Below are 69,561 nucleotides of genomic sequence, written 5' to 3'. Positions count from 1 at the left end.
TGAAATTATGTTTAGTTTCGGGGCCTTCTGTTCCTTCAGAAGGAGTGATACAATGGCATGAGGATGGACTTTGGTATCACATTTTCTACTGAGCCTCTGTAACCCTGGACAAGTGACTTCTATACGCCTTGGTTTTCTCATTTGAAATATGGAATTAATAACGTACCTTGCAGTGTTGTGAAGACTGGCAATAATATAGGTAAAGCACCCACCAGTATATCTAGCTGTGTAAGTGGTATCATCATTTAGGAAGTTACTGGAAGGACCAAGGAAAATGACGATGAGGTGGGCCTGTAATGATCCAGAGCAGCCACTAGATGGCAGAGAAATAGCAAGAAAAGACTGGCTGGTTGTGCACCTGGAACTTAGCAAAGTTTGTTAAGCTTCTTTCTAATTGTCCGTGAGAGGAGAGTACAGGCTCCCACATTGCTGGGAAAAGAGCCCACCGCCCACAGAATGTCATCCCCCCATACCTGCAGCCTGTGCAGATATAGAAACTCTACTGCGCTCCAAAGCCGATAATCTTGCTTCTCATTTCTTAAAATAATTGCTGCCAATTCCCTAGACCCCAGTCTGCTTGACTGTCATGAAATTGCCTTTCAGTTAACCTTCAGCCAGTTATCAGTCTTCATTCTCTTTGTTTGTTTTATTTATTTTTATTTTTTATTTTAATTGGGTCATGAGTCAAGCCTTGTAGATTCTGTCGTTGGGGAACTTGCAGACCAAGACATCCTCTGTTTTAGACAGAATCTATTCCATCCCTACAAGCAGAATTAAAGTCAGACTGTCAGGGAATAGTGAAATGTCTGTGTGTGGGATGGTTGTTGGAGAAAATTGGTCGATTTCAGGGCTGTTTAGGTTGTTTGAAATAGGTACAAGCAGAGAACTTTTGAGGGCAGCCATTGGGACTGTTAAACCAGATGACCTCCCCCTTCTTCCAGAGTTCTGAGTCTAGGTGCCCAGAATGGGTAAGTCAGTGGAAGGTTCACCTTTTCCCTGGGCCATTTAGGAGGACTTCCTGCTCTTGGTTTCTCTCAGCCCCCTTTTGCTGCCAGGGAGGGCAGTTGTGTTTCTAATTGAGTTGAGGCTGCCTGGTTTGTAGAGGCCAGTGAATTGGTAGAAAAAGCAGATGAGTTAGGGGCAAATTGGTAGGATCTTGGGGCTGGAAGTAGCCTTGAAAAAGATCATGTGGTCCAGCAATGAATGTCTGACTTAGGAAGACACTAAACCTCTAGTCCTGAGGCCTTGCAGCCAAGCTGAGAGGGTCTTGGGCAGGCCTGAAACTTAGAAATACATGGCTGAGGTCGGTTCCTGGGCCTCAGCAGGTCTGGTTCTTGTTCATTGGGAACCAAGTGGCTCTGGTCTCACACTGTCTGATTTTCTTAATGTCTCTGCTCTCTTAACTTGTGTTTGAGCCTCTCCTATCTAGCATGGTGTTGAGCACATAGTTCAGTTCTATGAACAGAAGAAAGGGAGAAGAGGGGAGTCAGGAATGCAAAAGAAGGCAACCGGGAAAAAGCTTGCACGGGTTGTAATACATTCTATTTATAAAGCTGCTGAGAAAATGCTTTCATGTTCATCTTCATAAAAGCCTGTGAGGCAAATAGAACAGGTGTTTATTTTACAAATGAGAAAACTGGCTTAGAGTTGAGCTTCTACAAGATTTTACAGATTGAACTGGAGTCTTGGTTCTGAATCCAGTGTTACCACTACTAAAACACCTTACTTTTGTGGGTGGTGCCTCTTCTCCCTTTTCTGTGGTTAGGAATGCTAGAACTGGCCTTCCACTCATTCATAAAGTGGGTAAGAGTCATCCTTGCAGTATGTAGGGATTTCATCCTTAGCACCTCTCAGGTCCCTGTTTTCCCTCCATGAAGCCACATACCCTTGAGACAGGCTGTTGCTCAGATTGAGGTAGAAGTGATCTATGGAAACTGGCCTGGCAGTGGCTGCTTTGGGTTCCAGATTAAGGAATCTGGGTTTTGCCTCCATCATACGAATTTTTCCCTTCATGTGTTAAAGGGAGTCCTCCTACCCTTTTTGGGGTTGAGAAACTAGAAGTTAGGGAAGAAGGAACTTTCTTTTTTTTTTTTTTTCTTTTTGAGATGGAGTCTTACACTGTCACCTGGGCTGGAGTGCAGTGGCACGATTTCAGCTCACTGCAACCTTCGCCTCCCAAGTTCACGCGATTCTCCTGCCTCAGCCTCCTGAGTAGCTGGGATTACAGGTGCACACCACCACACCCGGGTGATTTTTGTATTTTTAGTAGAGACAGGGTTTTACTATGTTGGCCAGACTGGTCTCGAACTCCTGACCTTGTGATCCGCCCACATTGGCCTCCCAAAGTGCTGGGATTACAGGCGTGAGCCACCATGCCCGGCCAAGAAGGAGCATTTTTTTCAAAAGCAGTTTTCAGGTTACCACAGAAGTTACAGGTTTTGGGATAAAACAAATCTAGGTTTCAAACCCCTTTGTGCCATCTAATAGCTGTGGCTTTGGACAAATCTATTAACCTCTAAGCTTTAGTTTCTTTATCCCTAAAATTAAATCATTGCTATGTTGTAGGGTTGGTGAGAATTAGAGATGTGTGCACGAGATCGGCATGTAGTGAGTGTCTTTACGTTCTAGCTGTTCATGTGTCTACTGTGTGCTTCCAAGTTACCTTCTGCTTTGGGGTGCTGAGAGCAGGAATCCCGGCTGAGGCCTGGTTTTTGGGAAGTTTACCCCAGGGGCTATAGAATCTGGTGCATTTGTATTTTCCCAGGAGAAGGGGGAGGATGTCTTTAAACTTTTTGCTGGCTGCTGGGCCCTGGGACAAAGGGGAGACAAGCCCCAGGGCTGAGACAATCATGTCTTTATTATCTCAGATGTCTCAGGCCTGTCCCCCGCCTGGAGATATATGGCTGGGAAGGCTAACTCTGTGGCCTCGGCGCGATTCCAGGTCCTAGGAATGTCTGGCTGTTTTATAGCAAACAGAATCACGCACAACAGCCCAGCATCCAGGCATCTCCACCCCAGCAAGCTCATTCTCCCCGCCAGCTTGTAAAACAGTGGGACCTACAGCAGTGTGACACAGGCCCCATGGCTCTTGGGGTCTCAACACCTTGGCATAGGGCAGCAGTCGTGGACAATGTTGAACCCATCTAAGGCTTTGGGCACAGGGCCAGCAGTGCAGGCCTGGCTGTATCCAGGGACCACCTTTCAGACCAGGCCCTGCCTGGCTCAGTTCTCACTTGCAAGCCATGGGCTGCCCTAATTCTAGCCTGTTTCTCTTCCTTTTGACCCGTTTGGGGAGCAGCTGCAGGGAACCACTGAGAAGGCTTGTTTACAGATGCACTTGGCACAGGATGGGGAGACCAGCAGCGATGAGTCCTGAGTTCCAACTTCCAGCTGCTCCCAGGTGCTGAGAAGCCTTCTACTTTGGGCCCCGAAAAAACAAGTCCACACTGTTGTCTTTGGCTGGGGCTTCAGGAACTTGGAGATGAGGAGACTAGAAGACAGTGGGTGAGATAGCTGTCCAGGCTGTCATCTGTAACAAAGCCGTGTGGGCTGGCCCTCCAGGGAGGCCTTGCACAGGGACCATGGGTTGTGGACCCAGGCTGAGGCTCTTCTCTGGGGCCCTGAAAGGGGCACTAAGGGGCCTTGAAGTCCAGGGATAGTAGTGGGTAGAGATAGTTTAATTGTTCCCTTGACTTCTTTATTCTGGAGAAGGAAGAGTCCAGAGTAACAGTCATAGACCTGTAGCATTTTAGAAAAGGGCTGGAGCCCACTCCTGTGTGGCCATTCATCAGAGAGTCGGTCTATCTTGCACCTCTCTGATGGTCAGTAGATGGTTATGTTTTCTCCCCTAACATGCGTGTCTCAGTTGATTTGATATTCAGTGCACCCTTCCCACCCTCAATATGAAACAGAAGTTCCAGATCCCTCCCGGAGAGTGCTCACAGTTTAGTGGGGGTATGAATGTGTAAGCAGTAGTATGTATGACACCATGTGGCCTGTACTTTGGGAAGCACAGGTCTGTCAAAGGAGCATCAGCCCCTTTTTTCTGTAAAGTGTGTCCTCTGCCCAACTGAAGTCTTGGGGAGCCTACTCTTAAACATCTACTGGCTCAGGATTCTCAGGATTGGAAGTGGGGGCAGGAACATTCTCTGATGTTAAAAGCAGTAATAGCTAATGACTGAGCCCTGGCTATGTGACCAGCAATGTGCTAAGGGTTTTACATGCTGTATCTTCTAGCTCTGTGAGACGGCTACTCTTTTCATTCCCAGTTTATAACTGAGGAAACAAGTTAATGACTTGCCCAAGGTTCACAGCCAGTCTGTGGTAGAGCTGGGGTTATTTGACTCCACAACTTTAAAAAAAAAAATTATTTTTGAGAATGTTCTGAGCTGTTTTTTCTTGTAACTGAGATCCAGCTGGTGCTATTGGTGGGCTGTTGTGGCTAACTTCCTTACAGAAGAAGTAAAAATGTCTAGAATAGAGTTGACATTAAGTCCCTTACATGTCAATAACTAAATTATTAGTTTACTTAAGCTGAAATTAGTCAACTGGCAGTTAAAAGAAAAGTGGTGTTCAGTATTTATTTCTATAGAAAAGTGGTAAGGTGTGGCTGGGCATGATGGCTAACACCTGTTAGGCCATCCTGGCAACATGGTGAAACCCTGTCTCTACATTAAAATTAAAAAAAAAAAATTATAAAGACAGATTCTCGCTCTGTCACCCAGGCTGAAGTGTAGTGGTGCAATCATAGCTCACTGTAGCCTTGAACTTTTTTTTTTTTTTTGAGACAGAGTCTCGCCCTGTTGCCTAGGCTGGAGTGCATTGGCGTGGTCTCAGCTCACTGCAACCTCTGTTTCTCCAGTTCAAGCGATTCTCCTGCCTCAGCCTCCTGAGTAGCTGGGATTATAGGCCTGTGTCACCACGCCTAGCTAATTTTTTTGTATTTTTAGTAGAGACGGGGTTTTACCATGTTGGCCAGGTTGGTCTCAAACTCCTGAGCTCGTGATCCGCCTGCCTCAGCCTCCCAAAGTGCTGGGACTACAGGCATGAGCCACCGTGCCTTGAACTTGAACAAGCCAGCCAGCCTTGAACTTTTGACTCCAGAACTTGTACTACCAGCTCCCCTTGGGGGCAGTAATAGAATAGCTGGTGGACAAATGATGTGTAGAATTTGGAATGCTTATTTTATCAGATGAGAATAATAGAAAAGAAAACAACAAAAAGGAAATGCTTATTTTAAAATCACTATTGTGTTGATTTGTTTTTAGTCACAAGATTTATTTTGAAATGACAGATTAGGCCGGGTGCGGTGGCTCACGCCTGTAATCCCAACACTTTGGGAGGCCGAGGCGGGCGGATCACGAGGTCAGGAGATCGAGACCATCCTGGCTAGCATGGTGAAACCCCGTCTCTACTAAAAATACAAAAAAAAAAATTAGCCGGGCGTGCTGGCAGGCACCTATAGTCCCAGCTACTTGGGAGGCTGAGGCAGGAGAATGGCGTGAACCTGGGAGGCGGAGCTTGCAGTGAGCCGAGATCGTGCCACTGCACTCCAGCCTGGGCGACAGAGTGAGACTCCGTCTCAAAAAAAAAAAAAAGAAATGACAGATTTAACAAGGCAGGGGTTTGTCTCTCAAAGGTGGGGGACATAGGTTAAAGGTTGAGAATCTCTTGCTTGACAGGAAGTGGCTGCTTCACTGGGTGAGCTGTACAGAGCTGTGACCGTTGAGGGCGCAGTGGAGGGGAGTAACTTGCCTTTCCCCTTGCCATACTGGGGGTCCCCTTATCAAACTGAAGCCTGCTGTGATTGAAAATGGGCACCTGAGCAGCTTGGGGAGCAGGAATCACACCCACATTGAGTGTATCCTAGATTCTGAGATGAGAGGGTCAGGATGTGTAGAGGGTTGTCCCGCAGCATCTGGCTGTGCTTACTTGCCCAGATGGGAAGGGTGAGTGTGTGTGTCCCAGGTCAGAAGTGAAGGGAATGGGGGAGGAACTATTCATTGAATGCCGACCTGCATTATGGTTCAGTTCTCACAGGAGTCCTTTGAGATGGGACAGATGGGGAAGCTGTGCAACTTCAGCTCTCAGGCTTTTCCCACCACACCATTGCCTGTTGTTTTGGAGAGCAAGTCTCAAGTCCCCTCTCCTCACACCCTTCTGATTTGAGGGATTGAGCCGCTCCTCTCAGCCTCCGTCTTTCCCAGTTGAAGCTGTCTGAATTCATAGCAGCAGCCCTGGATCCTCTTGGTCACTTCTCTGGATCCACTCCAGCTCTATGATGAATCAGAGGGGCAGCAGCTCGCCCTGTCCTGGCTGCGATAACCATCAGCCATTCTTGAAGCTTCCCAGGTGGCTCTAGCCGCTGTCCAAGAAGGGGATGGGGGAGGAGGCCCAGGTTGCAGGAGGTGCTGGAAGGAAGGAGGAGGAGAGATGGGAGAAGAGAGATCCAGCAAGCAAATTGTAGTGTCACCTAAACCTGATGAGACCAGGAGCCTGGAATGCCGTTCTCCACATGCCCAGTACATACTTCCCTCACTCTTAAGGAAAGAGCCAGTGTTCTGGCCAGTGACTACCGTCAGCATCCCTGATAGCCCTTCCCAGTCCATACAGCACTTCTCCATACAGTGTTTCACTTGGGCCTCCAGCAACCATAGTGGTGGAAGTGTGAGGTCAGGAAGCCTGTGTAGAATGGAGGCTTTAGAATTAGAACTGGGTCCAGTCCTGGCCCTGCGGTATCTTCATCTCTACTTTACAGATGAGGTTGAGAGGTTTATGAACTTGCTTCAGATTCCTCAGGCTGCCAGCAATGAGGAATGAGACCCCAGGTCTTCTGATGCCTAGAAAGAGGCTTCATGAGGAGAGAAGGGAGAAGCAAGCATCTGTAGGGCTCTGGTTAGGTGCTGGTTAAAGTCCTGCTTAGGAATCTGCTTGTTGTTGTGTACTTACGATCTGTTTGTTTTCCTTCAATTTCCTAGTAAAAGATGTTTTTGAAAAATACCTCCCTGTTTGGCTGAACTGAAGGGAAAAGGACTCGTCAACTCATCTATACCTTGGTTCAGGCGAGATGCTCTAGAGCCAGGTGTGGGAGCAGCCCAAAAGGGGTTTGGACTGGATTGTCAGCCCCTTCCTGCTGCAGGCAGGCACCTGACAGCCAATCTGACAGGCCTGGAGCTGGGCCTAAAGTTCTTCTGCCACGCCAGCCAGGGAAAGGGGTGGGGGGAGGGCTGCTGTTTCCAGCTATGGCTTTGTCAGCTCTAGCAATGTGACTCCAGGCTTCCTCATCCCCTGCCTTAAAGAGAAAACTGTAGAGCGATGTGTAATTCTCCAGCAGAGTGACAGAATTCAGCTTAGCCCAGCCAGAGACAGATTTCATGCTCCTGTGTGGGGAGTGGTAGGCTCAAGGCTCTGAAGCCCTCTGTCCAGGAAGCACCACGGGTGGGTCTACGCCAGTAGTGGAGTGAGGGAAGTGGAGGGTCTGTGGGACTGAGGAGGGGGCTCTGGTAACATATTCCATCCTGACCAGGAGGCTGAAGCCTTAGGTTCCAGCCTTGGGCAAGTCTCTTCCCTTCTGTAGGCCTCAGTCTCACCTGTAAAATAGTGATGAAGCCTACACCTGCCTCTCGGCTGGTTTATCTGACAGGAAATGTTTGTGTTCACTTGCTTGCCTATGAACGTGACATGGGATAATGCTAGTAAATGGTGCTTTAGTGCGGGCCTGACCCACGGTCAGTGAGTTGCTCAGTAAATGGTGTGGTGTTGAGTATTGATAATTAGTAGTGTCCTGCATCGCTCTCAGGGAGGCCATGTCTGTTGCTTTCTAAGTAGAAGTTTCAAGGAGGCAACTGTTCTGATGTCGCTACAAAGTCCATTTTTGACCCTTATATCTGGCAGGAGGCCTGTGAGGGCTTAAGAAAAAAAGGGAGTCCTTGGGTAGGCGAGGAACCAAATTGAGGATGGAGGCTTTGGCTCAAAAGGGAGATCAGAGCTGATGAAGGTGGAGTTGGTCTGGAATCAAGAAGGGGGGCTAGGCTGGGTGCGGTGGCTCATGCCTGTAATCCCAGCACTTTGGAAGGCTGAGGCGGGTGGATTACTTGAGGTCAGGAGTTCGAGACCGGCCTGACCAACATGGTGAAACCCTGTCTCTACTAAAAATACAAAAATTAGCTGGGTGTGGTGGCAGGCGCCGGGAATCCCAGCCACTTGGGAGGCTGAGGCAGGAGAATTGCCCGAACCCACGAGGCAGAGATTGCAGTGAGCCATTATTGTGCCACTGTACTCCAGCCTGGGTGACAGAGCAAGACTTTGCCTCAAAAATTAAAAGAAGCGGGGCTACATGAGAAGGGCCATGCCTGGGGCCTGGGTTCTCCCAGTGGCTGCCGAATAGAGCTAATTAAGCCCAGGGGAGCCACTGCCTGGTCCAGGACCAGTCTGACAAAGCCTGTCCTGGGTCCTTCCCACTGGCTTTTGCACCATCTTCCACAGTGATCAGTCTCTGGGCCTCAGTTCCTTCTCCTGGGTCCCCCTTTCCCTTCTTTGTTTTGAGGGTTCTACCTTAGCCTTCCCAAGTCTTGGGGTGCTGGTGGGGCTAGAGACTGGCACTGCTCCAAGGTCATACACACAATCTGTTCTCTGGCTTGACTGAGCTCCTTGAGGGCAGGGGCCAGATGTGAGTTGCCTCTGGCCTTTCCCTGTCCAGCATTGAGCCTGTAATCCTTGGGCCCTGACCAGAGGGCCCAGCCCTTGCTGGTCTCAGTTGTTGGACTGGCCAAGGTGGCACAAGCTTGCATGGGGCCTTCTTCCTCACAGGTGGCACGAGGAGGTGGGGTGTGTGCTGAATTGGAATACATGGCTCCTTGTGTCCAGCTTCCTCTTCCCGACTGGCCCAAGGCTTGGGAACAGTGGCTGCCTTTCTGGGGCAGCCAGGGCACCTGGCCAGAGTGTGCTCTGTCGGGCACTGTCAGCTCTTCAGCAGGCCCCGGTCCTCCTCTTAACCTAGAGAAGGCCCTGGGTTATTGGTGTTGTTCTTGGCGGACCACCGAGCCCCTCAGCAAACAGGGAGGCGAGTGTGCACCCGGTCTGGGCCTGTTTGTGTTGGCCTCGCCAGGCGGGGGATTAGCTCAGCTGGGCTGCTAATTGCCTCCAAAGTGCCGGCCGGGATGCTGACAAGGGCTGGGCCTCCAGTCCCCTCCTCCCGCAGCAGGCACTGTGCCAGGCTTGGGGGCCTGGCCCAGAAGGGCCCCTTCTTTCCCCTGTCAGCGCCTGCTTGGCCTAGACCCTTGAGATGTGGGCAGGGGGTCACCAGGACTGGCGGCTCAGGAAGGAATCGGGGGAGATGCTTATGAAGTCATCGACTGGGCCAGGCCAGGCTGTGTTCCACACACCCCTCCCCCACATGCCTTAGACTGCGCCTCCCCAGCTCCCCTTCTGAATCAGATACTTTCTCCTGAAGCTCAGCACTTTTTTCCTCTTACTAGGAAGCTGCTGGGTTCCTTTGCCCAGACACCCTCACCTCAGTTGCTGCTCTGAGCTCCCGCAGCATCTTCTCTCTTCTTGTCTCTTTCTCCCTGTCTTCCTCATGTCTGTCCTCCCTCTCTGCCTTTTCCTCACTCTGTGTCTAGCCTTTCTTAGTCTCCTGCAGTTGTCTAGTTCCTAGACTTCCCTTCTGTCCTGTTTTCCTGTGTTCTCTGGTCTTTGCTTGGCCTCTACTGCTCCCCAGACTTCCCATGGACTGGTTGTTCTCAGGAAGAGGCTGAGAAGGTCTACTTTGTCAGTGCATTTTCACAGCTCTCCCAGAGAACTTCAGGCCCAAGCTCTGAGGGCAGCTATGAGGATGGAGCCTGGACATAGGCTCTCTGCAAGCGGACCCAGCCTGGGAGCCTGAAAGCCTTCCTTCCGTCCCCACAGGGGCCCACTACACCTTTTCCTGCAGCTCTGGCACTCCTGTCTGCACTTCAGACTTGGCCCTGCTCTCTGGCCTTGCCCTGCTTTTCCCAGACATTAGGATCTCAATCAGCCCCTCCAGCTGGTGCCCAGGGACAGCTTTGCTATAACCTTGTTGGCTGCTGCCTGGGTATCATGGCCCCTGGGATTCTCTGCTCTCCTACTGGGGTTTTCTACTTTGGGTAGAGATCTGCCTGCTTCTGAGCTCTGGGTAGGGTCAAAGTCTTGGGGCACCTGCCTCAGCCCTCAGCCTGTTCCATGTGAATTAGAGGGATTGAGCCACTCCTCGTTTCATCCCCCCTCCTGCCCCCTTCATCTTACAATGACCTTAACTGCCATGACCTTAACTGCCTCCTAGGTTCCTGAAAAGGGAATAGTAATATTTCCAGTGAGAGTTGTCTGGGAGGGTAGACACAAGGAGAAGAGGGAGAATTAGAGAAGATGCTGAGGGAGCTCAGGGCAGCAACTGAGGTGAGGGCATTTGGGCAAAGGAGCCAGCAGCTTTCTAGAAGAGTTGTTGAACTTTACTGATGTTCTCTTATTTAACACCCCCAATAAATAGATTCTATTATTATCTAGTCCCATTGAAGTGTGTGTGTAAGGGGGTGGGACAGGCCCATTTTACAGATGAAGGAATGAGTCTGGGAGAGGACAACAAATTGTCCAAGGTTTTATCTAGTGAAGAAGCGGCAGTGCTGGGATCCAAACCAGGTCTATCTGATTTCAAAGCCTGGGACCTTTGAAAGTCCAGAAGTCAGCATGGTCACCTTGACTTCTTGGTTTAGTTTTGTTTTGAGACAGGGTCTTGCCCTGTTGCTTAGGCTGGAGTACGGTGATGCAATTTCAGTTCACTGCAACTTCTGTCCCCCAGGCTCAAGTTATCCCCACTCCTCGGCCTTCTGAGTAGCTGAAACTACAGGTGTGTGCCACTGTGCTAGGTTAATTTTTGAATTTTTTGTAGAGGTGGAGTTTCACCATGTTGCTAACCTTGACTTATTTGCTCTTCTTGTACCCTCTATCCCCTCTCTCTGCCTTTTTGAGGATGAAGTGTCCTTTTTTGTCCACCCATACTCTAGACCGTGTCCCGTGACCTCCCTTTGTCTATTATGCCCCTGCCCCCGATTCTTCACAAATTCATAAGCACCCCTGCTGTTCTGAAAGCACTTTCCTTTAGCCCTTTACCCCGCTAAGCTTTTGGAAAGCTGAGCACAGTGCAGCCCACCCACTCCCCGGCTGCGGTGAATTTGCTGCAGCGGGGGTGGGGGATAGGCCATGGCCTACTTTGGTAAGAATAAGGACTTCACTTAGTTAGAATGGAGGTTCCTGAGAAGCCACCCTGGATCTCCCCATCAGCAACGACTTCTCTTGGCTGTGTCTTTAGACTTGAGTTACATGAAGTTTTCCCCCCAGACTCCTTATTCTAATTGGATTCTAATCCTGGAGTTTACCTGTGAGCCATAGTCCTTGGATTCCCATGTCTCAGGACAGAAACTAAGTCCTTTTCCCTCGTCCCCTGCCTCCCATGTCAGTACCCAGTTTACCAGGCCCTCATCACTACTCTTGAAAGATCTGACTAGGCCAAGGTTTAGGTAGCTGGTCATGACCCAGTGAAACGCACACGAAGAAGCCTTTGTGTGTTAACAGTGAAGTTTCAGAAAGCATGCAGGTGGGTCCTTGTGGCCCTCAAACCACCCTCAAAACCTACTATATATATAGCCCCTATATATATAGGGGCTACTATTTATCTGCCATTCCCATGACCACTTCCAAGTCTCTTCTCCCTATTCTATAAAAAAAGTCACTGTCACAATTGCAAGATAAAGAAATAATTGTTTTATCGTGCATTAGACTATGTCATGGGACGTCACAATGGCAAAGAGCCTAGTATAAAAATTGGAGGATGGGATGGGGCAGCAGAGTGGGTTAGCAGCATCCAGAGCTGGGGTTTATCCAGCCCTAGGCCTTAGGGCATCACCTTTGCCTTGGGACGAGAGGAGAGTGGTTTGGGCAGGATGTGGACCCTCTGGCCAATTTCCAGGCCACAGTGAGGCCAAGACGGGGTGGGCTATGTAAGGGCTGTGCCAGTTCCCCCTGGGACAGTTTGGAGCTGGGCATGTCCGAAGAAGCTCCTTTTCCTGTGGCTGTGGATTTCTTTGACCTCTGCAGCGCTGGCGGTGGTTGGCCTGGGCAGTGGTTCCTAGAATCTGGTCTGATTAACCTAGGTCGCAACCTTCAGAACCCCAGGAAGATTAGCTTTAGGAACTCCCTGGCAGGTGAAAAGGGCAGTTCCCATCATACCAGCATCCAGCCTGGACCCATTGTTCCCTGGATGGGGAGAGTGGCTCAGCTCTTGTCTCGGGGGGGGAGGGGTCCTCACCGTTCCCTCTTTCTGGGTCTGGCCTCTGCTAGTGAGGGATAGTATTTTTTCTGGGCTTAGTAGACAGCTGAACAGCCAGCCAGAGGAGCAGTGGACCCAGCTGGGCAGCTGTGGCAACAGTTGGCTCAGCTTTCATCCACATCAGAGCTGGCCTGCCCCAAGATTATCACCACATTTGAATGTGGCTCCAGCACCTCACTTGGTTTTGGCTTCCTCCTTGTATGGACATTGAGCAGAGATCTTGGCTGGGGGCCAAGGGTGTTGACCCTCTTTTCATGAGGGAGCCAACACTAGGAGGCACAAACCACAATGCCTGGAGAAGAGTTTCTGCAGGCTGGAGCCCATATTCCGAATCTCGGATGTTGAATTCAGCCACTGAACACAGGAGCCAGGAGCTCGGAGTCTGGGAACCCCAAATGGGGGATCACAGAGCATAAGATCTCAGACCTGAAACTTAGAGCCCCAGTTTGGGGGCAGTCTGGAAACTGGGCTGACAGCAACTTCCTCTGGTGATTGGGAGCCCATCTGAGAAGCAGTTGGGTCAAGGGCAAGGTCTTGCTCCGTGCATGTCCTGCTCACAAGCCTGGGCGGGGCTCCTGATGGTTGGTGGTTGCACAGGGTCAGGCCCAGATTGCTGGTGCTGTCTCTTGGGAAATCTTGCAGTACCTATGGTACCTGGGACCCCAGGGACTTGGATGTGCTGGGGATGGGTGCGCCACACTGCTGAGACCTCACTGTCAGCTTTCCAGCTGTTCACATCTTTCCTTAGAGCTTGTTCTGCCCTCAGGAACCATGTGGGCTCCAGCTCAGCTGTGGTCTCTGGCTCCTGCTGCTTCCGTGCCCCTTTTCCTCCAGCCAGAACCCCCTGCCCCAGGCTCAGACCCAAGAAGACCTGCAGTTTCTCTGCCTTCAGGTACAAGAACCAAGGAGGAGGCTTGGCTGGAGGACTCTTCTGGCCCTGCCTCTCCATCCAGCTTGCTGTGAGACGTCTGGGGAGCACTGCCCTCTCTGCTGTCAGATGGGCATTAGCATTCCTGTTTTGTCTGCTTCCCAGGACTGTTGTGGCCATCAAGTGAGATGGCCCGTACAGGGCTTAGAACACGTAGTATTTGCTCAATAAATTGTGTCGAGTAAGATAATGGGAGAGGACTTTATTGCACAGCCCTTTCCTCCCTCTCTGGCACGTGTGTGTGTGTGTGTGTGTGTGTGTGTGTGGTTTCCTTTTTCAGTTTCATGGAGGAACAGCGCTGTGAAAGGTGACTCAGGGGCATGACTGCAAAGGCACAGCCGGGATCCCTGGTCCGGGATGGCAGCCTATATGCCTGCCTAGGTGGGTCTGGGGAGTGGTTAAGTTTCCTCTTCCCAGGGGCAGGCTGGGGCAGGCTGGGTTCTAGGGTGGGACTTCAGCCTTCTCTTGCTCTCATCTCCCTCTTCTTGCCTGGAAGGACCCACAGAGATTGAACCTCTAGCTGTCCATTTGAGGGCTGAAATGAACCGGGTGCCCTTGACCTGGTATCTGCTTGTTCCCTTTCTCAGGGCATTTGAGAGACATGGCTTCTAGGCTCAAGCTGCCAGGAGTCCATGTGTATGTGTGCTGGAGAGTTGAGAGTTCTTTTTTCCAGAGGGTGTGACTTCCATCAAGTCGGTACCTATTTTCCCTGCCATAAGGCCCCCTCTTCCCCGATGACACGGTCAGTAGCCATGTGGTGGTAATACTCCTTGTTATTCCACCTTAAGTCTGCAAGTAGAAAAACGGACACAGATAACAACTGAGTGGTCAGTGGCAGCCACATGCGGGCAGCCAGAGGCACGAGCAAGGTCCCTTTGGTCAGTGGCAGCCACAAAGGCCCAGGCTTTGGGGAGGCCCTGGTTGGTGCCCTTGGGGTTGCCTGCCTGGTTTCGGCAATAAATAACATGAGGACCCAAAAACCAAACCAAAACAAAAAATACAACCAGTATCTCTTGGGGTAGGTGGTGGGAGACTTTAAATTATCGGCCTTCCCTGGGCCACTAGGTGGTTGCCGGCGCAGGGCTAGGCAGGCGGTCATCGGCACGTGTGCAACTCCACAAGCCGCTGGCACTGCCGGCACTTGACGAAGCAGCACCAGTGGAATTTGCAGCTGCAGCGTTCAGCCAGCTCCACCTGCGCAGTGTGGAAGCCGCGGCCACAGCACAGCAGCTCACAGCCGTCGATGGCCTTGGACGTCTTGTTGCATGTGCGGCCCCTTGTGCCCAGCACGCCACTGCGCATGTCCTGCTCGCAGAAGTCGGGGCTAGGCTCCAAGTACACCAGGTCCTCATCTGTGTGCGGCTTGAACTGTGCGTTGCGTGGCACCAGTGCCCTGGAGGAGCCCACGCGGCGTGGCTCCACCTCAGTGGCACCATCAAACTTCTCCTTCAGTGCGTGACCCACCTGGCGGAAGGGCGGCACGGCTCGCCAGCACGTCTTTACCTCACAGGAGCCTGACACCCCGTGGCACTTGCATTCCACCCGCATGTGTGTCAGGATGGCCTGTGGGAGAGGGTGGGGGAGAGGGGCCATCAGGAGATGGCAAGGGAAGGCAGGGGAGGGGCCCTGGAGGCTGACAGTGGAGCGTCGGGGTCCCTGGGGCTGACGCTGCAGTCAGATTTGCCGTTGTGCCTCCTCTTATGAATTACGCGGTACTGGGCTGCTAAGCAGTGTTGTGACAGGTGAAGGAGGTACTGTCCCTGCACTTGGGGCACTGGGAGTTGAAGAAAGAGAAGCACTAAGGGTGGTGTCCTATCAACAGTGAGTGACAGGTGCGGGGTGGGGAGAACACTGCTGCATTTAACCTCCACAGGAACCTTGGGTAGTAGGCATCCAGAAGGCAGATGGCATTACAGTTAGGCACATGATCTTCGTGGTGATGGAGAGAAAGGTTCACATCTAGCTTTGCTGCTCTTTTTGGGGAGTGAGTGTGTATGAGAGACAGGGATGGACACACATATATGTATGTGTGTGGGGGTGCCATATGTATGGAGGGGGCCACTTACCCTGTTCTGTAACACCTGCCCGCCTGTCTGTACCCCCACCTGGCCTGTCCTGAACCCCACTGGCCTACAGAAGGTGCCAGGTGCTGGTGAGAGCCTGCACAAATGTCTTCTGAGTGGCTGTGTGGGTGGGAGAGTCTGTAGGGCCCTGCCCATGCTATCCCTACCCCGCTCTTGGTGGGGGGTAGTGCCACACTACCTTCCTGCCGGCCTCATTGTTGTGGAGGTTCATGAGGGCTCTGCTGGACGAGGCCCCCTTGCTTCTCTCCCGCACATCCACAAACGACTGTGAGAAGGCCACACCGTAGGCGATGTTGTCAGAGCATCCTGACCACTGGAAGCCTGGGGTGTGGTGGGCACAGAAAGGGCTGCGGTGAGTGAGGGCCAAGGCCAAGCCCCCTGCCCTCCCACTCTGACCACCTCCTGCACCTACCCTGTGGGCTGACCCCATGCACCGTCCTGTCACAGCCGCACTTCTCCAGCTCCCCACTGCTGCACGCCCGCGTCACTGCAAAGGCCACACCTGCCGAAGAGATGGCGTACACGAAGGCCGCCTCCCGAGTCCCTGTGGGAGGCAGAGGGAGGGCAGGGCTGGGTCCCAGGGCTCCTCTCTGCACCCTCTTTTGTAGAGGGGGAGGGGCATATGGGGCCTCCTGCTTGCTGGAGGCCAGGAGGGAGCAAGACAGGCAGAAATCATGTGCTAGGCACCCCATGGCGCTTGTTCTTATTACACCGATAGCTGAATCTGCTTCCTTTATCAGGCATGGCTTAGGGCTCTTCAAACGTGCAGATGTTGTCATCCTCACCGCCACCCCAGGAGGCAAGTACTGTTACCATCTCCATTTAAACAGAGGCTCGGAGGCTTTTCCGAGGTCACTGAGCCAGCAGACAGTCTGGCTTCAGAGCTTGTGTTCCCAGCTCCTGTGGGAAGCTGTTCTCACTCCTTCCCCAGAAGGTTCGTGAAGGTTTATGGAAGACCAGACAGGCTGGGAGAGGTGAACTGGCTTGCCAAAGCTGCAGGTAGGAAGAAGGCCTGGACTATAAACTCAGGTCTGGCTTCCTTTTCTGGCCTGTTCCCCAGCTGGCCCCACTGGGCTCTGAGGAGTCGCCCTACCTTATGTATGATCTTGCCCCTTCCTCTGAGACTGGGCCTGTTTCTGAAAATGTCTTGCTTCCTTAGAGTAAACCGTAATAACAACAGCTTCTACGTAACCCCCTAACCCCTACTGTGGCTAATTAGGAGATACCTATTACGCATAAGCCCGTCACCACTGGGGGCTTCATTGTCCCCCATTTTATAGATGGAGAAATGGAGGATCAGCCGGGGAAGGGATTTGGTCCCAGTCACCCAGCCAGAGAGCCACGGAACCAAGACTCAAGCACACGTCTGTCTGCCTCTGCCCCATGACTTCTCAGTGATCTATTTTGGTGCCTGCCCTCGTCCCTCGCCTGAATGGATGTTTTTATCCTCCTAAGAACTGTGCCTCGGGGGTGTAGCTGTTGTGGACTCTCTTTCTGGAGGTGGGGGGCAGTGTGTGAGCTGGAGTATGCATGGCCGGCTGGGTGTGTGACCAGACAGCAAACCATGCTCCCCTCCTGGGCCCTGTGAGGAGGGCCTCTGTACGCTGTGACTGTCCTTCTGTCTCTTTCCTGAGTGTCTGTGTCCGCAGGAGTGGAGGGGGCAGGCTTTGGCCCCATGGTTGGCAATTACCTCTGTGACACCCAGGCCTGTGCTCTCAGCTGCCCCAGGGAGCAGTCACCGTGGTCAGACGGAAACAATCACCTTCTCTGTGCCCCTGTCTGTGGACAGAGGCAGTAGAGGCCGAGCACTGGGGTGGGAGGCAGCTCAGTCCCCGACCACTCAGGACGCCCTGTTCTTGGTTCGGCCCTTGAGCTGGCGATAGTGCCCACCACCCACTCTCCAGTGTCCACTCTCCACCCTGGCTTGGCCATTTTGGGCCAGCATTGGGGGGCTTGGCTGGAGCAATGGAGCCTCGACAGCCTGAGACAGAGTCTTCTCCAAGTTAATCGAGGTTAATAGCAGGATCATGTTGGTTGGTTTTATGCTGTGGCCGCCCAAAGAGAGACGACTTCAGTTTCTGGTATTTCTGGTATTTCCAGGCCTGAACCAGCACAAATCTTTGCCCCAAAGACCAAGGGGGAAGGGAAGTCAAAGCAGGAGACGGGGCTGGCTGATGAGACTGGCGGGTCGCCTCAGCCTGGCCTCGCATGGTCCTTCCTCTGCTGGTCTTGGCTCCCAGGCCACCCCGGCCCAACCCAAGCCCCAGGCTGATCTCCCCTGTGTACTGGTGGTCCCTGGGGTGCAGGGCCCTCAGGGAGGTTGCTCAGAGAGATCTCTGCCTCATTCCCCAAACCAACATTCATCCACTGAGACTCCAGGTTCCTTTTGCCCTGGCTTTGGGAACAAGAACACTGGAGTTTTCTCAGCTCAGGAGCGGGCCTGAAGGAAGAGATTCTGGAAGGAAGATAATAATAACGAGCTAAAGCTTACAGACAGCTTACCATGTGCTGGGCTCTGTCTAAGCACTTCACATGTGTTATATACTTGTCCCAACAGCCCTATGAAGTAGATACTTTTCATCCTTCTTTGACAGATGAGGAAACTGAGGCACTGAGTGGTAAAGCAACTTGTCCAACAACACCCAGCCAGGAAGTGGTGGAGCTAGAATTTGAGCCCAGGCAGCCAGACTCCAGAGCTTTCAAACCTGACATTATTCTGCCTCCCAGAGGCCCTGAGCCCCTGGGAATACACATGCAGTTGATTCCACCTCCCACATATGGAGCCAAGAAGGGCTTCCTTAGGTCCACCCCAAACTTCACATGCTGTAGGACAAGCCCAGTTCCCTCTGTGGGTTCTTTACTGGGGGACGGTGAGCAGTTGGCCTCTGGGCTCAGCACAGGAGGCCCCAGAAAGCCTGGAAGATGTGGGCAAGCATTTGTGCCCCTAAAGCTGACGGCGGCTCCTCCAGCCTTCTCTACCTGGTTCTGGTGTCCAGCCCTTGGACTCCAGGGTGGTGGCCCTTCCCAGCTCCTCACCTCTGCCCAGGTGCCCAGGCTGGAGCCCTGCTTGCTCGAGGAGGACCTGGCAGAGCACTCTCCTCAGGGGCCGCTCAGACATAGAGAAAGAACTGTAGTCCACCTGGGCGGGTAGCAGCGTGGGGGTTCCCCAGCAAGGTGGCAGATCCTGCTCCCTGGCCAGGGGCTTTCCAAGGGAGGAAGGTAATCCTCGCCTTGTCCGTTCCTGGGTCAGGGGCCAGGGTAAGGCAGAACTCTATGGTGCCTTCTTCCGTTTTCACACAGCCATTTGCCCCTTCTCACACCCAGTTCCTTTCTTCCTGCCGTTTCTTCTTCCCAGAGCACCCCTGGCCTCTGATGTCACAGGCCTAAATACTGTGTGTCCTCTGGGTCCAGCCTCAATGCCACCTTTTCGAAGGTGCTAAGGCTGCCTGGGGCTGGGAATTCAGTTAACCTGTAAATCCACTAACAGCCACTCTTTCTGAGGGCTTGCTATGTGCTGTCTAAGGCTCATGACAGCCTTAGCAATGAGCTCTCTACAGCTCTGCTCTATAGAAGAAAAGGTGAGTCTTGGTGGCTTGTCCTGGATTCCTCAGGCAGTAAATGGCCAAGTGGGGATTGGAACCAAGGCTTGTCGGACTCCAGGCCTGTGCTCTTCAGAGCATATCACTTGTGAAGTCTTTCCCAGATACAGGAGAAGGAAGGCTATTCAAGCAGTTAGGAGTGTTCGGAGAACTGGCTAAGGCTGAGTTGGACTGGCAATGAAGCCATAGGCTTGCTGATTCCCTGGGTGCCAGGGCAGGTATCTTGGCGGAGGTGAGGCCAGCTGGAGTCTTGGGGAGGTGGGGCAGGACAGGCACTGTCTCCCAGGATAACCTTATCTCCCATTCTCCAACCTCTATCCCTGCCCAGTCTGCCTTTCCAGATTCCTTTACTCTCTTGGATGTGCAAAAACCCACCTTTTCTTGAAACCACCTCCAGGATGCCCCTTTGGATTTAAGAGACAATATAGGATCAGGGAAAGAACAAAGGTTTCAGAGCCAAAGTTGTATTGGATTCTCACTAGCAGTGTGACCTTTCTTTCTGAGCCTTCCTGAGTTGAGTGTTCTCAACTCTAACATGGGGATAATAATGCCACCCTGGCAGGCCAGACCTCGCACCTCTCTGCCTCCCTGCCCCATGCGGTCAGAATCAGGATGTCCCCAGCTGTATCTTCTAATTGTCTTATGTGTGTCTGGCCACTGCAGCCTCAAGGCATTCCTAGTCTGGGAATGTCTCGGGGGTACCCCCTCCCCAGATCTTCTGTAACTTATAGCATCAAAAGGCTGGGTCACAGAGGTAACCCAGGAGAAAATAACGTTCTCCCCATCATTGGGTCCAGTGTGATGCCAATATTGAGGATAAAGGTGAGAGCAAGGTTCTAGTGAGGGACACCCAAGACCACAGAGCATTTACTTCTTAGGTCCAGGTGGTGCCACGGTCAGGAAGGTGTCCTAGATGGTTTAGACATGGGGAATGGACAGACAGGCTGGGTTTGGACCCTCACTTTGCTATGGCCAGGGCACCACATGGCCTCCCAGCCACAGCAGTCAGACCCTGAAGGGGCCTTAGAATTCATCAAGTCCTTCATCTCAGGACAGGGACTTGCTCAAGGTTGCAGAACGAGACATGGTAGAGGCAGAGGAGGCCCGGTGCTGTCTACAAATGGAGGACAGCAGGAGAAGGGGAGTTTTTATTGCCTTTCCTGCCTCTCCCACCTGCCCAGGCACACCTTTGCCAGGCACTATGGCCTCCCTCCCACCCTCACACCCTTTGGTTCATTCGATATTTATTGGTTTATTTGATATTTATCAGTTCAGTATTTAACAATTCATTCAATATTTATCAGTTACCTATTATGTGCAGGTCCTGCTCATTTAATATTTTAATATTTGTTGGTTACCTATTATGTGCAGGTCCTGTTCTAGGGCTTGGGATTAAGTAGTGACTAAAATACAGAGGCCATCCCCCATCTAGCCCTGAATACCTGCTCAGCCAAGAACCACCGATCCCCGCCCTCCCGGCTATGCCAGATACCATCTTTACCAAATTTTTGGTAGATTTTCAGCCTAGAACACACAGTTTTGCCCCAAATTACACACGTCCGTCATCGTTCATCATCATTTCACTGTCCATCTTGCCTCCAGGCCAGGAGCAGGGGAGGCTGTGAGACCTGGGGCAGTGCTGGCAGTGGGAGAGCCCCCCTAGCCCTGAGCCATGTGGGGGTCAGTTAGCCCTTCCTAGGCATCATCTCTGATCCTCACGGGAATCCTAGGAGGCTGGTCCTGGAGTGGTCAAGGAGGACACTGGGACTTAGAGAGGGCACAGACCTTCCCCAGAATCTCCCAGCCAAGAGTTGGCAGGCCCAGGGCTGGGGACGTTACTGCCCTCTGCTTGCCGAGTCTACTTTCTCAGCTGTGATGTGGGAGAACAGCACTGTAAACTCACAGTGTCACGAGGATGACCTGATGCAATAGCACACCACAGGCCCTCAACAAATGGAGGCTCCTCTCATCTCAGACCCCGGGATGGGTCTGGTCTGGCTTGCTAGCTTTGTCTTCCATGTCTGACGCCACAACCCAGCCAGGCTGCTCATGTATGCAGGCTCCAGCCACGCCTCCAGTCCTGAGAGCATGTGAGTGAGGCCCGCTTACACAGGCTACTGCAGATGACAGCAGCTGGTGACGGGAGGCGTGTCTACACGAAGTGCTTCCCATGCATGAAGTCACTGTATCTTTGTGACAGCCTCATGAGGTGGGCCTATGTGTGGCCTTGTTGCCAGGCAAGGACACAGATGCTCAGGGGAGTGCAGGCACTTGTCCCAGGTCATCCTCGGCCTCACCCTTCCTCCATCTGCCTCACCAGCCAATCCCTGGACCTTCTGAGAGCAGTGCTTCCCTCTCGGACCTCAGGAGGGACAATCCCCTTTTCCTCTTAGTCGGTGGAGACAAATTAAGAAGTTTCCAAGAGGAATTTTACTAGGGAAGAAAACCAAAAACGCAAAAGGGAGGAGTTTGATGAGTGGGCAGAGCTCAGCCTCCTTCTCCAAGTGCGACTGGCACCTGCTGAGTGTGAGTGGCCTAGTCTCGGCACCTTGACATGTCCCTCTCCAAAGGAGATTGGACGTTCGACTCCACCAGTCAGACTTCAGTCCAGAGCAGGTACCACCCAGGCCTAGTAGGAATCTCAGCGTCCCTCAGACGCTGAGCCGGTGCTGGGTGCCCCCTTGGTTCCTCCCCCAAAGGTAAGGAGGGCTTCTCACGGGGTCCCGAGTACCCACGATGGCTTCAGGCCAGCATTGCCCCAGGCTGCCTCCTTCCTTGCGCCTTTGAGTCCTCGCCCCCGACCTGCTTTCTGTCATTAGATGACATCCACTGTCTCCTCCATGCCAGGCTTTGCCACGTGCCAAGAAACAGGTCAATGAGCCATGAACCTTGCCTTCGAAGGGCCCGAGACCTAGTGATGGAGGAGTGGAGTCGGGTGAGGAGATACGCATTTCAATCTAAAAGGTGTGCTAGAAGCAGTGTGAACACAAATGGCTTAGACAAAAATGTGTGTCTATATATAGAAATAGAGAATAACAAAGCAAATGGGTGAAAATGTAAGCTGTTGGTGAATCAAGTGAAAAGGATATAGGAATTACTTGTCCTACTTTTGCAAGCTTCTGTAAGTTTGAAATTATGATTTAAAAAAAATCCCACAGCAAGAACAAAGAGCTTTGGAGCCCAGAGGGAAGAACTGAGAAGGTGTGGTGGAGGAGGGAACTGCTGAGCCCTCAAGAAGGGGGCTTGGGTGTTTGGGGTAGAGGACTTTGCATGTGCAAAGGGAGGAGTGGGAGAGGGTAACAGCCTGCCATATGAAACCCTGCCAATCTATCCACCAATCTGTCCAATACACACCTACTGTGTCCAAGGGCTTCCCAGGCTCATGGGCTGCTGTTTGAGGCTGGTTCTGGGGCTCCATCAACCAGGCAGCCCTGTCATCCTGGGAGATCCTCCACTGCCAAGCTGCTCACTGGGTCTCTGTTGCTTTTCCAGAGCAGCGATGTTCAGCAATGCCAAGCGAGATCATGCCTTTTTGGCCCCTGCCAGCTCTTAGGAGAATGGCTTCCAAATTTCTATCACAGTTGGTTTCTAGCAACATCCAAATGGTTTGCCACAAGCCCAGCAGCCCCGGCCATCCAGGACCACAGGTGCCAGGAGAAAGGTTGGCCCAGGCAACCCCTTCCTGCTGCCTGAACAAGTCAAAGGGCCCTGTCGACGGATAGTGGCTTGGAAGTGCCAGTTTCATGCTCAGGAAGTAGAAAAAGGGGCCCATGGTTTAGAGTACTTCCTTGAGGGCAGGAGCTTGGCTGGCGACCTCTGGAGGAGACTTCCAGTTCCATAGACCGTTCTCTATGCCCTGGCCCCCCGGTCTTTGGCTTAATGCCATCTCACATTTCTGGTCTCAGTTGAGGACCAATCTCCTCGGAAAAGCCTTCCCTGAGCATCCCAGCCCCAGCCAGGGGTGGTGTCCACCCTGTGCTCCCACAGGCTCCCCTGGCCCATTGATCACAGCGTTTCCTCGTCGAGGATACGACCACAGACCTGGGAGCGGGACGGCCTGGGGTTGAGTCCTGGCTCTACCACTTTCTATTTTTTTTTCTTTTTTTTTTTTGAGACGGAGTCTCGCTCTGTCTCCCAGGCTGGAGTGCAGTGGCGCGATCTCGGCTCACTGCAAGCTCCGCCTCCTGGGTTCACGCCATTCTCCTGCCTCAGCCTCCCCAGCAGCTGAGACTACAGGCGCCCGCCACCATGCCCGGCTAATTTTTTTTTGTATTTTTAGTAGAGACGGGGTTTCACCATGTTAGCCAGGATGGTCTCGATCTCCTGACCTCGTGATCCACCCGCCTCCCAAAGTGCTGGGATTACAGGCGTGAGCTGCCGCGCCCAGCCAGCTCTGCCACTTTCTAGTTCTGTGACCTTGGGCAAGTTACTTAACCTCCATGTGCCTGTTTCTGCACATCCCTGTATCTCAGGGCTGGCTATGCTGGAGGTGCACAATAGGGTTGGTCAGGTGTACCAAGGAATGGGATGGGCCCAGATACTGGAGGCCAAGTGCTGGGGTGGGAAGAGCAGCGGGCCAGGGGTCCAGAGCCTTGGGTCTGAGCCCTGACTGCTCCTCTCTCTCTGAGGAACCTTGGGCAAGTCAGTGGTGTCCCCTGCCTGAGCCTCAGTTTCTTCCTTAATTACCTGCTTACACTTCCAGGAGGCCAGCAGTGGAAACAGGGTGCTCTTTTGAGTGCTGCCTCAACACAGAGCTGCCACCTCTTCTGATGGCCCCCATCCCACACGTGCATCCCACCTGGATCATCCCCCTGTCCTGGGGCCCCCAACGCTCTTCATCCTTTATGCCCTCACTTGGGCCCTGTGCTGGTTTTGCTTCAGAAATGACCTGGAATAGTCCCGTTGCTCACGAGCATCTCATTTCCTGCCGGGCCCATGCCCTGGCACTGCAGGCTCCCCTGCAGCCCCGCACGCCCTTCCCTCACCTTGCGTCACCACCTTGCCAAAGACGGGCAGGGAGTCGAGCGTGGAGCAGTTCCAGCGCCGGTTCCGGAACTGGTACTGGCACTCTTCAATGGCCAGTTGGGCACCGCGGCGCACCGAGTCCATGACTTCCAGGTTCCGCTTGCACATCTGCACCTGCCTCTGGATCAGGCCCTTGAGTTTCTCGCACGTCTCCTCCTCTGAGATGCTCCCCACCGACGACAGCTTGGCCAGGTACCTGGGGAGAGGGTGACACGTGATGCAGAGCCCACCTCCTCATCTTTCCCGGCCCAGGACCAGGCCTGAGCTCCAGCCTGGGTCTCTGGGAACTGACTCGTCCCAGTGACTGGGCCTGGCTGCCGACTTCTCTCTGGATCCAGTTACAGGTCCTCTTGCCTGGCTCTAGGGGCACCAAGGGAGTGGAAATGCTGTCTTCTGCAAAAGGCCTCTATCTCAAGTTCGGCAAAGCAGGCAGCAGCAGTGGGAGGGAAGCTGATCGAGCCCCTACAGGATCCCTCCCTGCCCTGGCGGCCCCCGTGCCACTGTCTGTGCCAGGACGTCACCCCAGACCTGGCTATGGGATCCCACTGTTCCCTGCCGAGATGTCTTCTAGCTAGGAGGCTGGAGCCGCTGTCTGCCCAGGGTGTCTCTTTCCCTGTCCTAGGCAGGAACCCCAGTGATCCTTGGCTCACCTTCTGGCCACAAGACCAAGATCCTCACTGCCAGCCGCATCCTAGGACCACCAGATGGAGACCAGTGTCATTGCTGCCACCCTTTGGAGGTGGGACAATGAGGGCAGTGATGGCTAGAGGTCTAGGGATGGTCAGGTTATGGGTGGTGGTGGCGAGAGTGGGCTGTGTGGACGGTTCAAAAGCCAAGTGCAGCACGCTCTGCCCTCTGCCCCTTGAGTTTCTATGGAGATGGAGCAACGATGGCTACTCCTCAGAGGGTTATTGTGAGGATCATGATCTTGATGAGACAAGTTCTGTGAAGGTGCTCGGGGACCAGGCACATGCGGGAGGGGGGCCTGTGAATGTTTCCGTTTCAGTGGAGGACGAGAGAGCACCACAGTTACAGGTCACCTACTAAGTGCCGTGCACCATGGCTGCACTTCGCCCTGTTGCATCCTCGCCCCCAATCTATGAGGTGATCATGATTATGCCCATTTTATGGATTCTAAAATGAAGGCTAAGAGGGTGACAGGCCCAAGGTGACACAGATAGTAAGTGCCAGAGCTCAGCTTCAAGTCCCTTCACACCCATAGGTCTTTCTCCCGCGTGTCCTCCTTAGTGGCATTCAAGGGGCCTGGGAGGCCCCAACTCATCTAAGGACAGACACTCTGTGATCTGGGCCAGGAGGCAAAGGGACCTGGAGCAAGACATAAAAGTGCTCACTGGGATTGGAGCAGAGCTGGGGAGGGGCCCTGTGAGGGAGAAGCTGAACCCCTCTTGGAAGGGGAACGTGCATTAACTGAGCACTTATTAAGTGTCAGGTCATGTTCAGAGAGGTGGAGTGACTGGCTCAAGGTCACCCAGCTCTAAGAGCCGACCTGAATTAGAGCTCGGTCTGGACAACCCAGAGGCTTGTGGTCTAACCATTGCCCCTCAGCCTGCCCTACCATTCCCCCGAGTGTCTCTGGCCAGGGCCAAGTGCACATAGTAGGTGCACAAGAGGCAGCCTCTGGAGAGGAGAGCTGAGTGGTGACTCTGGAAGGCCCCCTTTCCCATCTGGTGAGTGGGAGATGCATCTGATCACCTCCCAGGGCGGGGCTGCCTTCCAGGTTCTTGGAGGAGCAACAGAGTGCATAGAATCACACCTAAGCAATGTTCCCCAACAGGGGATCTGGCCCAGACCCCCCATTTTACAGGTGGGTACACTAAGGCCCAGAGATGGAAAGGAGGGCCTTCCCATGCCTCCCAGAAGGAGGCTCCGGGCCTGGCTCTACCTTCAGCCTCAGCCACACAGGTTGGAGGCTCTGGAAAAAGAGTTTCCTGCTGCCCTAGACTCTGCAGTGAGCCAGGCCTCCCCCAGGGGCTTGCTCAGCACACTGAGTCTCCCAAGGGTTGGGGATTTTCTAGGGGCTGGCTGTGAAGAAGCTGCTGCATCTTATAAAGGAAGCGGCACAAATTTCTTGTTTGAAGAAGGATAAAGGGAAGGTCACTGCTCTCTGGGCCTCAGTTTCTTCATCTGTAATAAGAGAAGGGACCACTGGTTCTGTCTGAGTGGAGGAACTGCTACCTGGAGCAAGAAGGGTCTGTGTGAGAGATGGCCTGACACTGGCCCGAGGCAATGAGGCAGGAAGTTGCCATTTGTTTGCTGAATGAGGGAATGAATGAATGGTGACCAAATAGAAAAGCACACGGAAAGTCCTATTTATGGGAATTCTTTCTGATGATAAGAAGAGCTAACTTCTATGGAACTTGGGACTCGGCTAAGTACTTTATATTATCGCATTTAATCCTCTCAGAAAGCCAAGCAACTCCCATTTAAAAGAGGAGGAAACTGAGGCACAGACATTTTAAGTAATTTACCTCATGTGCAGGGCCACACAGCCAGTGAGGTTGAGCAGGACTTGAACCTGGCGTTTGCCTGGCTTCACAGCCTTGGGCAGAGACAGTGTTCTCTGTGTGGCTCAAAGACTAGAATTGACACTGTGGCCAGAAGCTGCTGGGAGCTGGGTTTGTTCAACCCAAAGTTGCCAGCCAGGGTGCAGCTGGGGGGCTGTCTCCCCATCCCTGGAGGTTTGCAGGCGGCAGCTAAATTTTATTTGTCAGGTATGTGGGTTGGACCAAGTGACGGTTCTTGAATCTGGCTGTGAATCGAAACGTGTGCAGGGTTTATTGAAAGTGGAGGTGCCTGGGCCCCAGTCCCAGTGGGGGTTGGTGGGCCTCTGAGGTTAATTTAATGTGCCTTAGGTACACCTGGGAGGCTAGGTGGGCACTGGCCTGGAGAACAGTCTGCATAAGTATGGGTGATGTTTCCTTCTCAGCCATAGGGAGCTCTCTGACTCAGGGATGCCACTGTCCTCCTCACTGTGGCATTGATCCCCAGGATGTTTCCATTTCCCCATGGCTGTGGAGACTGAGCCTGGCTTTCCTTATCTGTAAATGGAGATAACGGTTCTCACCCAGAGGGCTGCCGAGAGGAATGCCCGTGATTTGCTGTGTGATGCACCTGGCTGTCAGCAGGGCACATCCTAGGTGCCAGGTAATTGTGGGGGCAAGTGCACAGCGTGGGGCAAGTGCAAAGTAGGTGGCCTCAGGTCGAAGAAGGCCAACCTCCCCTCCCCACCCCCTGCATTCCTGTCTCCCAGGGGCCTCCCCGCCCCTCCTTCCTATGTACCAGGTGGTTCCCAGGGGATGCACAGACTGGTGGTGTCCTGACAAGGCCCAGGCAGGAGCTCGGAGCCCCTTGGAGGGAACACAAGGGCAGGAAGGGGGCTGAGAGGCAGCAGAGGCTGCATTTGCAAGGGGAGGGGCCCACCCGGCTTCTCAGCCCTGCCTGGGTGCTCTCCTGCCTGTGCCCAGCCAAGGGGTCGCCTGTGGAGCTAGCCCCACCTGTTGCTCTTGGCCTGCAGGGGGCGCCAAGAGCCCGGCTACTGGCGGTGGGCCAGGTCCACGTTCAGGAGGCCACAGGTGTCCCTCGGTGGGGGGATAAGGAATTGAGCCTGACGTTGGATCCTTTCCTGCTCAGACCCAGGCTTGGCCTCTTGGAGAAGGGTGGGGGCCCTGTTTGCTCTATGATGTGGGGGCACAGAGCTGGCCCATCCCCAACTCAGTCTCTGCTCCTGCAGCGTGCAGCCAAGAAGGCTGCATCTGGCTGTGCTGGGCCCTGGCGTCTGGTCAAGGGAGGCACCCAAGGGCAGGGGTTCTCTGGGCAGGGGGGGCAGCCTCTGACCCACTGTGACCTTGGGCAAGTCCCTGCCATACTTGGAGCCTGTCTCCTCATGGGTACAGTAAACCGGTGGGTCCGTATGGCCTTTCCCACTGTCGGAGTTGGTGGGCCTCCTTCTACTGGCAGGGTGGGGAGTGGCCGGGCCTCAGGGGCCTGCTGGCCCCATGCCAGGCTGATAGATGTGTCTCTGCCATTGAATAAGTAGTGAGATGGACCAGGGGAGCCACCTGCATCCCCTGACCCAGGCTCAGAACGCAGCAAGGGGAGACTGGCTGAATGACAGTCGCAGGGGCTTAGGGTGAGCTGCTGGGCTGCCGTGGCCGTGAGTCACTGGGCAAGCTTCCAGGAAGGAGCTGAGCAACCTCTTCCGTTGGCACCAGTGCCCACCCCCAGCCCCTGCCTTCATCTGGCACAACAGCTGTCCCCTTCCGTACACATGAGGCCCAGCCCCATCCCCACCCCTGTTCCCCCAGACCCCAGGGTCTCGCCCGGGCAGGGCTGGGTGCCAGGGCTGGAAATGGAACCGGGCACCAGCTCTAGAGAGTGAGAACCCCAGGCATTACAGGCCCTCATCCACAATGTTTCTGCTTGCCCGTTTCAGTATCCAGCTAGCATCTGGCTCCATTTTACAGATGAGCAAACTGAGGCTACAGAGATAAAGTGACTTGCTCAAAGTCCCACAGCTACAGCGGTGAGCTGCAGTGCAAACCCAGCCCTAACTCTCACTCTCTTTCCTCTGTACCTGGCTGTGGATATGCCCCATTTACCTGCTAAGGGGGCTAACACTGCCCTTGGTGCCTCACACAGGGCACAGCGCATAGAAGGTGTTTAATAAATGCCTGCAGCAGGGATGGAGGGCTCTGTCCTGATGGGGTTCCCTCTGCTTGCCTCCTGGCAGAGTGCTCAGGATGGGGAAGATAAGGATGAGGGAGGAACGTGGGGGCTGCTGTGGTCTTTTGATCTGCTGAGAGCCTGGAGACCCATCGGGGCGAGGCCTGATTAGTACTGGACACCTCAGGATTCCCAGTGCCCTAGGGTGGCTCAGCCCCAGAGACACGTGTGCCATCCGCTGACCCTGGAGCTGGACCAGGCTCAAAAATGGAGTGCACCAGCCCTTTCTAGGGGTGACAGAGAGCCAGGGTGTGATGGGTGGGCCGGGCCAGGCTGTGCAGGGCCTTGGCCATCCCTGAGGCTTCTCCTGTCCTGGCTGCATTGCCCCAGTTTAGGCTCCTTCCTGCCACCACGGAGTACAGGCTTAGAATTTGCCACCTGCTGCCCTGGCCACCCAGAACTCTCGCCATGGCCATGCCGTTGATCAGGTTACCCCACCAGCCCAGACCGCCCCTGCTGCTGCTACCAGCCAGCTCATGCCCTGATCTTCTCCAACGGGGGCTGCAGGTCCTGCAGGCTCCTCCCAGGAGGCCCTCCCCGAGCCCGGCCCGTGCCTACAGCCTGCAAGGCTGGAGGGCCCTTGCCCTGCCAGGGAGATCAGATCCTCTCAGCCACCTGCTGTTTTCATTAGAAACTAAAATTAGCTGGGCTTGTCCCAAGCTTTTCCAGGTTTGCTTGCTTTTTTAAAAAAATATACAAATTCCTAGAGGAAAATCTGCACCTCTGCGACTCCTCCCGGCTCTTACGCTGTGAGTCAAGAGGAGAGGGGACGGGAAATAGCTGGAGCGTTTGGGAGGCCAAGCAGATCAGTGTCGTGGGTCCCAGCCCTGCGGGTGTCCAGGTGGGGGCTGGGACGCCAGCGCAGGCCTCTCTGCCCCCTCCCTTTGGCCTCCCTGCCTGCCTGGGCCACATTTAGAGCCTCCTCAGGAGCGGTCGTGCCTGCGATACCAGGGAGGAAGGAGGCCAAGTGGACGGGAGGGGGAGCTGGAAGAAAACGGAGTGGCTGCTGAACAGAGCTGCCTTGGGGGATGCGGGCCAGTGGGGGCGAAAGTGACCACAGCCCCCATCCAGGGCTGTGTTCTTAGGGGGATGGTACCTGGTTTCCCAAGATCCTAACCATACCCCCCACTCACTTTTACATCTTTGAATGTTTCTGTAACCACAGTCTTGGTATCCTGCTGTGCTCCCCCTGATGGTGCCCTAGCCTTGGAGACCCTTGTCTTTTGGCATGGCAGGCAGTGCAGAAAGGACATGGACCAGGGACTCCTGGGTCCAAATGTCATCCTTGTGTTGCTTGAAGCAAGTTAGTGAACACCTCTGAGCCTCAGCGTGTTCATCTGTAAAGTGGGGAGACTGGGATTCCTGCACGCAGGAGGCCTAAATGAATGAAATGTGTGTGCAGGAGATGCTCATCCCTGCTGCAACATTGTCCTAGCAGCACCTTCAAGATGCTCACTGTCATCGGTGCCATCACCACCCCTCCCACAGCCTCTCCCAGTCCCTCTGGCTGCCCCTCTGCTGCACCCCAGACCAGACCCATGCTGACCTCTGCTCATTTGTGTGTGTGTTTTTTTTGCTTGGGTCTCTTGGCCCTCTTAGGCCTCGGTTCCCGGTCTTTTTTTCAGCTGATCATGCCTGAGAGGTGGGACACGCTCCCCCGGGGTACAGTGGATGACCTCAGCAGCCATCCCAATGGCAGGCTTTTGACAGAGTCTCCAGATGAAGTCTGCAGAGTTTGAGAATGTGTTTCCTGGCGACTGTCATTCAGACCCTGTGAGGCTGGGGAGTGTGAGATGGGTGGAGGTGATGGTGCTGCCAGGACATCAAGAGCTGGGACACTGGGGTGAGGGCAGGGACAGTGGTGTGCAGGACAAGCTCAGGAGTGTCAAGGGGACTTGGAAACCATTTGTGGGCATAACAGAGTGGATGCATGGGACCTTCACTTATACTCTCTGCAATCAATAGTCACGTGCTTCAGTATGTCCTCAGTGCAACAGTGCAGGGCTGGCTAGGCAGGTGTCTTCCCCTCTATTTTGCAGATGAGGGAACTGAAGCTCAGAGAAGCATGTGTTTGAGGCCATGCAGCCTGCAGTGGAAGGTCAGGATTTGAAAACAGGTCATTCTGGCTCCTAAGCCAAAGATGACCCAGGGTACTGAGGCATGAAGTTTGGCAGTCAACAGACAGTGACCTGAGGGAGGAGGCCTGATTCTTCCCTTGATGGGTCTTTCTAGAGCCCCATGTCTTTTCTGAATTACAGCGAGGTGTCTGGGCTGTGTTCAGGAGTAAGGGGTGCTGGGGACAGATGTCTGCCTGGACAGTGTGGAAGCCTGTGGTCTCTGCAGCTGTTGGGACCATGGAAGGGTTGCTGCCATTGGTCCAACACCCCTGGAGGGGCAGGCTTTGGAGACACTCATGGTGGTTTGCAGGGCAGTGGGTGCTGCCTTCACCCCTCAGCCTTAGCATGGTCCTAGGTCTGTCAAGGCCCAGGCCAAGTCCTCTTGGCCTCAGGTGCATTTCCTCAGGTGGAGAGAGAGAACGGCCTCCCCTGGAACCCAGGACTCCATCGCCAGTGCACACCACTCTGCACCTTTGGGCCCCTTTCCCTCTTTCCTGTCTCCTGGGACCCCTCGCTCCCATCTCCCATCCTTGGAAGCCTCAGCGCCCTCATTTTCTGACTCTTGGTTTCCCAATTCTCATTACTTCCAGTATCCTGGTACCCCAGCCCCCTACATTTCACTCCTGAGGGCTCTGTGTCCCCCACTTCCTGTTTGGGAACCCCCCACCCCATTTCCCATCTCACTGTATGTGTTCCCAGTGAGCTGGTGGCTGCCTCAGGGCCACGAAGTAGCCCCTTGGACCTGAGCCTGGATGGCCCCAGAGCTGTGCCAGGTGAGAACTTGCCTTCTCTCCCTGAGGCAGGTGTGTTGTTGGGGGGAGTGGGTATCAAATTTAAGGCTGGCCAGACCTCACCTTGTCCCCCGATTTGCCAGCAGAGAGCTCTTCCTTTGCTAGACCCATCCGACCTATGTCCCCATAACCTTTCATGTCTTGTAGCCACTGACCCATTGAACTGTCCTCCCTGCTGGGCTGAGGGAACCTGGGGTTGGGGAAAGAGGAGGGACAGGTGAAAGCCCAGCCGAACTGTCCAGAGCCAGTGCTGGCCTCCTGGAGTGAGGCTCCCAGTTTCTAGTGAGTTCCTCGGCCTTGGGGGATACCTTCCAAAGGCCCAGTCCTGGGAGAGCCTGTGGCTGAACCCCCACTTCTGCCCCCACCAGGGTGGGGCTTATACCCCCAGCAGAGAATAACTGGCTGGGGGCACGGGGCTGCAGGGCTGCTGCCAGTGGCTGCGGGGACAGCTCTGGGAGACCTGGGATGGAGTCCTGGTTCTACCACCGCCATGCTGTATGGTCCTAAGTGCCCAGCACAGGGCCTGACATGGGGAAGTGCTCGACATGTTTGCATGGGGGCATCCCAGGCCTTCCCTGGCAGGAAGGCTCCCCAAGGGGGTTGAGCTGAGAATCCCCAAGAACGCCCTCACCCTCATGCCTCGAAGCTTGGGTTGCCAGAACAGCTGGGCACCCGACTTAGGAGGGGCTACTCTGCTGTCTCCAGCCCTTTGGGAAGGGTCTCTGGGGCCCAATCCTGGGATTTCAGGGCTTGTGTGTGAACAGATTGAGAAACAGAGTCTGAAGGGACCATTCATAGTCATTGCAGGGAAGGGCCCTCAGGCCCCTCAGCATTCCTGCTGTTCTAATGGGCCTAAAGATACATGTGAGCTGTCCGAGGCTCCTTTCCCCTGGAGGATGCATCCCTTCCTCCTCCCACCTCCCTCCCGTTCTCTCCTCAGACCAGGTCCCCTCCTCTGCGGGGTCTGACTTGGCAGGGAACTTTCAGAACACAGTTTGGTTTCAGTTTGCCAGGACATGGGGGAGGGGGAGCTGGTGGGGTCACGGCAGGGAGCGAGCCGTCCCGAGTTTGGCTGAATCACAGAAGATGCAGTTCAGGACTCAGAGATAAAACCTGGCAACTCCTGTGGAAATCTGGAGAGCAACCCTGGGGTCGCAGCTCTGCCTGCAGCTGCGCCTGCTCCATGCAGTGGAGGGGTGACTGGAGGGCCCATGGCAGGCAGCTGTCACCCCACCCATGGCTCCCTGGCCAATCTGCGCCCCACTGGCTCAGCCCAAGCCTCTCTTCCCAGAGGCAGGAACAAGAGGAGGAGGCTTGGTGCAAATGCTCAGCTTTCCCAGTGTACCCACAGGGCCTGAGTTGGGCGAGTTTCAACAGGTTTGGGGAGCACTGTCTTGTCAGATGCTTGCTGCGTTGCTCAATTGCTAATCCAGGGCTGAGGGAAGAAAGTCAAACCATAGCAGACAGCTGGGTCGTGACTGCTGCCTGAGCAACCCCCTTGGGCAGAGCCTGGTCCTGAGGCGCTGCAGTGCTGGGGGAGAAACACTCAGCCTGGCTCTCAGGGTCTGTTCCAGCCCAGCAGTGAGGGGCAGAGCAGCAGATCTCAGGGGCAACAGTCACACTTCCTGCCACCCACCTCTGTGCCTTTTAGTATCACCTGAGCCTCAGGGCAGTGGAGCAGAGCATTCCTCCTACTGCAGGCCTTTGAAGATGGGCTACCATTGGACAACAGCTGAGAACCCTCTGAACAAGCCCGCCTTTCATTCATCCATCAAAGATCGGCTGAGCACCTAGTACTACCTGGCAGGCACTGTGAGATATTCAGAGGTGTTTATGCCACAGCCACAGCCTCCAGATGTTTATAACTTTGTAGAAGCAGTAAAGAAACCACACGATTAGACTGGAGTTATATATAATACGAAACGGTTCTATAGGCAGGGGATGAAAGCTGTAAAATCTGGACATGGAAGAGCAGTTCCAGTCCTGCTTCTGATTTGCAGAATGACCTTGGGGAAGTCATTGCACGTCTGGGCCTCTGAAATGGGGTTGAAAGTAATCTACACTCCTGTCCTCTGACAGTGGTTGTGGTGAGGCATGGAGGGGAGGGTGTGTGGTTGAAATAGGGTAATGGTTGTGAAAGGTCTTTGTAAACCATTGATTCTTGGGGGAATGATTTTGCACCCCCAAGGAGACATTTGGCAAAGTCTGCAGACATTTTGTGTTGTCGCCTGGGGGGATGTTACTGGCTATCTAGCCGGTAGAGGTCAGGGATGCTGCTGAATATCGCACTATGCACAGAAAAGACCCATACAAGAAGACGCATCCAGTCCCAAATACCAGTGATATGGAGGTTGAGAAATCCTGGTGTAAACTGTGAAGTACTGTGGGGGTGTTTGTGATTGTAATTCACTGCCCAGAGCCACGGAGGAGCTCTAAGGAGATGGGTTTTTGACTATTTAGAGGGAAGAGAGGGATCTTTTAAAGGTGGGAATCAGGGGGACACTTCCTGGAGGAGGTGGGCCACATCTTTACCTGTGTGGCTGGCACTGCACATCTGGGCTGGCTGTGCCCCATCCCTGCCCCAGGTAGCTCTGCCCAGAGTGTTGGGCTTCACTCCACCCAAGGCCAAGGGAGATATAAACTGCCCCCCAGCCCCCAGGCAAGCAGGCTCAGGGGAGCTTGGCCCGAAGTTGCACACTGGTGGAGACTCAAAGCCAATGGAAAGCATGATGCGTCCTTCACTGCCCCCAGGGCACTGAAAGGTGCTCCCAGCAGCAACTCCTCTGCCTGGCAAGATTGGCTTGTGAGCCAGGCTAGGTCTTCCTGATTCTGGGAGGCTCCTGCAGGGGCCCTTGTTGAGCAAGGGGGTTGCAGCATAGGATCCTACCTGTGTTAAATCAGTGGATCTGGGTGGGACAGCCTGGGATAAACAGGGCTTGGGAGCAGCAGCCTGAAGGCCCGTTTTCTCCACCACCCCTATCAATAGGGACGCGGCCCTGCAGGTTCCTGACATCAGCCCTTGCTCCTGGCAGCTGCCATGGCTGCCGTTTCCATCAGCGTGCCTGGCCCAGTGCCAGCTTGCCACACGCATGGGCTCACTCTTTCTTCCCAACCACCACTGTGCACCATTTGCATCAATGGGCTCCATTTTACAGATGAGAAACCCGAGGCTCGGAGAGGTTAAGTAACCTGTCCAAGGTCACTCAGCTGGGAAGGGCAGAGCTCGGTTGGATCTCAAAGACCCACTTCTTGGCCATGCCGCCGGCCTGCCTCTGAGTGCAGCATGGGCTCCCTCCCCTCACCCGTGGGATTCTGCTAGAGCCCCACTACCCCACTAGCTTCCTCAGAAATCCACAGTCCTGAAACCTTAGCTTATTTATTCCCTAACCCTCCCCAGCACTTCCATTTGGGGTTCAGAACGATCTGCTGAGGACTGTGGCCCCGAGGGAGGAAGGGGACACCCAATATGTGGCCCAGAGCTGGGAATGGAACCCAGGTGTCCTGACTCCCAGTACAGCCTCAGTGCAGGGAAGAGGGGACATTCAGAAACATTTCTGAGCTCAGATCCATGGCAGGGCAGCCTCCTTAAGGGCAGAGTCCCAGCCTTCCCCCAGGGACTCTTCATCCATCCGGCCCTCCCTTAGTGGTGGGAGCCGTCACAAGCTGTCAGCGGGCTCCTCCGGGTGCCAGACGAGGTCTAATCAACAGCTCCCAGCTTCTCTGGGCCTGCCCAGGCCTCAGGCTGCCCTCCCAGCTCCAGGCTCCATCCTGCCCAACAGCTGCACGCGGCGGGACACCTGGCCTCCCCACCAGGCCACCCGACCTTCTGAGACAACAGATAGCCCTGGCTCTTGCCACTGGCCAGCAGACCCACCCTGGACTGAAGCCTGACTCCAGGGTACCGGGAGGCGAGCAGAACCTAGACCTTGCTCCTCGGCAGGTGCTGTCAACTATCCTGTCGGGGCCAGGCCTCCTCATACCTTACACTTGAAAAGACACAGTGCCAGCTATCATGCCTGCATGGACACCTGCCTGCCCGAAGCTTTTCCTTCTAGAGGCAGCTTTTCAGTCGGACACCTTAGGCATTTACCAGCTGGGTGACTTGAGCAGTTACCTCTGCGATCCCCAATCTTCTCATCTGTAACGGGATTGAAACGTTGTTGGGATTTAGATCATGCTGTGGGAGTCATTATAATAATTATTATTGTCATGATCCTACAGTCTTCAGACCAAGTCCCCCTCTGTGCCTGCTCGGGCTCACACTCAGCTCTTTCCTCTGACAGCCATAGGGCATGTGTCCTGTTCCACTCAGTCATGGTTTTATCATGTCTTTCTACCTAGACTCCAGGCTTGTGGGAGGCCAGGCTGTGACATCCATTTCCCCCAGAGCTGCCGTTCCTGGCCAGCTGATTGTTCGACAGAGGTTGATAAATATTGGACCCAACCTTGGTATGTGCCCAGTGTCTTCTACTTCACAGCCTTTCTGGTTTGGGAGGGTCCTGGGAAGCCTCTTGTTCCTCTTGCCTTGGGCGGAGCAGAGAGACCCTTGGCTTGAAGCCGGGGGTGGAGCAGGAGTGAGCTGGGTCATCCAGAGACCTGCTTCGTGGCAACCTGAACCATCACCGTTGCAGAGAACAGGTTTGCCAACCTCTCTTCTCCTAGGCTGCCCCTCCTCACCCCACCTCCAACAGCACAGGCAGGAGAACTGAGTTGTTGGAATTCCCCACAGTTTGCATGGTCCAAAGCCGAGGCTGCCTTCCTGGCTGGGATTCTGGGGGTGGACATGGGTGAAGGTGAGTGCTGATGCCACCGGGCCATGCTGGCTCCACTTTGGGACAGCTTCAGGGAAGGGGGTATAGGGTCACTGCCTGGGAGTCAGAACACCTGGGTTCAGTTCTCAGCTCTGAGTTTGGGCAAGTAGCTTCCCCTCCCGAGGCCTCAGTTTCCTCATCTGAGTCAAAGATGAGATGCTCCTGAAGGACTTCCCACTGCAGATGTTGCTGTCTTCCATGCAGGCCTGGGCCAGATGCTTGGACTGCCACTTTTTTTTCTTTGTTTTTGTTTGTTTGTTTTTTGTTTTTTGTGGCTTTGGCGGTGCTGGGCAGGTGAGACCCAGTTCTTGCTCTTCCTGATGCTCAGATCTGTTTTGGAGACCCCCGCTCTGAACCCATGCATTCAAGAACCAGCTCCAGGGACACCCAGGGTCCTCCAAGTCCAAATCAGCTCCCTCCCCAGCTCTGCGACCCAGGCTCCATTCAGGGGGTGGCCTGCAGGGGGGCAGTGGGAGAAGGTGGTGGTGCCTTGCTTTCTGTACACTCTGCCACTGCTCCTGAAGTGTTAATCAAATTAAGGCTCCAAGAAAAACAAAAGCTCCGCAGCCACTTCGGGCTGCCTTGGAGTCGTTTGCTCTCGGAACAGCTGGGAGAATTCCACATCACCTCCGTCCCCCAAGCCCTGGGTGGCTCTGACCCCAACGAACACACTCCTTCCAGCCTGGAGGGCTCTGGCTGGCCACAATGACCTCATAGCAACAGCCATTGGACACTCGGGGCAATTTCATGGGAGATATTTGTTCTTTGGTCTTGATGCAGAGAGAATTTTTTCCTCTCTCCCTGTCTCCATGGAAACCCCAGCTACACTGTTGGCGATCCCCCTTCCCACCCCATGCTTTTCAGATCAATATTGGAGCTTGGCTCCCCACTGGCTGCCCGCAGCGGATGGTGGCAGAGCTCTGGGCAGGAGGAATTGTGGCCAGGGTTAAGCGCGGGGCATGGGGAACCGTCCCTGAGCGGGGATGAAAGGAGTGCAGGTCCTCTTGCTCCCTGTCCACCCACTCACTGGAGCTCATCCCTTTAGTCTCCCTCCCTGCAGCAAACCTTCCGCCCCTACCCAGGGAGCGCCCTGAGCGCAGACCCAGTCAAGGAGAAAGAGACAGGTCACCAGCGGTTACCACCTCTTCCTCCTTAGGCTAGACACGGGGAGGTGGGGGGCCGTTGTCTTCTTTAAGGTCTGGACGGAGTTTCTTCCTGCCCCAGGGAAAAACCAAGGCCCGGCCAGCGCCAGCGCCAGCCCGGGCCCTGAGAGACCAGGCGTCCTGGTCCCTTCCTTCTGTCTCCGGCTCCCGCCCCCCAAGCAGAAACAGGTCCCTGCACGCCTCCAGTCCAGCCCGCAGCGCGGCGCAGCTCGGCGCGGGGTGATCGCTCCGGACTTCTCGGGATTAACCTGCTATTATGTCCCAGAGCCCTTCCCTGCAATGGGCTTCCTCGGCGACCTGTCAGCCCGGCTGGACTGCACCCCGCGGCCGGCGCCCCTCCCGGGCCACCGCCCCGCGCTCGCACCCCTGGCGCCCTCGAGCGCCCCGAGCCGCCTACCGGTGCGGACGCCGCCGCCGCCACCCCTGACGCCTCTGGGCAGGGAGCCGGACCCGGGCAGGAGGGGACCCCGGGTGTGTAGAGGGACGTTCGGGTCGTGGCGGCGGCAGCGGAGCGAGCGAGCCTCCGGTCCCGCGACCGAGACACCTGCCGGGCTGCCCCGCGCCCGCTGCCCCGCGCCGCCTGGCACCGGCCGCTGCCCCCGGGGCCTGCCCCGCCCCGCCCCTCCCCGCTCGGCCCCGGCCCGACTTACAGCCAGTTGCTCGCGGCGGCTGAGAAGACGGCAAAGACGAGGAGGCGCAGCGAACGCAGGCAGGAGCGGGGACTCATGGTGCCGCCGCGGGCGCCCGGCCCGGGGCAGCCGCTGCGGCCGCGGGGGGCCTCCCGTCGGGGCTGCAGGTGGGCGCCCGCGGGCGGGCCGGGGCGCGCGCGGCGGGGCTCTGCCTCCCTGTGCCTGCCGGCAGCCTGCCTGCTGCTGCGCCCGCTGCCCGGCGCGGACCAGACTGTCAGCGCCGCCCCAGAGCCGGGATGCGGCGGCGGCGGCGGCGGCGGCGGCGGCGGAGGCGGGCGGGCGGGCGGGCGGCCGGGGGGGCGGGCCGGGGGCGGGCCGAGGATGGGGTTACCTGGGCGGGCCCAGCGGCCCGGGACACCCCCCCCCCCCGGGGGCGGGCCGGAGCGGCGGCGGCTGCCGCCCTAGCCCGCGGGACTGGGCTGCTCCGGGGGCCTCCCCAGCTGGGCGCTCCGGAGGACTTGGGGCCCGAACCCGCTCCAAGCACGCCTGGCTGCGCGCCGCCTAGCCCGTCCCGGCTAGAGGCGCGGCGACCCAGCTGCCCGGCCGCCGCCCGGGCCTCGGGGACAGGCGGGCACAGCTCCCCCAACCCGCCGCTGCGGGCACTGCAGCGCGGCCCTCGCTGCCCCCCCACCCCCCCACCGCCCCCCGCCGGCGCCTGGAGCCCAGACCCCGGTCCGACCGCGGCGGACCCACCGGAGCGCGGCTACCACTCGCGCGCAGCCAGGCGCTGGCGCTCCGGGTGCCTGGGGCTGCACATCGCGGCGCTGGATGTCTCCCGACCGCCCCCTGCCCGGCCCCTCCCTGCCTCCTGGCCCCCGCGTCCTGCGGCCCAGCCCCTCCCTGGCGCTCACCTCCCTACAGCATTCCGGGAGCTGGACGGGGCCTCCCCAGCTTTGGGCAGCTTGGGACAGTGGCCCGAGACTGTGAGAATCCGAAACCTCGCTTCTGGCTAGCCACAAGATCTGGGCGCGCCCCAGGTCTTGACTCTGAGCCTCCGTTTTCTTATCCGAGAAATGGGCTTAAGACGCTGTGATTGGGAGGACAGGAGGAGTTTAGGGAAGCTGTCTTGGCCCACTCACCAAGTCTTACTTTGCATTTGGTTTTCTATGTGCTTGTTCGATTTATCCTCCCATACTAGGCAGGTTCAGCCTCTTGTTGGTTTCGGGCACAGGGCGGTAGCTGCCAGGGTTGTGGAAGGAATAAATGAATGGAATGGAGTGGGCTGCAACAGCCTGTGCTTGGCTAGTCCAGAGAGCTCAATTCCACATCACTGTAACCCCTAAGAATTGTCTGCCCAAGTCCAGGCCACACCCTCTCAGGTCACTGATCTGATTCTGTATGCTACTCATCCTCCAGGCTGCATCCCCCAGCTGCTCAGAGGTAGAGGGATCTCTTATCTAAACAGTAAAACTAAGGCCCGGAAAGGGAGGCACCTGTCCCACCTCCCTAGGGGTTGGGAACAGAGGCAAGGACCAGGTCTATGCCCTCACCCCTGACCTTAGTTCTTCACTGATTTTGGAGTATGAAGTTTGCTCCCACAGAGGCCATCATGTTTGGATGCTGGGATGGTGCCCTGGGGTCCCCTGGGCTCAGAACAGAGGAGGGGCTCAGTAAACATTTGGTATTGGGACTGGGTGGAAGGTGGCAGGGATTTGTGGGGCTGGGCAAGAGTATAGGTGGAGGTTCACATACCATATGTCCAAATATTTGCAGGCTATAAATCAAGCTAACAAAATGCAAAATAAATTATGTTCTATTCTTCTATCTTGACAAATACACTTTCCTAACAAGGCGGAAAGCTGGCTTTGAGTGTGGCATTCTCATAGTCCTCAGACCTTGCCCTGGAGCTGGTGGCACAGGGAGAGTGGGCCCCTAGTGCCTGGCCTGTGCTCCTGCCCGCTACCTTTTCCTACCTCTGCCTCTGTCCTGTCCTTCAAGAGGCTTGTGCACACTCATGAACATCTCAGCCTGCACATGCAAGCTCAGCCCCTTGGTAGCCCCTCAGGCTTAGGGCTGGGCACACCAGTGGTGTACTCTGTCCTCGGGCTGGATCTGGGGAAGAGAGCCACGTATGTCCTGGCAGTGGGCTAAGGGCCATCTGTGCAGGGAACCCCAGGGGCCTGGGCACCCAGAGTATGCTCTAGTGGAGGTGCCACAAGCTCCAGGTGGGCATGTCCCCTTGTCCCATGGTCTTTCCTCCTTGTCATGAGAGGTTAGCTGGAGGAGGGCCAGACTGGGGGTGGTCCCCAGGGCAGGGGCCACTCTCACCTGGGTTTAAGGGTGGTACTGAAGTGCTGACCTATTTTGAACCAGCATATTCACTTCCTGGAGACTCAGTGTGGTATGGTGGAAAATAATAATAACAACAATAATAATTTAGATGGCAACAGGCAATTATGTTAGGATGGCCATATAATTTTCTTCCAAACCAGGATGTTTTCAAGAGTGATGGGGGGCTCTAACTGGAAGATTTGCCAGGCTACCAGGCATAGACCAAGACTGTGCCAGGCCACCTAGGATGCATCGTGCCACTCAAATGTTGTACCCTGGTATGTCAGTCACTGTGCTTAGTGCTTTACATGCTTTGACTCATTCAATCGTTGCAACAAATCTAGGAAGTAGGTACTGATCACCCTCATTTTACAGATGAAGACACCAGGGTTACTTGCTTAAGGAAAGTGGTGGACCTGGGACTCCAGAGCCACGTCCCTGGCTCCCATACCATCCTGAGCTTGGGACTTGGGTGTTTGGGCTTAAGCCCAAACCAACACATGGGAACCAAGTGTTCCCATGACACTTGACCTTTGGGAAGCTGCAGGACCTTCAGTTTCTGTATCCATCAGGTAGGAACAATGTTACCTGACTCGCCTTCTCCTGGGGTGCTGGGAGATGCATATGAGTGGGTGTGTGTGAGCCCCATGAGCAGGACGAAGCTCAGCCCAGGAGGGAGAGAACTGGAGCCACCAGAAAGTCTCTCCCTGAGCTGTGCTGTGATAATGGAGAGGAGGAGCCCTTTGCTCTGAGTCAGTGGAAATTCTTTTTTTTTTTTTTTTTTTTTTTGAGACGGAGTCTCGCTCTGTCGCCCAGGCTGGAGTGCAGTGGTGTGATCTCGGCTCACTGCAGGCTCCGCCTCCCGGGTTCAACTGATTCTCCTGCCTCAGCCTCCTGAGTAGCTGGGACTACAGGTGCGTGCCACCACGCCCAGATAATTTTTGTATTTTTTTAGTACAGACAGGGTTTCACCATGTTGGCCAGGATGGTCTCGATCTCTTGACCTCGTGATCCACCCGCCTCGGCCTCCCAAAGTGCTGGGATTACAGGCACGAGCCACCTTGCCTGGCCGGAAATTCTTAATGAGAAAGTCTCTTGGAGGAAATGCTCTTCTAACTTTCAAGAATGGCCCAACTGTGAAGATATCAATGCAAATTAACTAAAAAGTCAAATTGTCAACAGCTCTTTAATATCAGTAGGAAGAGTGCATCTGGTGCTTTCTATATATACCAGCCACTGTTCCAAGTGCTTTGCCCATTCGCATTAACTCATGGAATCTTGGCCACAGCTCTAGGAAGTAGATACTGTTCTTAGTTCCATTTACAGGAGGGGAAGCCCATGTGTGGCTCTAAAACTGCTATAAGACATAGTAACAACCCTATTACATAGGTTAAGATTATTGTTATTCCCATTTTACATATGGAGAAACTGAGGCACAGAGAGTTCAAGTGGATTGCCTAAAGTCACCCAGTTAGCAGCACAGCCAGGATTTGGAAGCAGGTGGTCTGGGCACTGAGCCAGCACAAAGCTGTTCAATGGACAAAAGTCTTCCACATGTCAGAATTAATGTCTGCGTTCAGAAGGGGAAGCTCATGGGGTTTCTGTAGACTCTTCCTGGGGGTTACTTTAAACCCTCAAAATCCAAGGCAGAGCCCTCCACACCGTATCCCTCTCTGTGCCCAGCACCATGAGTACCTCACACATAATGGAATGGGAATATATCTTTCTTGAAGGGACCAATTCCTTAACTTCCTGAGCGGCACATTTTTGGAGTTAGTTCTCCTTCCTTAATAACTATGAAAATTCACCGAGGAAGGGAAACCTAGCCAAGTTTTTAATCAGAAAGAATCACATTCAGCATGTCTAAGTTATCGCCAGCTCTTAGGGAGTGGGCCTAAAGCAACGTGGTTGGATGTTTCTCCAGCTCAGTCCTGAAAGCACCTGGTAACAGAGTGTCAGGTCAGCTGGTGACCGGATTTCTAGTCCAATTTCCCAGATTTGTGAGGTGAAGAAACTGGGGGCACTAGGCTCGGCGTCTAGAAAATTCTTTTTTTTTTTTTTTTGAGATGGAGTCTTGCTCTTGTCACCCAGGCTGGAGTGCAATGGTGCGATCTCAGCTCACTGCAACCTCTGCCTCCCAGGGCTCAAGTGATTCTCCTGCCTCAGCCTCTGGAGTAGCTGGGATTATAGGTGCCTGCCACTACGCCCAGCTAATTATGGTCTAGAAAAGTCTTAATGCCTATCCGTGCATTTTTCAAGGAAATAAAAGGTAGTTTCTTCCCGTGCCACTATGGTCTACGTTGTGTTGGGCTTTGTCTGGGCAGATCTGCACAGGCGTCTCCTCCAAGGCTGTTCACCCTGACCAGGGAGGGAATGGGAAACCTGGTCAATCCCAGCCAGCCATCCATGTATGTACGGCCCTGGGCAAGTCCTTGCCCCTCTCTGGGACTGGTATTTGCTCCTTAAAGACTCTTGTGGGATCTAGAGAAGCAGTGAAGTGGACCAGCATGTTCTGGGGAATACCCGCATTTGTTCCTGGCCCTGACAGATCTCTTTGCCTCTCTGAGCCTCAGTCTCCTCATCTGTTCAAGGGGATCATAGCCATGTCAGGAGGAATCAATAGATAAGGTGTGTAAAGGCTTCTGAGCACAGGGCCCAGCTTCAGTGAATGTTGAGTAAGGCTTCAGTGATTGTTAGCGCTTCATCTTGTTCTATGGTTGAAACCAGAAGTTGCGCACCTGTGGTCTGTGGAGGTGTTTTGCTTGGCCTGCCTAGTGTGTTTTCAAGTACATGAATTTACTGATACTATTTCAAGATTGGGAGATTTCACATGAGAAGCTAGATCTCCAGCTTCTCTTGAGAAATGGGAGATTTGGCAACATGGGACCCACATTCTCCGGTGAAGAGCGATCTTTGACTTTAGATGGGGACTGTACTTTTAACAGCTCACTCATGCCCCTGTAACCCCTGTCAGATCCCTATGGGAAGGAAGGAAGCCAGTATTTACTGAGCATCCTACTGTTTGTCACAGAACACCTCAAGAGCTGTGCCTACATATTGCATTTAATCTTTACCATAAGCTATTAGTACCCTTATTTTGCCAATGAGGAAATAGAGGCTCAGAGAGTCCAGTTAAGTTGCCTAAGATCACACTGTTAGTAGGTGGTACACTCAGGACTGCCAATCCGGACATAGGTTTCTTTTTCTTTTTAGGGCTTTCTTTCCACCCTTCACCTAGTGCCGGGTCTGTAGAGTAACCTTGGTTATGACCCATTGATGATCGGAAGATGGATGTAGGTGTGTGATTCTCATTCTTTACCTTCAGAACACTGGGAGGCTGTGGAGTTAGAGTAGAGGTCTAGAAATCAATGTGAACACCCAGAATTCTTGGACTAAAAGCCTTCCTTCTACATAGAAGATAATCGCAGTTTTAAATGTTTTACTGTGAAAATGTTCAACTATATACAATAAAGAATAATAGTGTTAATAAACACCCATATCTGAATTACCCAGATTCAACAATTATCAATATTTCATCCCATTTTCCTCATCTACTTTTTTTTTTTTTTGAGATGGAGTCTTGCTCTGTCGCCCAGGCTGGAGCGCAGTAATATGATCTCAGCTCACTGCAACCTCTGCCTCCCAGGTTCAAGTGATTCTCCTGCCTCAGCCTCTTGAGTAGCTGGGATTACAGGCGAGTGCCACCACACCTGACTGGTTTTTGTAATTTTAGTAGAGACAGGATTTCACCATGTTGGCCAGGCTGGTCTCGAACTCCTGATCTCAGGTGATCCAACTGCCTCGGCCTCCCAGAGTTCTGGGATTACAGGTGTGAGCCACCATGCCTGGTCTGTTTCATCTACTTTTTAAAATCTTTACTAAATTATTTCAAAACAGATGCCAGATCCCTTTTTGTTTCGCCCATACAAACTTCAGTGTGCAGCTCTAAGACCACGGGTGTGCCAGAGCTGCTGGTTTTAGTGGCTAAGACCTGACTGGTGCATCTCTCCCTAATTCCGTGTTCAGAAACATCATATTGGTAGCTTGAAATCGGCCACGGTGGGAATATTTACACCATGGGAATTGGCACACACCACAAACCAGGGCTCCCCTCCATCTCCCCACCCCAGAGAGCTGGTTGTTAAACATTTACCAGTACACCACTGTCTCGAACACAAGGACAGTTTCTTACATGGCCACCATGCTGTTATCTTACCTAATGAAATTAACACCAACATCAGAATCAAATGTCCCCAATATTTTAAAAAAAGTCTGTTTACTGATGGCTTCTCAAATCAGGACTTAAACAAGGTTCACCCATGATATGTGATTGTTAGGTCTCCTGATTGTTATTAATCTAGAGCCATGCCCCTTTATCTCCCAGTTGTGGCTTTTTAAAATGCCCTTGGCTGCCGGGCATGGTGGCTGACACCTGTAATCCCAGCACTTTGGGAGGGCGAGGCGGGAAGATCACATGAGGTTGGGAGTTTGAGACCAGTCTGACAAACATGGTGAAACCCTGTCTCTACTAAAAATACAAGATTAGCTGGGCATGGTGGCGCATGTCTGTAATCCCAGCTACTTGGGAGGCTGAGGCAGGAGAATCGCTTGAACCCAAGAGGCGGAGGTTGTGGTGAGCTGAGATCGTGCCATTGCACTCCAGCCTGGGGAACAAGAGCGAAACTCCATCCCCAAAAATAAATAAATAAATAAATAAATAAATAAATAAATAAATAAATAAAATAAAATGTCCTTGGCTGGTGCAGACATGAAGTTGATTTGTAGAGGGTCCCCCACTCGGCAGTGCCTGTTTGTGCTGTTGGTTAACCTGCTCCTCTGTCCCTGGACTTCCTGTATGTGCTCTAAAGTCTGAATGGGTTATGTTGGCTTTTTGTTATTTTGCTATTAACACATACTAAAAGTGCCCTCATGATGGAATCTTTTGCCATGAAGGAAGGGTCGTCCGACTCAGGAAAGCTGGCCCTTCTTGTCGGGCCTCACCAGTCAGGGCAGGTCCTTTTGCATTCGGTCCTGGGAATGCAGAATCTATAGCCGCCTTCGGGAGTTCATTCCACATGCTGCCACTTGGATGATCAGTATTCCTACCTCATGTCTAACTGCAGTCTTTCCTGCTTTAGATGAAGCCCATTTTCTCCACCTGGAACCCTGAGATGTCTTTTTTCTTTTCTTTTCTTTTTTTTTTTTTTTTTGAGACGGAATCTTGCTCTTTCACCTGGGCTGGAGTGCAGTGGCACGATCTCGGCTCACTGCAACCTCGTCCCCTGGGTTCAAGTGATTCTCCTGCCTCAGCCTCCTGAGTAGCTGGGATTACAGGCACCTGCCACCATGCCTGGCTAATTTTTCTATTTTTAGTAGAGACAGGGTTTCACCCTGTTGGCCAGGCTGGTCTTGAACTCCTGACCTTAGGTGATCCACCTGCCTTGGCCCCCCAAAGTGCTGGGATTACAGGCGTGAGCCACTGTGCCCGGCCCTGGGATATTTTAACCTCCTCTCTCTCAAGCCTCTTGTAATGCTGAGAAGAAAAAATCCCCAATGTCCTGTGATTCTGGGATTCTAAGTGCTATACTTGCAGCAGTCATCATTTCACCCTGGAGTGGGTATAACCTTGTTATGCCCCAGCCCCTCCCTGCCCAGTAGAAGGCAGGTATCCCTTTTCCACCCACCTGAAGGATGGGGCTCTCACTGATCAGGGTGGAGGGCATTCACCTTTACCTGCGGTCCTGGGATCCCCCTGCACAGCCTGGCCAGCAGGTCCGGGGTCTTGTCCACTGGCCCAGCCTCAGGTCGTGATTCTGATTCCCTTACAGGGCTCCTATCCTCGCTTGGTCTTTCCAACTGGATTGAATCCTGGATGCTGACTCCTCTCTGTCTTTATCCTCTTGTCACCTCACCGAGTCAGCTGGGAGCTTGCTCTTTCATTCTAGCAACAGGGGACTGTGGTGAAAACACTTGTTGCAGCTGAGCGTTCTGCCTGAATCTTTTTTTTTTTTTGAGACAGGGTCTTGTTCCATCACCCAGGCTGGAGTGCACTGGCACAATCACAGCTCAAACTGCAATCTCGACCTCCTGGTCCAGAAAGATCCTCCCACCTCAGCCTCCTGAGTAGCTGGAACGCTAGGCATGCACCACAATGTCCGGTTAATTTTTGTGTTTTTTTAAGAGACAGGGCCTCACTCTGTTGCCCAGGCTGGTCTCAAACTCCTGGGCTCTAGCAGTCTGCCCACCTCAGCCTCTCAAAGTGTTGGGATTACAGGCTTGAGCCACTGCACCCGGCACCTGCTTGAATTTTGAAAATGGCTTGACCTGGAAGGGATGCCATTCCTCTGGGAAGCAGAGTGGCACATGGGGGATGTGGAGGCTTTGCTAGTGCTGGACCTTCAACAGAAGGTTGAATCTGAGCATGTGTTGAAGCTGCTGTTAGGAGAACGCTGCATTTAACAAGACCCAACCTGGGAAACACACTATTCAGGGGTGGTAAGGCCCTGTTAGACCCATCCCTTCCACAATGGCAGACTTCTAATGCAGCCCATTGCCCTGGGGAAGCTTGGGGGTGGGCAGTGTGAACTTGACTTTTCTCAAAGGTAATTCACATCACCTTCAAGGGAAGAAATCAGAGGAACTTGGAGGAATGAAAAGCTAGTCTGGCAGTGACCATTAAGAGGGAGGCAGACAATCTGGACACCAGCAATTCTGAAGTCTCAGAAAAAGGTCTGACTGATAAAGAAAAATTCAAGGTGAATTAGAAGCGGTATTTGGTCAAGGTTAAGGTAACAGGGAATGTAACTGATAGCTAAGGATTATTGCACAAGGTGCCAAATTGCGCTTGAATGTCTCCTTCCTTCCTTCCTTCCTTCCTTCCATCCATCCTCCCTCCCTCCCTCCCTCCTTTCTGCCTTCCTTCCTTCCTTTCTTCCTCCTTTCTTCCTCTTTTTTTTTTTTTTTTTTTTTTTTTTAGAGACAGGGTCTTGCTGTCCAGTCACTAACTGGAGTGCAGTAATGCAATCATGGCTTGCTGTAGCCTTGAATTCTTGGGCTCAAGCAATCCTCAGCCTTCTGAGTACCTGGGACTACAGGCGTGCACCCCTGGGTGTGGTGGCGTGTGCCTGTAATCCCAGCACTTTGGGAGGTCAAGAGGTCTCTCCAGGCCTTTCCATGTGCTGTTTCTCCTGCTGGGAATGCCCCTCCACTTTCTTTCTTTCTTTTTTTTTTTTTTTGAGACAGGGTCTTGTTCTGTTGCCCAGGCTGGAGTACAGTGGCATCATCTTGGCCCACTGCAACCTCCGCCTTCTGGGTTCAAGTGATTCTCCTGCCTCAGCCTCCTGAGTAGCTTGGGACTATAGGGCCATGCCACCACGCCCGGATAATTTTTGTATTTTTAGTAGAGATGGAGTTTCACCATGTTGGCCAGGCTGGTCTCAAACTCCTGAGCTCAAGTGATCCCCCCGCCTCGGCCTCCCAAAGTGCAGGGATTATAGGTGTAAGCCACTGTGCCTGGTCTCAACTTGCTCTTTAGTGGACTAATTTGCTGCAGGTCTCAACTTCCATAACAGGTCTGAGAAGGCTTCCGTGGGCTTCTGATTACATATTCTGTCTTAGTCCTGAGCTTTGCAACGCTGTCAACCTAATACAAATGGTTATTCAATAGTTATTGGCGCAATCATCTGTTGAATGCATCTTTTCCCGTGGCTTGGGGCCTCCAGGAGGGCAGGGACTGTGGCTGTTTTGCCCACTGCTGTGCCCCTGGTGCTGTGATGTGTCTGGGATGTGGTGAGAGCTCAGTGCATGAGTGCTGAATGAATAATTGAAACGGAATTCTCTAAGCTATAGTTTCTTTATCCAAAAATGGGCCTACGAGTATCTTTCTTTTAAATGGGAATAGACATAACATTCATTCCTTTCCTATCCTCAACCTTTGCAAAAAAAACTTAGAAGAAATAAATGGGCTTGTGAATTAGTAGCCTGAAAAACCTGCAACTTAAGGGATTGAACATGAAGTTGGAATGGTAATTCTGGAATGGTTGAGGCATCCCTGGCTTCTGCAACTGGTGGTTGGGCTGAATGATCCTCTCTGGTCCTGGGGTGAAGGAGTACTTTCTCCTGGGGATGAGAGAGCTGGTTTGCTTATGTGTGCAGGGCCAGGACTGGGCTGAGAAATTCATGGAGAACTGGAGTGGGGGCTCCATTCCACCCTAGGTGTTACTTAAAACTGTCTCTTGGGCTGGTGGAAGGTAGGATGGCCCAGGACACGCCTGCTCCCCTACGCTGGACAGGGAATTTCCTGGAAGAGGTGACCTAGAGTTTAGGCCTGAGGGATTGGTAAGGTGAGCTCGGCAGGTGGTGACGGGGAACTGTTCTAGTGTTCTAGGCTAAGGGAAGAGCATGTCCAAAGGTCTGGAGGTGAGATGGCAGGGTGGGACTGAGGAAGGAAAAGGTCAGAGTGGTGGCTGGGCAGGTGAGGAGTGGCTGGGCCACATGCAAAGCTGGAAGAGGCCAGCTTGGGCCAGGGAACGAGGGGAGAGAAGCCTTGGAGGAGGCTGACGCTTGTGGGGCTCTGCGTATATGTGTGTGTGCATACGTGTGTGTGCATGTGTGTTGGGGAGGTGGATGGGGCACAGGGGGCAGTATCTTCAGCTTCCTACCAGCAACTATGAACACAGAAGCCCAGCCAGCATCCCCACAGAGGCAGACGCCCCGGCACTGCCTTGTTGGAAACCCGTCGGGGCAGGAGCAGCTGCTTCTAAATCAAGGCCAAAGGCAGCCAAGGGGCCGGGTTGGGTTTGGTGGTTCTGCTGCATGGGCTGATGTGGGGGCAGGGGCTGAAGGGGGCTCTTGGGCAGGGATTCTGGGCCACAATGAGCCTGGCTGGTTTGGGGAAGTTTATTTTGGAAGCTGGGATGATGCAAAATTAAGTGGGGAGGAAAAAATAGACGAGGCGACCGAGAGGGTCTGTCTGTGGCTGGCAGGGCTGTAAGTGGCCAGCGAGAAGTGCGTTGTTGGGTAAACAGATGGGGGTGGCAGCTTTCTGCACGCTCGCTATAAATATCCCGCAGCTTGCCGCCCCTGCTGGGGTTTCCTGGCACCGTGGGTGTGGAGATCAAGGTACAGACACAGGGCACTTCCGGAGTGGCAGAGGGTGGCCAGGGCCCTGCTCAGATCCCAGCCTCCTGGGGGTGGAGTGGGCACCGGGAACTGAGGCTGAGGCCAGAGCGGGGGCGGGAGATGCTTCTTTGCTATTAACTGGCTGTGGTTCTCGGGCAAGCCCTGCGACCCCCGTGGGCCTCAGTTTCTTCACCTGTAAGATAGGCATGATGAAATGAGGCAAGGCATGTGTCGCTGCTGGCACAGGGACAGGCACCCTGGAGACACTCAGGAAATGATCAAGTGCTTAGGCGCTGTGTGACCTGGGCGAGTTCTCTCGTTGCCCTGAGTTTCAATTTCTTCATTTCTCCTTCCAAAATATGGGGAGAAGAACCACGGTCTGGAGGCTGAAATGGAACTGTGGGTCTGGCACTGGACTTGCAATGTGTGTGGTATCTCAGGATAAACTTGGGGCCCGGCTGGAGCCCTCCTCCAGCCCTCTGCAGCCCCTACGGGATTTATCTCATCTCTGCAATATGGTAGTGATGATAATGGTGATAACAGCAGCCATGCCCACTGCAAGCCTTTTGGTGACCCAAGGGCTTTGTAAACTGTTATCTGAGTTCTTCGTTATCTCAGCTGATTTTCCCACCTCCTCACCTCTTACAGATAAAGAATCCGAGGCGCAGAGAGGTGGGACTGCTGGAAGGATCAGAGCCAGATCCACAAGATCCTTCATTCGGACAATAAATATTCACTGAAGATCCACCACTTGTCAGGCCCCAGGCCAGGTGCTGGGGATTTAGCAGAAAACCAGCCAGACCCATTTCCTGCATCCATGGAGTACATGGGCTGGTGGGGGAGATGGGCTATAAATCCATGAACCAAATTATACTGAGATGAGCGAGCGCCGAGCGCCGAGCGCCTAGCATGGCCTGTGACCTCTCGGGCTCCCGTATCTGTGACAGATTTGCTTGGGCTCCTCGTAGGACCGAGGGACTTTGTTATCCACAGCACTGGCCTTGAAGTTGGCTGCTACCTGATGAGATGAATTAAGAACGTACCAGCACTTTGGGAGGCTGAAGTGGGCGGATCACGAGGTCAGGAGATCAAGACCATCCTGGCCAACATGGTGAAACCCCGTCTCTACTAAAAATACAAAAATTAGCCGGGCGTGGTGGTAGGCGCCTGTAATCCCAGCTACTCAGGAGGCTGAGGCAGGGGAATCGCTTGAACCCGGGAGGCAGAGGTTGTAGTGAGCTGAGATCACGCCACTGCACTCCAGCCTGGGTGACAGAGAGAGACTCTGTCTCAAAAAAAAAAAAAAAAAAAAAAAAAAAAAAAAAAAAAGAACATATATTAATATATTCAGTTCATCAAAACAGTCCCTGAATACACCTCTGTGCAGAACTTGTGCGAGCCTCTGGGGACCCAGGGCTGGTCAGGCTGGCTGGGCAGAAGGGGATGAAAACATTGCCTTATACACACTTGTAGAATATGTCGCAATGGGAGAAATCTTCCCATAGCTTCTCATGAGTCCAGTGAATTAGGCAGGGCAGGTTTCATTGTCCCTATTTTACAGATCAGGAAATTGAGGTCCAGTGAGGTGTCTTGGCCAGGACACTCAGTCAGGACACGACATGAACGCAGGACTGTCTGACTTCAGATCCAGTGCTCCTTCCCCTGCAGATGAGAAGGGGCCCCTGTAGCAGTGGGAGAGGCCCCAAGGCCCCCAGCTGCCCCTAAAGACCCCGTCAAGCTCAGCTGTGAGACTTTGGCCAGGAGAAGGGCAGGCATTTTATCCTGTCTCTTGCATTCCGTTCAGAAGGTCCCTGTCTGCAGCTGGAGGGTGGAAGGGACTCTGGACAGGGTCACTAGAGACCCTGCTCTGCCCTTTACCAACAATGCTGTGGGAATCCGGCGCATGCTCTCTGAGCCTGGGTTCTTCTCTGTAAATGAAAGGGTTGGACTTGATTATCTCTAGGGAGCATTTTCGGCCCTGAGGGCCTGCCCTTGGGCCCCTGGGGGCATAGCTGGGAGCAAGGATCCATCTGAGAGTGGTTCAGGACAAGACTCATGCTCCAGCCCCAGCTGGGAGACTTGGTCTCTGGCTGATGGTGAAGTCTCTACCCACAGCGAGCCGAGCCAGGGAGCTGGGGAGGGAGGATATCTTTGCAGGCCACTGGGGTCCCTGCAATGAGGCCATGGGGCCAGGGTCTTTCTGCTGTCTCCTCTCCCTGCCCAGTCCCCACCCCACTGACTGGGGGACAGTGCTCCAGGCAGCTGGAATGGGACACGGTTTGTGTGGCAGCGAGATATCCAGGCTCTCCTCCTTCCAGATCTAAGGTAGGAATGCACTTCCCACCCCCTTGAAGTGAGAGGTGGCTGTGTGACTGGCTTTGGCCAGCAAAATGTGACAGCAAGCAGCAACTAGCAGGATAGGGGTGACTTGGGACCCGAGTGGGGATGACACAGAGCAGATGGGGCTTTGGGGCCTCTCCCACTGCTCTCCCATCCACAGGCATGCGGTGTGAACAGGAGCAAACGCTTCACTGTGTGGAGCCACCGGCTTTGGAGTTGTTTGTGGCTGCAGTGTGTAACCCAGCATCTCCTGACTGATGTTATAGGTTCTGCGGGAGGGGCAAATGCAGGCAGCAGGGGCCTGCAGCCCTGGAGTTAACAAATGAGTACTAATGAGCCCTCCCTTCCTCCCTCCCTCCCTTTCTGCTTTCCTTCCTTCTGTTTCAAAATATATTTATCCATCTATTTATTTGTCCATCCAAGGATTCAAACCCAGGTCTGCTTGACTAGGAAGGCCGGCCTTCTCCATGGTGCCAGGACAACTCTTTGGAGAAGATGTCCCTCTCTCTGCCTGCCTGAATCTTCTCTGTCCACGAAGGCCTGCTCCATCCTCCCTCCTCCAGGAAGCTTTCCTTGACTGTCCCTGGGCCCAGCCAGGGTGTCTGGGGGGCTGGAGATACCCACAGAGCCCTGATCACCGTGGCTGGCCCATAAGTGTGGCGACTGAGTCCCAGTCTGGAGGCACAGCTGGACTTTCCCAGAGAGAACTGAGGCATTGTGGGAATTTCCCAGCAGTGACTCCAGGACCCTGATTGCCCAGAGTGGCTCCACGTTCACATATCTGGGGACCGTCACCAAGACTCCTGTGTCCATATTAAACTCGGTAAATGTGATGACCCTGGAAATGTGCCCTCAGCATCGCAGCCGCACTCTTGGCCCCTCCAGAATTCAGAGCCACTTTGGGAGTCCACCCTGAAGCCCAGTTCAGGCTTCCCCTTAATGTGGGGAAATTGAGTTTAAGTGAAATTGTCATCTGCTGGTTGGGGAGGAGGGACACTCAGGCCTCTGCTATTTCCTCTGGGCTCTCCCCAGCAGCCCTCACTAGGGTACCAAGAAACAGAGGCTTCACTCATCCTCCAGAGGCAGGGTCGCCTAGTGGTAAATGCACGGGCTTTGCAGGCAGACAGTGAGACTGAGTCCCTTCCACCTCTGTGTGGTCCCTGAGCAGGAACTTCACATCCCTGAGCAGATCCTCAGTTTTCACATCTGTAAAATGGGGGGTTTCCTCAGGTTGGAGGCTTGAGGTGAGAATGTGATGAGACAGTGAAAGTGTGTGAAGCACCCGGCACATAGTAGGTGTGCACTCAGTTGCAGTTACTATCAATGGTTGTAGCCCTGCACTGGCAGGACCTTACACAGTGACATACAGAGATCTGGTGGCAGGAGTCTGGGTGGCGGTGGCGATTCTATTTCTTAACTGTGTAAATCCAGCTCCCCTTGTGGGAGGAGCTTAACCCCTGGGTTAAATGTTGGGACCAGGATCAAGTGCACAGTTAAACGTACATTTCTTGGCCAGGCACCATGGCTCACGCCTGTAATCCCAGCACTTTGGGAGGGCGAGGCAGGCGGATCACAAGGTCAGGAGTTTGAGACCAGCCTGGCCAATATGGTGAAACCCCGTCTCTACTAAAAATACAAAAATTAGCCGGGCATGGTGGCCTGCACCTGTAGTCACAGCTACTGGGGAGGCTGAGGCAGGAGAATCGCTTGAACCCAGGAGGCAGAGGTTGCAGTGAACCAAGATTATGCCACTGCACTCCAGCCTGGGCAACAGAGCGAGACTCTGTCTCAAAAAAAAAAAAAAAAAAAAAAGCAAAAAACCAAAAAAACAGGCCGGGCATGGTGGCTCAAGCCTGTAATCCCAGCACTTTGGGAGGCAGAGGTGGGCAGATCACGAGGTCAGGAGATCAAGACCATCCTGACTAACACGAAGAAACCCCGTCTCTACTAAAAAAATACAAAAAAATTAGCCAGGCATGGTGGCGGGTGCCTGTAGTCCCAGCTACTCGGGAGGCTGAGGCAGGAGAATGGTGTGAACCAGGGAGGCGGATCTTGCAGTGAGCCGAGATCACACCATGGCACTCCAGCCTGGGCGACAGAGCAAGACTCCATCTCAAACAAACAAACAAAACAATAAACAAACAAAAAAAACCTCATACATTTCTTAGAGGAAGGGAATTATTTTTCTGTAAAACTACTGTATGCCAGGCATGGAGGTAGGCAGAGTGGGTGCATAATGTCCTGGGAGCCTCCGTGGGTTCTAAGAGGGATCATTAACCCCATTCTACAGATGGTGCAACTGAGGCTCAGAGAAGCTGAGGGACTGACTGGTTGAGGTCACAGAGTGAATTAAGGATGAAGTGCAGATTCTGGCCCAGGTCCCTGCCTGCCCCAACTCCCATGCTCTTTCCTGCATGGACAGTGCTCGGGTCTCTGTGCTGGTCACTTTCCCAGCATCAGCGGAGGTCCAGTGTGACAGTCTGAGCAGCTTTGGCAAAGGCTCTTCTTGCTCCCATAGTAGGGCAGCCCTGGGGCGTGGCTTTGGCGGCTACACTGGCCAGAGTGCAGGCTGAGATCTACTCTGGGGTGACTTGGTTGAGCTCCCTGGGGGTCCAAGGGTCCAAGGAAGGGGGCAGGATCTGGCTAGTGGGCAACAGCTGGAGAGTTGGCAGCTTTCATCCCAGCATCTCCACCTTCCTCCCCAGGGCCCTTTTCTCCTCTTTCCTCTCCTCACCAGGGACACCGCCACCTTCATTCTGAAGCCCACATCCCTACTTCTTGTTAGGGAAGGGAATCAGCCTGAGGGTCCCTGGACTTGAATGAGGTCACACTTCCCTTTGTAGAGATCAGTGAATCAAGGCCCAGGGACAGGAAGGGAAACTTGGCCAAGTGGCAGGGCCAGAACCAAGAGCTCCAGACTCCCTGCCTGGGACTCCTTTCTCTAGACAACTACGAGAATGGGCTTATGTCCCTAGGAGACACCAGTTGGTTCCCATGGAAAATGGGCACAGATGATCTGAAATCAGAACTGTTAAGGTGGTTTCGGGCTACACCGTTAGCACAGCCACACTACCCAGAGCCCCTCTTCCTACCCTCCCCGTGTTCGGGACGAAGTGTGTTCTTTCTTGCAGGAGTAAAGGGGCAGCAGTGTTTAATCCAGCTCCTCAATTCTCATGGCGAAATTTCAGGCATGGTGGCACCTGGGCCGGGGAGAGGTTTTGGGGCTAGGGGATATTCCTGGCTTCTTCCTGGCCCCCTGCACGTTGACCTTTGGGAAGGCTGACCGGGGCCCTTGCGCCAGGGCGGCCCTCCTCGGAAGACTGTTTCTGTGTCTTCCTGTTGCGGTTTTGACTCTGGAGAAATGCTCCAGCCTTGAACTCACCGAGGGCCGGCCCCATGTGAAGCTCGAAGTTTGTTCAGCCGTTTTGGGCTCCCGGTGGCCGGGAGCTCAGCCTTAAGCAAAGTCCAAACTGACCGCAGCTTTCCCGGGCGACTCTGGAGCGGACGGGCCTATTTATATGTGGTGGGTTTTATATCACCACTTCCCTCCACGCTCAGTTTGTGAAGGTTTTTCTCCAGGGGGAGGAGGCATGACCCTCTTTCCACCATCACCCGCACTTTTCCTGGCCCCTCAGGCCTGAGGGTGCCCCAGCCGGACAAAGGGAGGCAGGGTCACGCAATGGTTAGGATGTGGCGTAGAAAGACCTGGCTCTAAGTCCTTCAGGTCTTAGCTCCAACAGCACCTCCTCCACGAGGCCTTCCCTGCCCTTTTTATTGTCCTCACGGATCTTACCACTGTGGGAATGATCTCGTCATGCATTTATTTGCCTTACTGTCTGTCTCCCCGGCTAGGAGGCCAGCTCCATGGGTGCAGGGGCCATGTCTGTGCACAGGTGTATCCTCAGTGCCCAGATCGGTGCCAGGCATACTATAGGTGCTCAATATAAGAATGCAGAACAAATGCAAAAACAGGGTGTGCTCCCTCCAACAGGGGTTCTCCAGCTTCAAAGTGCGTGAGAATGTGCTAGGGCACTTGTTAACTGCGTGCCGAGCATCTGGATCCCTGGGCTGGGGTGGGCAGGCATCTGCAACTGGGCAGGAAGCCATCTGCTGGGAGACACTGCCCCAGGGACCCTGGGCCTCAGGGCCCAGAGCGTGGCAGGACTGGTGCTAAACTGTGGGCACAGCTCCCTAAACTCTCTGTCTGGGGGTCTGGGAGGGAGCTCTGGCAGCAGGACTCGAAGGGGCCTCAGCTGGGGGCATTGGAGGATTCGCTTCCGCTCCCAGGGGAAGCCAGGCTCTCCCTCCACTGGCATTTGTATCACGGATCTCACCTTCTTCATGTTCTTTGTTTAATGCCTGTTCTTGCTGTTCAACTCTAAGCACGCAGGGACCCAGTCAGTGTCTAATTGCCCTAGATCGAGGCAAGCAGGGCCCAGGCTTTGACCCTGGATCTGGCTATGGTTACTTCTGGCCCACACCCCATCCCACGGGGTAAGGGGCCAAGAGTAGGTGCCCACCCAGAGCTCAGACCACCCCCACTTGTAGACCACACTCTGAATGCTGGAATGGCCTTCTCCAAAGGCCTGAGCCTGCTCCAGGGCCTCTGTGGCTCCCTTCCCGTGACCCATTCTCCTGAGGGTGGACTCCACTATGCTGCTAGGCCTGGAGGTGGCCATGGAGCCTATGTTTGGGGGACGTGGACAGAGCTTGGATGTGTGGGCTGGGGTGGTCACACACTGGGCCTGGTTGGGAAGAGAAAGAGGACAGGGTGTAGCTGGGGCCTTCCTGGTACTCTTACTGTAGGTATGCAAAACTGAGTCTCATTTCCAGTTGTATCCCTAGTGCCTCACTTGGGGCCTGGTGCCTGGTGCCTGGTGCCTGGCTCACCTGCTCCTGGCTTCTCCCCAGCCTTCTCTGCTTCAAGGCTGCACCCTCCTTAGGAAGCAAGCAAGAGAAAGGCTGGGAAGAAGGCAAATGTGTTATTTCCTGGCTTGTGTCTTAGTCCATTTGAGCTGCTCTAACAAAATAGCTGAGACTAGGTAGTTTATAAAGAACAGAAATGTATTGCTCACAGTTCTGGAGGCTGGGAAGTCCAAGACCATGGTGTTGATATCTGGCGAGGACCTTCCTGCTGTGTCCTCATGTGGCAGAAGAGCGGTAGAGAGGGAACCCACACTCCTGCAAGCTCTTTTATAACAGCATCACTCTATTCATGAGGGTGGAGCCCTCATGACCTAAACAGCTCCCCAAAGGCCCCGTCTTCCAGTGCTGTTGCACTGGGGATAAGTTTTCAACACATGAATTTTGGGAGGGGACGAAAACCTTCAATCCATACCCCTGTGCATGTTCCTCATTTACTGAGGGCCTGCTGCTGTAACCAGACCTTTCTTAAGTTTCCATGTTTAATCCTCATGGCATCCAGTGGTAGGTAGTGTGTTCCCTGCCCTGTGATGCTCAGAAGGGTCAGGTGACTCATGCAAGGCCACACAGCCAGAAGAACCCCCTTGCTTTTTTGACTCCAAAGTCAGTGCTCACAGGTTGGGGGCACTCATTTCTTAGCAAAGATCATGTGGATGGGTGCACCTGCTGATGGGAGTGGTGAAGGGGTGATGCAAGAAGAGGGCATGGCTGTGAAGCTTGTCCTGAAGAGGGCAAGGACAGGTCTCAGGTCAGATAAGAGGATGAGGGCCACCAGGTGGTCAGCAGTGCTGAGGCACAACTTGGGAGCCCTTCAGGTCCCCATAAGCACCATCAGACCTCTCAGAGCCTCCCCAGATAAACACTAGTCAAGTTAAAAAATGGTCTGACTATGCCATGCAGTGTCAGTTTCAATACTCTGGCTCCCTTCCAACCAGGTGGCTGCCCCCAAACTCAGGACTCACCACTGGGTGGGGCAGAGATCACACAGCCCAGCAGCCCTGGGGAAAGGGTGAGGCCTCAGTGTTCCCTCAGGAGAGGGGTGAGTCCCTCCGTGTCTTCTCAGGAAGGGGATGGAGCCCTCAGTGTCTTCTCAGGAAGGGGATGGAGCCCTCAGTGTCCCTCGGGAAGGGGATGAAGCCCTCAATGTCCCCTCAGGAAGGGGATGAAGCCCTCAGCATCCCCCCAGGAAGGGGATGAAGCTCTCAGTGTCCCCAGGAAGGGGATGGAGCCCTCAGTGTCTTCTCAGGAAGGGGATGGAGCCCTCAGTATCCCTCGGGAAGGGGATGAAGCCCTCAGCATCCCCTCAGGAAGTGGATGAAGCCCTCAGTGTCCCCTCAGGAAGGGGATGAAGCTCTCAGTGTCCCCAGGAAGGGGATGGAGCCCTCAGTGTCTTCTCAGGAAGGGGATGGAGCCCTCAGTGTCCCCTCAGGAAAGGAATGAAGCCCTCAGTGTCCCCTCAGGAAAGGAATGAAGCCCTCAGTGTCCCCTCAGGAAGGGGATGAAGCTCTCAGTGTCCCCAGGAAGGGGATGGAGCCCTCAGTGTCTTCTCAGGAAGGGGATGGAGCCCTCAGTATCCCTCGGGAAGGGGATGAAGCCCTCAGCATCCCCTCAGGAAGGGGATGAAGCCCTCAGTGTCCCCTCAGGAAGGGGATGAAGCTCTCAGTGTCCCCAGGAAGGGGATGGAGCCCTCAGTGTCTTCTCAGGAAGGGGATGGAGCCCTCAGTGTCCCCTCAGGAAAGGAATGAAGCCTTCAGTGTCCCCTCAGGAAAGGAATGAAGTCCTCAGTGTCCCCTCAGGAAGGGGATGAAGCTCTCGGTGTCCCCAGGAAGGGGATGGAGCCCTCAGTGTCTTCTCAGGAAGGGGATGGAGCCCTCAGTATCCCTCGGGAAGGGGATGAAGCCCTCAGCAGCCCCTCAGGAATGGGATGAAGCCCTCAGTGTCCCCTCAGGAAAGGAATGAAGCCCTCAGTGTCCCCTCAGGAAGGGGATGAAGCTCTCAGTGTCCCCTCAAGAAGAGGATGGAGCCCTCAGTGTCTCCAGGTAGGGGATGAAGCCCTCAGCATCCCCTCAGGAAGGGGATGAAGCTCTCAGTGTCCCCAGGAAGGGGATGGAGCCCTCAGTGTCTTTTCAGGAAGGGGATGGAGCCCCCAGTATCCCTTGGGAAGGGGATGAAGCCCTCAGTGTCCCCTCAGGAATGGGATGAAGCCCTCAGTATCCCCTCAGGAATGGGATGAAGCCCTCAGTGTCCCCTCAGGAAAGGAATGAAGCCCTCAGTGTCCCCTCAGGAAGGGGATGAAACTCTCAGTGTCCCCTCAAGAAGAGGATGGAGCCCTCAGTGTCCCCAGGTAGGGGATGAAGCCCTCAGCATCCCCTCAGGAAGGGGATGAAGCTCTCAGTGTCCCCAGGAAGGGGATGGAGCCTTCAGTGTCTTCTCAGGAAGGGGATGGAGCCCTCAGTGTACCCTCAGGAAGGGGATGAAGCTCTCAGTATCCCCTCAGAACAAAGGTGGACCTCTGTGTCCCCTCAGGGCACGGTGGCCCTCCTGACAGCACCCTCGGTCAGTCAGTGTTGAGTCCCATGCCAGCACTGTGCTAATTTCATTGTCAGAGCAGCCCCCGGGGTGGCTACTGCTGTCATCCTCACGCTGCTGCATCACTGCATCATGAGTAACGTCCAGTGACTGCGGTTCAGAGAGGTGGAGCCACTGCCTGAGGTCAGGAAGCTGCAGGTAGCAGGGGAGCGGATTGGCCCAGGCCTCTCTGGCTGCCAAGGCAGGAGCAGTCCCCGTGTGCCATCTGGGTGTTGCTGGACCTTGGACAGTGTGGCCAGAGGATCTAGAAGGGGTGAGTTCTGCTCCTGGCTCCCCTTGCTTCCAGACTGACCAGAGGTGTGTGGCATCTGGGGCTGTGGGGAGCTGGGGAGGGCCAGGAGCAGTGGGGGCAGGGGGTGGGGAGGGGTGGGAAACCCAGCCTGGCAGTGCCAATCCTAGCAGGAAGCACCTTTGCTTGTTCAGTCAGCCTGTGGGCAGAGGGCAGCTGTGTGGGGTGGCCGCTGCCACCAGCCAGAGATGGTTTCTAAGGGCAGAGGGTAAACAGTCACCTTGGCTACTTGGGCGTGCCATGGGTGGTGGTAGGTCAGCTCTGGAATATTCTGGGAAGTGAAGGAAGGAAATGGGAGGCCTCGGGTTGTGAGAGCAAGGTGGAGGCCACGAGCTGGAGGGCCCAAGAGGGCGTCTTCTGTCCTAGAAGGCTGGCTACACAGAAGCCAGGCCATGTGGGAGGGCTGGAATTCTCTCCTCCCCAGGGAGCAGGGTCCTGGCAAAAGGACCCCAGGGAGGCTTCTGCTCTGGTTGAGCCCGCTGCTTCCTGTGTGATGGGAGAGAAAGGCAGCGTCTGGTTTCTTATTAATCATGAGTCCTTTCTGATCCCATACCAAGGGCTGTCTACTTTCCATTTCATTTATTCAGCCCACAAATAGTCATCAATCCAGGCTCTGAGCTAGGCTAGCAGTGAAGACAAACACAGGCTCTGTCTTCGAGGCACTTGCAGTCTGGAATTGTGAGGTGAAACCACCTTCAGCAAAGCAAAGCAAAACACAGTGCAGCGGGGAGAGGATCATTTAATTGGGAGACTTTCAGGCATGCTGGCTCCAGGGCAAAACAGCATTTTTGGCCTTAGCTGCTCTCTCTGCCTCCTGCTTCTACTTTCTCTATCTGGGGCTTCATTCTCGTCTGGGCATTCTCCATGGTGCAGGGAAGGTGGCTGCCCTCACCAGTCTCCCTGCAGCACCTCTGCCCTCTATCAACATCCGTATGTCTGGGCTTAATCCAGACCCACTTTTGACACCATTGGATGTGGGTGAAATCGTTATCCTGAGAAAGAGGCAAAAAGCAATGTGTCCATGAGTGGGAAGGTGGACATTCAGGGACCAATTTAACCAACACTTAATGTAATTATCATTGTGACTGGTGCTACAAAGAAGTACGAGGTGAAATCAATAAATGTGGGTCAGGCCGGGTGTGGTGGCTCATGCCTGTAATCCTAGCACTTTGGAAAGCTGAGGTAGGCAGATCACTTGAGGTCAGGAGTTCAAAACCAGCCTGGCCAACATGGTGAAACCCCATCTCTACTAAAAATACAAAAAAAAAAAAAAAAAAAAAAATTAGTCAGGCATGGTGGCAGGCTCCTGTAATCCCAGCTACTCGGGAGGCTGACGCAGGAGAATCGCTTGAACTCGGCAGGCAGAGGTTGCAGTGAGCTGAGATTGCACCACTGCACTCTGGCCTGGGCTACCCAGTGAGACTCTGTCTCAAAAACAAAAACAAACGAACAAAATACATAAAAAAAATAAATATGGGTCTGAGAAATCAAGAAAGGCTTCGTGGAGGAAGTGGCCTTTGAATGGAGATTTGAATCATAAGCCGTCTGTTTCACGCTGCTGATAAAGACGTACCTGAGACCGGGTAATATATAAAGAAAAAGAGGTTTAATGTATTCACAGTTCCACGTGAGTGGAGGGGAGTGAGGCTGAGGAGGCCTCACAATCACGGTGGAAAGCAAAAGGTATGTCTTGGGTGGTGGCAGACGAGAGAGAGAGAGCGCCAAGTGAAAGGGGAAACACCTTATAAAACCTTCAGATCTCGTGAGACTTATTCACTACCACGAGAGCGGTATGGGGGAAACCGCCCCCATGATTCAATTGTCTCCCACTGGGTGCCTCCCACAACACATGGGAATTATGGGAGCTATGATTCAAGATGAGATTTGGGTGGGGACACAGCCAAACCATATCAGTGAGTTCACTGGCCTAGGATGGGGAAGATTGTTCTAAGCAGAGGGAACAGAACTACCATGAAGTTGGGCGCAAGAGGGGAGCAACTAGGGTCAGACCTTTTGGGCTTCTCTGGGGAGGTGACAGTAACAATTTTGGAGTTTCCTCGAGAGCAATAGGAAGCCACAGGAGAGTTTTAACTGGGGGTGGCGTCATGGAGTGTAAGTTCTGTGGCGATCTCCCTGGCTGTATTCTGAAGAATGGATGGAGGGGATGAGCAGGTGCTGAGAGACCAGTTGGTTAGCCATGGTACTAGCCCAGGCAGGAGAGGGCTTGAAGCAGGGAAATAGCACCAGAGACAGAGAGAGGTGGATGAATTTGAGATACATTTTGGAGGTAAAATTAAAAGGACTTGGTGCTTGATTGGATGGGGGAAGGGGTAGGGAGAGAAAAACACTTGAAGGACAGCTTCTAGGTTTCTGGCTTGCTCTGTAGGACCCCCGTCCTATGGAGTGGGGATTGTTGCCCCGCATTTTTTTTTTTTTTTTGAGAGGGAGTTTTGCTCTTGTCACCCAGGCTGGAGTGCAATGACGCAATCTTGGCTCACTGCAACCTCTGCCTCCCAGGTTCAAGCAATTCTCCTGCCTCAGCCTTCCGAGTAGCTGGGATTACAGGTACCTGCCACCACACCCAGCTAATTTTTGTAGTTTTAGTAGAGACGGGGTTTCACCATGTTGCTCAGGCTGATCTTGAACTCCTGACCTTAGGTGATCCACCTGCCTCAGCCTCCCAAAGTGTTGGGATTACAGGCGTGAGCCACCGCACCCGGCCTGTTGCCCCTCATTTAACAGCACTGGAAGCTGAAGCTCAGAGACAGGGGATGGCTTCCCAAGGTCACACAGCAGGTGAGTGGTTGAGTCTGTAACTCATGCATGTGAAATACTTAATACAATACAAACCCAGGCCTGTCTTTAAAACACACATTCTTCTTCTCCATGGTTCTCTTTCCCTGCCTTTATCTTCTCCATTAAGGCTCTAAGAAATGAGTGGCGGGTTTAGAGAGGCTTGGGGAACCCAGCTCCCTGCTGAGGGTACTCCCAAGGCAAATGAGTTTTCCTCAGGGTTCTAGAAAGTCCACAGCCAGGAGCCCAGGTCAGAGGAAAGCCTTGGGGGAGGATGACTCAGGAAGGACACCAGCCTCCTCTACCTCTGACTGCCAGGATATGCAAAGCTGGGTATATCCCCAGTATAAGCATCTGGGGAATTTTAGTGTCTCAGGACAAGCAGGGACTGTGGTCAGGCCTGGAGGTAGAATCCTAGGCAGGATCTTCACTATATTATTTGGGTCCCGAGCCCAGTGGTGCACCTTCTGTTTTTGCACCTCCATGGCATCCTTGGTTCTTAAGCCTGGTGCTCTGAGCCTGGTGACTTCTGAGCTCTGGCTCTCTCCACGATTCAGTGTCCTTGCTTGTAAAGTGATGTTTGCAATTCCTACCTTTTAAGTTGATTGCAAGGCTGAGATGAAGCCTTGGTACTGAGTAGGGGCATGCAAGCTTCAGTCCAGGATTAGAATTCTCTCATACTGGCCTTGGGGTTTGAGCACTACCGAGAAAGTCAAGCAGGTTTCCCTGCCGGAGATGCTGGGATGGGAATTTTCAGAGGTGGGAATATTGCTAAGGCAGCTCCCCAGAGCACCTGCAGGAGGTGGTTGGCACCAGTGCCAGCCTGGGCACCTTCAATCTCTACTCCTGTTCTCCATGGCTCGGCAAAACTTGTTCTCCAGGAAGCCTTCCCTTCCCACCACAATCTACAGTGCACCTCCCTTCCTCCAGGCCTTCAATCCCCAGTGGACCTGTACCTGCCATGGCTGTCTTCCCACTGATCCAGCCTTCCTGAATTACCCCTCGACTCCTGGAAAGCAAGGCTGGGTTACCTGACCAGCTGAATGACCTGGAGTCACTTAATCTCGTTGTCTGTCTGTTAACTCAGGAATCAATTTCCCAGAGCTTGTTGTAAGGGTTCAATGAGATAATGCTTGGGAAGTGCCTAAAGACATCGCTGTACAACACAGCAATAAATAGTACTTTCAGTGGGGTTGTCATTGTGGATTTGGGACTGTTTCCTTTCCAGATCAATAACCTCACAGAGGCTGGGCGCGGGGGCTCATGTCTGTAATCCCAGCATTTTGGGAGGCCGAGGCAGGAGGATCACTTGAGGCCAGGAGTTCCAGACCACCCCAGGCAACATAGCAAGACTCCTTCTTTACAAAAAATTAGCCAGGCATGGTGGTGCGTGCCTGTTGTAGTCCCAGCTACTTGGAAGTCTGAGGCAGAAGGATCAGGAGGATCCCTTGAGCCCAGGAGTTGGAGGCTGCGGTGAGCCATGACTGGGCCACTGCACTCTAGCCCGGGTGACAGAGCAAGACCCTGTCTCTAAAAAAAAGAACCTCACCAAAGGTAGGGATTATACCCCAATGAGTCTGGCAGGATGCCTGACATGTACATAGTAGGTGCTCAGTTAAGGCCTGTTGAGTAAGTGTGCTCCTTTTCCTGGTGTCCCCAGCAGAAACTTGCACATAATTAAGAGGCAAGGTGCAGGTAGAGGTAAGGAAATGGATTTTGGGGTCTGATAACTCTGGCTTCAAGTCCTGCCTCTGACTCACCCCCGCTATGATGCTTCAAGTCACTTCATTTAACCTGCTTCTTTATCTGCAAAACAGGATTAGCAGGCCACATCCCAGGGTTCTGTGACAGTTCATTAAATCATATAACTCATGCATGTGAAATGCTTAATATAGTACATGAAGGCAGCTGCAATGATGATGGTTAATCCACCAATTCCCATGTCCTTTGCTGCCCAGGGCAGCGGGCCTGTGTGGGCAGGTTGTTGCCCAGTATCTACCCCTTCCCAGATAACCTTGATCTTGGTTTGGAGATCCATGTAGTTCCAGTGGCTGTCTCCACTTCTGATGCCAGGGAGGGGCAAGACTAAGTCATTAAGTGCATTTCAGTGATTGGTTTAAGGTTGGGCATATGACCCAGACCTGTCACACGTTTGTCTTGGGAACTTCTGGCAAGTGTCTTGTGCCTATAAAAGAAGCCAGTCTTAAAAATGGCAGACCAAGTGAAAGAAAAATAACTGGGCTGTTGCTGGCACTGGTTAGCTGCTGGATCAAGCCTTTCCTGAAGGACCTTTCAATAATGTGGGCCTATAAATCACCTTTATTGTTTAGAGCTGTTTGAATTGGGCTTTCTGTTCCTTGTAACCAAAATCACCCTTGTGGATACAGCCCATACATTCCTCCACCTTGTGTGGCTGTCACTTCCTTTCCGTGGGTGGGGCGACATCGGCTCAGGCCACATTTCCTCCATAAGCGCATGGACTCTGTGAGAACCAGCTGACTCTGCTGCCTGTAGGAAACCAGACCACCCAGGAGCCGAAAGATTATAGAAACATACAGAAAACCAGAGCAGGGAAAAATCCAAGTGAATGCTTCCAGAATAACCAAAAAGGAAAAAAAAAAAAAAAAAAAAAAAACAGGTGGTGGCAACTCTAATAGTGAAATAATTGACCGTCATACTCAAAGTGGGTAGTCTCCTGAATGAGGAGGGTGGATCCCAATCAGAGCCACCTGAAGGGTGTGTCACCACTGTAGGGAGTATTCCTTGCTCCTGGCTCCCACACCCACTCTCCTGCAGGCCACCATTCTGCTTTTCTTTACTGGAATTATCTCAGGGGTCCCACTTTCCCTTAGATAAAGGCAGGCTAAACAGAAGCTCCTTCACTGGCACTCCATCTTGAGCTGAAGGGACTGATCCGTCCCTTCCTAGGCAGGATCCTCACTATACTATTCAGGTCTGTGCCTTCTGTCCTTGCACCTCTGGAGCATCCTTGGTTCCCAAGCCTGGTGCTCCAGACCCCTGTGGATCCTGTGAGCTCCCAGTAGCCTTCCAACATATTTCCTTTAGCTGAAGTCAGCAAAGGTCATTTCTGTTGCTTGCAACCAAAAAGTCCTCCGTGACACACCTGCTGAGGGGCTGTGACGCGGTGGGAGAGGGGTCTGTTGTTCATTGAGAAGCCTTGTCAATTTCCCACGAGCTTTCTTGGGAAGGCCAAGAGGAGTGGAAACGGTCCTCCTGTTCATATTCATAGTGCTTCCGGCATTGTCTGCAGGCTGAATACATAACACACATGTAGGTATTGATGCTGAAGTGATGACTAAAATACCAATCAGTTCCGAAGAATTCCTGAATTCACATTAAAAAATTATCAATAGGTAATTTCTCATATAAGCAATATAAAATGTACAACCTGGGAAAATGTTCACATGGAGAAGGCATGCTTCTCTTGAAAATGTTAGAACCACAGCTGTTGGGGTGTGATGAGCAGAGGACGTGTCTTTCAGGACCATAGTGACACTCCATCCTTCATGCCTGCCAAGACCCACTTTCCCTCCTTCCAAGACAACACTCAAAGAGAGTTCTGGGGGATTAGCTCCTTTCACTGACTCCAGAGGTGGCATTTGACTCAGATCTGGCCAATCTGAGCACTGGATTTCCCTGGCCACAGTGATTGGCTCCGGGATGGGGGGAATGACACAATCAGAGCCAATGAGAAGCCATGGGAATGACTGGGTGGCCTGACCTTGACTTCACTTTGCAAAGCTTTAGGGGCTACCTTTTGTAGAGACTGGAGATTTGAATGGGAGGGAAGTTTCTTCTGTGATTTCTTTTAGATTCTGCCTGAAAGGGCCCATGGAGGACTGGTGGCCATGTGGAAATTGAACTGATGCTCACTGAACTCCTGATTATGTCTGGGTCCTAAACTAGGCCTTGGGCCTCCACAGGTGGCTCCATTCTTGAAAAGCTCCCAATCTTGTGGGGAGCAGACCCCTAAGGAATGAATCCTGTGTCTCACCATGAAGCATCACGAGATGCACGAGATGCTCCTGGGATAAGGAGAAAGACTCCAACTCTGCCTGGTAGGTTGAGAAGGGCTTCCTGGAGGAGATGGTCCTCAAATAGAGCCATGACAGATAAATAGAAGTTTGCTAGGGCCAGGCACGGTGGCTCATGCCTGTAATCCCAGCACTTTGGGAGGCCAAGGTGGGCCGATCACTGAGGTCAGGCGTTCGAGACCAGCCTAGCCAACGTGGTGAAACCCCGTCTCTATTTTAAAAAATACAAAAATTAATGGGGAGTGATGGCATGTGCCTGTAGTCACAACTACTTGGGAGGCTGAGGCAGGAGAATTGCCTGAACCCGGGAGATGGAGGTTGCAGTGAGCCAAGATTGAGCCACTGCACTCCAACCTGGGCGACAGAGCAAAACTCCGTCTCTTAAAAAAAGAAAAAAAAAAGAAGTTTGTTAGGGAAGAAGTCAGGAGAGGCATCGGAGGTGAAGGCACTGAGAAGTAAGAGTTTCTGATGTGTTCAGAAAGAGGAGGTTAGATTAGAGATGAGGACTTGGGGGTTGTCTGTCTTGAAGCAACATATGGATGGGGCTTGGCCAAAGAGGAGGCGGAGACCACGGTCACAGGCTGCTGCTTTTGGCGACCAGGCAGGCACTGGAACGAGCTGAGTCTTTCAAGTATAAGGAAGACCCCATGACCTTCTGGGTCTGGCTTCTATTTCCCATTTTTACAAGAGCAGGGATCTAATAAGTGCTCTCTAATTAAAAGAAGCCGCAGTGTAATGGTAAATGGCAAATGTCACTGTGGACAGCTGAAAAGTCTACCTAAAGCAGTGGCCCTAAACCCTGGCTACCCACCAGAATCATCAGGGATGCTTTGACAATGTAGGCTGCCTGGACCCCATGCCCAGAGTTTCTGACTTCATAGGTCCAGAGTGGGGCTCAGCAAAATATTCTAATATCTGCTCAGGTGATTCTTTTTCTTTTCTTTCTTTTTTAGACAGGGTCTCGCTCCGTTGCCCAGGCTGGAGCGCTGTGGTGTGATCAGAGCACACTGAAGCCTCAACTTCCTGGACTCAAATGATCCTCCTGCCTCAGCCTCACAAAGTGCTGGGATTACAGGTGTGAGGCACTGTCCCTGGTTTGCCCAGTGATTGTAATTGGATTCTAAGGTACAGCTGGGACTGAGAACGACTGATCCAAAAGGAATGCCAGTCGGTGCCTTGCAGGAACTTGTCTTTCCAAATTTTTTGATTTTTTTTCAAGAAAAGCCAGAAATTGAGATTTCTTTGTGGAATCTTTATTTTTTTTATTTTTATTTTTTTGAGAGAGAGTCTCGCTCTGTCGCCCAGGCTGGAGTGCAATGACTCAATATCAGCTAACTGCAAGCTCTGCCTCCCAGGTTCACGCCATTCTCTTGCCTCAGCCTCCCGAGTAGCTGGGACTACAGGTACCTGCCACCATGCCTGGCTAATTTTTTTTTTTTTTTTTTAGTAGAGATGGGGTCTCACCATGTTAGCCAGGATGGTCTTGATCTCCTGACCTCGTGATCCTCCCGCCTTGGCCTCCCAAAGTGGGAATCTTATTTTTAAATGTTGCCTCAACTTTTAAAAAAGGCAAAACTGTTTTTGCCTTTTTGTGTTTATGATGAGCTGTTTCTCAGCTCCTTATCCACACCATGAATCTACAAGGCAGGTGACTATTCTCTCTACTCTGCCGGTGAGGAAACCGGGGCGTGGAGAGGCTGTGTAACTTGCTCAAGGTCACATTGCTAGCAAGTTCCAGATCAAGATGCATCCCCAGGCAGTCTGGCTCCTCCAGAGTCCGTGCATTTACCCGCAGAACCCCTCTCCAGCCAGCATCTGACCTGTGGCCCAGGAGTGTGCACCCTCTGGCAGGTGAGGGCTTGGAGCAGAGACCTGGCCATTACAGGAAGCAGCCTGGAGCTATGGACAGAACAGAGAGAGTGGGGGCCAGCGGCGCTGCTGCCTTCAGACACCGGTTGATGAACCGTCCCATGTGGCCCTGCCCAGGGAGTGGAGCCCAGCGCACAAGGCCTGGCAGGTTCAGACTGGGGTTTTCACCAAATGCCCCGCTGGCCCTGGGGCGCTGGCTTGGCCGACCAAGATATTGCAGATAAATGGGCCTCACCTGGTGGTGCGGCTGTTGCATGGGGAGGTGTCAGGCTTTTTCTGTTGCGGTGACTCAGGGCAGGTCATCACCTGGCAGCAGCCTTCACACCTCTTGCCCGTGGGCTCCAGGATAGTCCCAGGAAGCATCTGCATCTGAGGTTGGCCCAGATCCACCCAGTGAGCCCGGCTTCCTGTAGATGCCTTATAAGGGAGTGCTATCTTCCTGCGTGCTTCGGAGATACGGCTGGGGGACACTTCGGAGATACGGCTGGGGGACACTTCGGAGATAGGGCTGGGGGACACTTCGGAGATACGGCTGGGGGACACTTCGGAGATACGGCTGGTTCAGAGATAGGGCTGGGATAGAGATTTGGGCAATGGGCAAGAGAAAGTGTTCAACCAGCCCAGTGGGGTAGACCGAGGAAAGTGGCCATTTTCTGTGGGCTTACTATGTAGATCTCACTGGGCTAAGCACCTTTGCATCTGATTTCTTAATTTCACAGTTCTGAGGGGTCGGTGTTATTATCTCCATTTTACAGATGTGGAAGTTGAGGCTCCTAGAGGTGGTGACTTGGCCAAGGTTTCATGGCTTTGAAATGGAGCTGGGGTTTAAGTCCAGGTTGTTCCCTGGCCATTGACCGACCGTCTCTAGATATGTAAGGCTGCTCTCTCAAACCCCACTCAGATCCTACTGACTCCACACCCCAAGGCTTTACTGCCCTGCCCTCACGGGTCAGGGCTGTGTATACCTTGGTGGTATAGGTGAGCAGGCACCTTGGACAGACCTGCCCAAGGGAGGATGATCT

General features: G+C 53.5%; 1 protein-coding gene and 1 long non-coding RNA gene across 4 annotated transcripts; one reads left to right on the top strand and one right to left on the bottom strand.

Annotated features, from left to right (window-relative positions):
* Nucleotides 1-11,752: 11,752 nt before the first annotated feature.
* On the bottom strand, nt 11,753-38,537 carry WNT4 (Wnt family member 4). Its single transcript, XM_009234008.4, has 5 exons — nt 38,252-38,537; nt 23,937-24,172; nt 15,765-15,896; nt 15,531-15,673; nt 11,753-14,831 (listed from the first exon to the last, which is right to left on the bottom strand). The coding sequence occupies exons 1-5, from the start codon at nt 38,326-38,328 to the stop codon at nt 14,364-14,366; spliced, it is 1,056 nt and encodes a 351-aa protein (XP_009232283.2). The 5' UTR covers nt 38,329-38,537; the 3' UTR covers nt 11,753-14,363.
* On the top strand, nt 21,187-37,654 carry LOC129056635 (uncharacterized). 3 transcript variants are annotated; one of them, XR_010136605.1, is made up of 5 exons: nt 21,207-21,650; nt 21,799-21,915; nt 23,654-24,168; nt 24,599-24,715; nt 35,969-37,654. It is a non-coding gene; the product is annotated as an uncharacterized LOC129056635 (long non-coding RNA). The 3 variants fall into 3 exon arrangements; XR_008521268.2 differs by having other exon boundaries at nt 21,187-21,650; nt 21,799-24,168; XR_008521267.2 differs by lacking the exon at nt 35,969-37,654 and adding an exon at nt 33,279-34,363 and having other exon boundaries at nt 21,187-21,650; nt 21,799-24,168; nt 24,599-31,609.
* Nucleotides 38,538-69,561: the final 31,024 nt, after the last annotated feature.

This window comes from Pongo abelii, chromosome 1 (assembly GCF_028885655.2).
Source record: "Pongo abelii isolate AG06213 chromosome 1, NHGRI_mPonAbe1-v2.0_pri, whole genome shotgun sequence".
Classification (NCBI taxonomy): Eukaryota; Metazoa; Chordata; class Mammalia; order Primates; family Hominidae; genus Pongo; species Pongo abelii.
Note: the sequence above shows the minus strand (reverse complement) of the source record. Positions and strands in the feature narration are given on the sequence as shown.

Bases quoted from the DNA above. Each gene is read 5' to 3' on its own strand.
- WNT4 (XM_009234008.4), bottom strand. From the start codon at position 38,328: ATGAGTCCCCGCTCCTGCCTGCGTTCGCTGCGCCTCCTCGTCTTTGCC. The intron at 15,897-23,936 runs GTGAGGGAAGGG...TGCCTCCCACAG, and splicing joins TGGCAAGGTGGTGACGCAAG to GGACTCGGGAGGCGGCCTTC. The intron at 15,674-15,764 runs GTAGGTGCAGGA...ACCACACCCCAG, and splicing joins GCATGGGGTCAGCCCACAGG to GCTTCCAGTGGTCAGGATGC.